The sequence below is a fragment of the Hippopotamus amphibius genome, chromosome 1 (genome assembly GCF_030028045.1).
Source record: "Hippopotamus amphibius kiboko isolate mHipAmp2 chromosome 1, mHipAmp2.hap2, whole genome shotgun sequence".
Taxonomy (NCBI): domain Eukaryota; kingdom Metazoa; phylum Chordata; class Mammalia; order Artiodactyla; family Hippopotamidae; genus Hippopotamus; species Hippopotamus amphibius.
Window position 1 is genome coordinate 151,479,146 of NC_080186.1, and position 60,948 is coordinate 151,540,093.

General features: G+C 51.6%; 2 protein-coding genes across 5 annotated transcripts; one reads left to right on the forward strand and one right to left on the reverse strand.

Moving 5' to 3' along the window:
- The first annotated feature begins 1,878 nt into the window (after positions 1-1,878).
- TNIP1 (TNFAIP3 interacting protein 1) lies at positions 1,879-47,028 on the forward strand. Of its 4 annotated transcripts, none has more exons than XM_057730769.1 (18): positions 1,912-2,051; positions 16,958-17,129; positions 18,351-18,485; positions 19,811-19,896; positions 21,376-21,456; positions 24,065-24,256; positions 28,468-28,562; positions 30,180-30,300; positions 34,006-34,095; positions 35,736-35,801; positions 35,951-36,082; positions 38,448-38,576; positions 40,809-40,940; positions 42,330-42,455; positions 42,990-43,055; positions 43,417-43,608; positions 44,474-44,564; positions 46,272-47,028. In XM_057730769.1, the coding sequence occupies exons 2-18, from the start codon at positions 16,994-16,996 to the stop codon at positions 46,304-46,306; spliced, it is 1,905 nt and encodes a 634-aa protein (XP_057586752.1). In that variant the 5' UTR covers positions 1,912-2,051; positions 16,958-16,993; the 3' UTR covers positions 46,307-47,028. The 4 variants fall into 4 exon arrangements, with proteins under 4 accessions (XP_057586782.1, XP_057586752.1, XP_057586762.1 ...); XM_057730779.1 differs by having other exon boundaries at positions 44,478-44,564; positions 46,272-46,506; XM_057730799.1 differs by lacking the exon at positions 16,958-17,129 and having other exon boundaries at positions 1,879-2,051; positions 46,272-46,506.
- Positions 47,029-47,559: 531 nt separating this feature from the next.
- On the reverse strand, positions 47,560-55,900 carry GPX3 (glutathione peroxidase 3). Its single transcript, XM_057730814.1, has 5 exons — positions 55,742-55,900; positions 50,931-51,084; positions 49,564-49,681; positions 49,032-49,131; positions 47,560-48,626 (listed from the first exon to the last, which is right to left on the reverse strand). The coding sequence occupies exons 1-5, from the start codon at positions 55,826-55,828 to the stop codon at positions 48,405-48,407; spliced, it is 681 nt and encodes a 226-aa protein (XP_057586797.1). The 5' UTR covers positions 55,829-55,900; the 3' UTR covers positions 47,560-48,404.
- Positions 55,901-60,948: the final 5,048 nt, after the last annotated feature.

Sequence of the window (60,948 nt, forward strand, 5' to 3'; positions counted from 1 at the left end):
GCCAAGGTCCTGGGTTCCAACCCTGACTGCATCACTCAATATGCGTGGCCTTGAGTAAGTTCTTTTACTACACTGAAGACTCCGTTTACCAATCTGACAATCCAAACATGGAAGGTTTGGAAGTCAGACTGAAAAGGATGGAAGGGGTGGATGTGGTCATGACCTTGAAGAGATGTGTTTTCTTACACATTGTAATTGTTAAGAAACATTATCCAAAAGTAGGGAATCAGGCAAAAAGATGACTGTGACCTTGTTATGCCATACTAGAGCACTGTCCAACAAGCCCACCTCTAGGAGTCATCCTGCACTTTGGGGAATGAAACTACTTGCCTAATTCTCTAAGGTCAGACATTTACAAAAACAGCTGAAATAGTTTGGAAACAAAATGCAAATAAGTTGAAGACTCTTCATTTTTTAAAACAAATTTCAGTGTTCATGAGAAGACTTTGGCTGGGATTAAGAAGCGTGCATTCTAAGAAAAGGCAAACTCAGAGTTACAGACAAGAGTAGGAAGAAAACTGGACTGGGGGCGGGGGAGGGTCAAATGGGTGAGGTGACACCTGAGAGCTGGGTGTGACCCAGTCCAAGATTATAATCTCCAGGTGCCTTTCTGAATGGGCCACATTCAGTGGTGCTTTGTCTGGTGTTCCCATCCCTCTCTCCTTCCCTCTCTTCAAAATCAGGGTATATGTGTACTTATTTTCATAATTAAAGTGAACTAGAATAAATATCGTTTTGAGAATTTGATAACCCCTTCACAAAGCCTAAAAGGAGAGTCCTTGGATTAGGCATAGAATTTGGTAGGGGGGGTGGGGTGTGTGTGTGTGTGTGTTTTCACATACAGTCATAGTTAATTTACAGAGCTCAGAGCTCTCCTGTATGAAATAGGTCCCCAAATCCTTTCTGAGGATGAGGGCCTGTCAATGACTAAGTTTTCAATAGTCCCGGTGAAATGAATCCTTTGAAATAAGTTTTTCATAAAGCTATATTAACCCAATTTAAAGAGCTATCCTTTACTCCAAGGTTAGGCCTTTCCACTTTTTGAAATTAAAATCGACCCTCTTTTAAATAAAATGGTGGGCTTAAAAAATCAAGCGTTCCCAACTTTAAACCAAATTACTGCTTCTTCCTGGTCTGGGAAATATCACAGCCTGTCTGCATGCTCTGGTCCACATACAGGTAGAGGGTAGGAGGTGGGCTCTGGATTTGCCCACTTGGGTTTGAATCTTGGTTCAGCCACTTACGGAAGTCATCTAACCTCCCTGTGCCTTGTATATTAATTTATTTATGGTAAAACAAAGGGGGCGTGGGTAAAAACGATCTCACCAGGGTGGCTGAGCGAATTAAATAAATGAAGCATGCCAAGTGCTTACCAAGTCTGGAGCAGTAAGTACGGGAAAAATGTTAGCTGTGACAATAAGATTCTCTAAGGATACTTTCAGCTCAGAATTTCTGCGAGCTCTGTAGAGAAGTCCGGGAGCGCCCTGGACCAAGTCTAGGACCCCGAGCTCTGGCTCTGGCTCAGCTACAAATGCTCACGTGCCTTTGGCAAGTCCCCTCCCCGCGCTCCGGCCCCTGTGCCCCCGGCGCAAGGAAGGGGTGGGTGGTCTCTGCGGCTCCTCTCTGCTCTGAAATTCCGGCTTTCAGGGTGGCCCCAGCCTCATGCCGCCGCCCGGAGTTTCCCCACTAGGGACGGCCGCGAGGGGCTGCCCGGACCTGGGAAGGTCGCCGAGGGAGGCCAAGGCTACCTAGGGGCCGGCCCGCGCCTGCGGCTGCTGTTTACCTCGCGGCGTCCCTCCCCTGCCGCTGCGGGCCCGCCCAGGCGGCGCGGCGTGATTGGGCGAACGGGCTGTCAGTCGCTGGGGACTTTCCCGGGGGTGGGGCGGCCCGGCCCCCGACACTTCCTAGTCCCCGGCCCTGTCCCCCTGCCCCAACCCGGGATCCTGCGGCGTGCGGCGGGGCCGGAGCCTGGCCCGGGCCTCCACCCCGTCCCTGGACTCGGGGCTGGACGCGGAGAGCGGGGCGCTGTCTGCCAGGGCCCCCACCATCAGGTGAGCCGGCCGGGCGGAGCGGGGATGGAAGGGAAAGGAATCCGGGACTGGGCCGCTCCGAGCCTCGGCCGTGACCGGGCGTGGCGGGGGTAGGTCACGCCCGGCCTGGTGGCCTGGGCTCGTCGGCTCCTGGGCTCCGGCGCCCGACGACCCCGCGCGCAGGGTGCCTCCGCGGGCGGCCAGGTCGGGCTGAGCGGGGAATCCCTGACTCGCGCGGAGGGCGGTGGGCGCGCGTGCGCACTGAGTGGGCGAGCGCGTCTGGGAGCAGCGTGCGGGCGAGGTGCTGGGCGTGCAGACCCGCGGCGTGGAGGGTGTGTGTGCGGGCGTGGGTGTGTTTACAGTGTGGGAGACCAGTGTTGGAAGCCGTGTGCACACGTAATGAAGAGGAAAATAACTCTTCTTGGGTGCTTTCCAAGTGCTGATCTATACTCTTTACATGTATTAAACTCATTTGAATTGTCACTTCCATCCTCAAAATGAGTATGATTATTATTATCCGCATTTTACTGTCCGCATTTTACAGTTTAGGAAACCGAGGCACTTGGAGATTGGGGTCACACAGTTAGAGAGTTGCAGAGTCAGGATTTGAACTCTGGCGGCTGCCTCCAGGCTCTGTGCTATACTGTTTCTGTCGAACGTATTTTGCCCACTGTTGGAGACAACATTTGGATGCATTTGCAGGGTAGCTGTAGTTGAGTTTTGGGGAGCGATTTGGGGTGTGGAGTTTCTACATATGCGTGAGTTTTCCACCGTAGGACGTTTGTTTGTAAGAGTGTGTGAAGTTGTGTGTACGTATAAGTGTTTGCATTATACATTCATTAATCGTATGGGAATTTTGTGGGTGGGAATTTTGTGCTACTGAGTGAGAATTTGTGTTTTGGTCGGAGTGGGGGACTTTTGTGGATGATGCAGAAGAATCAGCGACGTTTATCCCCTCCCCTTGCAGAATGACAGTGCAGAGAAATCTGTGGATTCCTAATGCATCATTTTTATTTCACAGTATTGTCAGAGTGGAATTTAATCAGCTCTTACTCAGTTTCCAAACAATGCGCTATGATAGAGGGGAATTCAGCACCTGATGAGAGATCCGGAAAGAGGACTCTCAATTTTTTTTTCATTCCTGACAGTGAATATTGCATTAGGAGGCTGGAATATTTATTAGCACAAAGTCATAGCAATCCTATGATTTATTAATATCACTGTTTTACAGCAGAGAGAACTGAGGCAGTGAAAAATCAATAATGGTCATAATAACAGCTTACATTTATCAGCACTTATTGTGTGCCAGGCACAGTGCTTTACATTTAGTGTCTCATTTAATCCTTTCAGCAACCCTAGGAGAGAGTCACTGTTAGTAGCCTCAATTTTCAGATGAGGAAACTGAGCCCCCAGAAAGTTGAGACTTGCCCAAGACTAGTAAGCCTTGAACTCTGGGCCCTGCTTCCTTTTCCCTATTCTGGCTGTGTCCTGGAAGAGTCATGTGATCGGGGCCTGGCCCTTCACTGAAGCACTTGATATCATGTCCCTCTGGAGGCTGCAGCCATGAGTGTCCTGTGTTCTACATGCTTATGTGACCCTGTTTTCTCCCACCCACGGGTGGCCGTGGGCATGGCATGGCACTCCTGCTGAGGGTTGCTGCTTGCCCCTATTCCCACACCAGGGCCTTTGGGGCCCCAGGAAGCCGTGGGGTCTGACTCATACCCTAACCCCCAGCGCTGCCTGTGACTTGGGCCCCGGATGTCCTGGGTTGGATCGACCGACCTGATTTGAGCAGCTCAGAATTGTAGGAGGTCGGCTGTCTGCCTCCCTCTCTGGGTACTACTGGGTACTGTTTTACTGTTACACTCACTGTGATTTAACCACAGCAACCTGCTTTTTTTCCTCTCCGACATGCCAAACAAGTCTTGCCTTGAGGCCTTTGTAGGTACTGTTCCTTCTGCCTGAAACACTTTTCCCCAGCTCTTTTCATGGCTGGTTCTTCCTTATCTGTCAAGTCTCAGCTCAAATGTCACCTCCTCAGAGGGGCCTTCCCTGACCTTTCTATGCAAAGTAACCCCCTTTTTCACTTTCTGTCATATTACTATTATATTTTTTTAAAACATTCATCATGCCTTGTAATGATCTTGCTTATTTGCAAATGAGAAAGTATATGTATATAGACACTGTGTGTGTCCGGCATACAGTAATTTTTAGTGTTGGCTTGTTTGTTGTCTTTCTCTTTTCCTGGAATAGAAGGATGAGAGCAAGGACCCCTGTAGTGTTCACATTCCTGTTACTAGATAAGAGTGTCTGAGGTAAGGCTTTGCTGGGTTTGTTCCCCAGATGACTAGACCAGAAGAAACTAGAATAATGGTGCATTTCACAAATGAGAAAACTGAGTCCTAGACATGGGAAGGCACTTGTCCCAGAGAGGTAGTGGCAGAGTCAGGGTGAGAGCCAGAACTTGCTTCCCAAGGCATTTCTTTTTTTTCCCTCTGATAGTCAGCAAACATTTCCTGATGGCCTTCTGGCCTGGTGCTGTGCAAAGCAGTGAAGAAGGTACTGGCTCTGCCCTCCAGGAACTCATTGTGGACCAGGCAGAAACGGGCAGAAATGAGCACTAGCTGGAAGGCATAGTGTGCCAGCAAGTGCCCGGCAGGAAGTCTGACTGAGGTGTTGGGCAACTTGGGGGTGCCAGATGGTCAGGGGGCTTCTGGAGGGAGGCGACCTCAAGGCTGGCCCGAGCAAGATTATGAGGTGCAGAGCGGTGCCTGAGCGCCTTCTGCAACTTAGGGTAAGAGGATTTGGGGTAAGGCTCTGCTGGGTTGGGGGGAGCTGACCAGCTAGGCTAGGAAAAACCCTAAGGTCTTACCTACCAGGCAGAGAAGTGTCAGTTTTTCCCCCGTCGGCAGCATTGGGAAGTGATCAGAGCGCTGGCAAACCCAAGCGTTCATCAGAATCCCCTGAATGGCTTGTTAAGCAGATTGCAGGGCTGCGCCTCCCAGAGAGGCTGATGCAGCTGGTGGCAGTGATGCTGATGCTGCCAGTCCAGCTGCTCTTTGAGAACCCGTGGTGTCGTGTGCCTGATTGAGAGCATGGCACACCTGGGTGGGTGCTGTGTCTGCTTCCTCATGTATAAGATTCTATGATGTAAGTGCTACTTCTAGAGTGGTGCGAATTAATGAGACAGTGCGTGTCAAGCACTCCGCACAGGGCTGGCGTGGAGTAAGTGATCCATCGCTACTGGCTGCTGCACATCTCAGAATCTTATGAATGATGCGGATCATGAGGATGTTGAAGGGATTTCAGTAGGAGATGATGAGGATGGTTTGATTTTCCACGCTTGGGGATAACTTGCTTTGATCCTCTGCCACCTCTGGACCATGCTGTGTCCTCTCTGGATGGGTCGTCCTTTGTTTTGTCTCAGACGTCTTCCCATCCCTGTTTGGAATGGTGGAATAGACGTGTGGGAGGGCTGCTGAGGACATCTGGCCCGCATTTCCTTAACAGCACCCTGCTCTCCAGCAGGTGATTAGCCAGCCTCTGCTTCACCGCCACGGCAGCCGGCAGGGAGCGCTCTGCCTTGTAGGCAGCCCTTCCAGTGTTGTTACAGGTGGCTCCCCACTGTGGGCTCACCTCCTTTGTCACCCCTCTTTTTTCCCTCACAGCTCACCTGACCACTTGGAGGGAGGGAGGAGGGACGGGAGAGGGAGGGCAGTAGGGCATGTGGTAAAAAGAGCGCACAGCTGGCCACCCGAAGACCAGGTTTGCCTCTCCTCTGTGTAACCACCGTCCCTGCCGCCTTGGGCAGGTCCTTCTCCCTTTTCTGGCTTTGGTGTCCCAGCTGCAAAATGAAGGGATTGCACCGGCTGGGGTCTTAGGGCGTTCTCTTCCAGAAAACTGTAGCCCAGTGACCGGGCCACCCTCTCTGGCTCCAGCAGTTGCCGAGTTCTCCCCCCTGGGCCGGGCCTTTCTGTGCCCACCCTCCAGGCGTCTTGCTGCGGCCCCCCTGCCTGCCCCTCCTTTTCCTGTGCCCCTTTGGAGAGTGTCTGGAGCCCGCTGGAGAGTTGCCGGAAGGAAGGCACAGGGAAGCACCCCTTGTTCTGTGGGGAGCAGAGCTCCCCAACCCGCAGAGACAGACCTTGGCAGCCTTGGCCTGGCCGCTTGCAGGAGGTTCTTGATGTTTTCCCACGTGATTGGCCTGAGACAGTCACTCTTCCGATAGATAGGAATGATGATTGGGCAGAGGAGTGGCTGGCTCTTTGTCTGAGGGCTGTCCCCAAGCGGGGCTGAACTCTTCTCTCCCCAAGGACCTCACCCCGAGGCTGTTCCCCATGTCCTTGAGCACCGCGGGGTGACGAACCAGGTGGCCCTGGCAGACGTGTGTGTGTGTGTGTGTGTGTGTGTGTGTGGGAGGGCCGGGGGTGCTGTGGGAGTCATATCACCAAGGAGTCATACTCAGAGGCCAGAGCTGGTATTTTTAGGGCGGGCGTGGGGGGGTGTCCCATGAGTCAGGGGCCGTTGGTTTGGTCTCCACCCACAGTGGAGAATGCTTACGCCACTCGGCCGGCCAGCGGCCCGTGGTCCCGCGCCTTCATCATGGCCAGCTTCGTCTCAGTGGTCTGGGGAACCCTGGTCCTGCCACACTCCCACTTCTGCCTCGGAGGTGCTCCCCTCCACCCCATTCCAGTCTCTGGGAAGAGGAACAGGCGTCTGAGGATGGCAGCAGTGACTTTTAGAAAATAGGAAGGACTCTTTCAGACACAGAGGGTAACACAGAGGGCAAACACTTGGGCATCCACCCATCCAGCTTAGGAAATAACATGCTTGCTCTTCACCTGAAAGGTCTCCGCATTGTCTCCCTCGAGAAGTAACAAGTGTTCTGAATTTAGAGTTTATTCTCTTGTATTTCTCTATAGTTTTATTATAAATATATACATCCCTAAACAATATATAGTATTGTTTTGTATGTTTTAAAATGTTATTTATTTTTTATTTGTTTTTTTAATAATATATTTTAAAAAATATTTATTTAGGCTGTACTGGGACTTAGTTGCAGCATGCAGAATCTTTTTTAGTTGTGACACGCAGACTTTTTTTTAAGTTTTGATGCTTATTTTATTTTATTACCTTATTTTTTTGGCTGTATTGAGTCTTCGTTGCTGTGTGCAGGCTTTCTCTCATTTTGGAGAGCAGGGGCTACTCTTTGTTGCAGTGCACGGGCTTCTCATTGGGGTGGCTTCTCTTGTTGTGGAGCACAGGCTCTCGGCGCACGGGCTTCAGTAGTTGTGGTGCGTGTGCTCAGTAGTTGCTCCGCGGCATGCAGGATAGGGATGGAACCCGTGTCCCCTGCATTGGCAGGCAGATTCTTAACCACTGCGCCGCCAGGGAAGTCCGGGCATGCAGACTCTTAGCTGCGGCATGCGGGCTTCTTAGTTGCTCAGATGTTATTTAAATGCTGTCATACTGTCTGTGTTCTTCTGCAGTTTGCTAGTTCTGCTTAATATTATGTTTGTGAGACTCACAGACAGTGTCTTTGCTCATTTGCTTCTTCATTAGGTTGGTTCCAGCCTTTGCGGTTAAAATACGACATCTCTGGCTTTTGTCGGGGTAGCCTTGCCCCCTGAAGCTGTTCTCTTCCTAGCCATTATGGTTTTGTTGGGATAGTACTTTAAGGTCTACAGAGGGTTCTCTAGTTCCTAGGTGGTCCTCACAGCATTTCCATAGGGAGAAGAAACCAGGAAAGTGAGGTCTGCTCAGGGTCACTTGGCCAGGGAGCAGAACCAGGAGTTGAACCCGGTAAACCCTCTTTTCACCATATTTGGTACGAGGGGAATTCTCACAAGTTGTCATCTTCCCCTTGGAGGAGGGAGTTACAGGGTTAGAGAAAGCATTTGTTGGATAAATCAGCTTTGGGCATTTTGGGGACAGACAGACAGGAGGACAGTCGAGTGACCCTTCCCTTTTGTCCCAAGGTTGGGGCTAGTGCCCTTTGTCCCTGCGGCTGATAACGGAGGTGCTCCTCCTAGGTTGAGAGAGTCCCAGCTGCTGGGAGGGAAGTCGGGCTTCTAGGCACGGAATACGTGCACCTGTGGATCCCAGGAGCCATGAGGAGGTGAAGGAAAGTGGGCTGGGGTTGCTTGGGCTGCCTTCTCAGCCCTTCTTAGGGAGCTGTTGGCAGTGGGGAGTATAGGCTGAGGACTGAAGATTGGGGGGGGGGGGTGTTCTGCTTTGTCCCTTGGGAACTGTGCCCCACCGAGCCCAGCTCTGCGCCTGTCTTGACGCTGCTTCGTCTCCAGCCAGTCAGGTGTAAGGCCCCGTGTGAGGGCCCACGGATAGTGGGCGGGAAGCTTCGCCCTGTTCCCAGCACCAAAGTCTGGTGCTTTTCTTCCTGCCTTTGTCACCACAAGCCCAGCCCTGACCTTCCTGAAGCCAGATCGTTTCTGGCAGTTTCCAGGTTGAAACTCGCCTTTACGCCAGACTCCTGCCAACTCTCTGTCTACCAAATTCCCTGACTAGAAAACTTGTCCCTGGACTCTCCCTCCTTGTTTACAATCCAGACCCTATAGCCTGTCTGTCCACATGAAGCAGGTTCATGATAAGGAGGCTCTCATCCCTGCCCACAGCCCTCCAGCCTCATTTGGTGCCAGAACAATAGCCCTTCCCTATTGTTCTGACCTTGTCAAGCCACTTAAATTAAAAACAAACAACAAAAAAATTAAACTCTCCCTTTAAAAGTGTTACAAAATAACATGTACTCATTAGAGAAAAACTCCCCAAACTCAACCAATACTTAAAGTATAAAGTAAAAAATGAAAGTTGTGGTTTTTTCTCCTTCTCTCCTGCCCATATTTTAAAATTAATTTTCAAAATAGAACAGGACTAGATTCCCCCTTGTAAAGAGTTAAAAAATTGTAGGTTAGTTTCTTTTGATTCCAGTCCCCTAGCCCAACTCCTTCTCTAGAGCTGTCTACTCACAGCAGTTTGGTATGTGTCTTTCCAGACCTTTTTCTATGCACACTTAAGATTTTATACATATATGTGTGTATATATATATATATATATATATATACACACACACACACATACATATATACACATAAATACACACGTAGTTGTGTGGTTTTTAATAAATAGTATCCTATTACACATATAAATCTATACTTTGCTTTTTTCCTTAACAATATTTTATGGGCACCTTTCTGTCATTGCAAAACTGTCTGCCCCATTCTTTTTGATGGCTGCATAGTATTCCATTGAATGAATGCACCATAGTTTATTAAACTAGTCCCCTCTGGATGAGCATTCAGGATATTTTTGCTATTACAAAGTGTGTGGCAGTGCACATCTTTGTCCAGCCTCTGTGTATAGTGATACCGAGATTCCTAGCTTCTTAAATAGGCGATTGGCAAATCAGTTACCTCTGGCCCTTTAGGTAATTGAAATCTCCTCAAGCATACTTTTCTACAAGAGAACTTTCTTCTTAGCCAAAATCAGGCATACAAACCTCATTGTTGACATCATTGAGAAAGGACATTCTTTACTATGGGTGACCTAGCTATAAGAAAAGCAAAGGTCCACAAGGCTACATCAGTAGAAACCTAATACCTAAAAGGGTGGAGGTGAAAGTTCCTCTGTTTGGTCAGGCAAACCCAGCTGGAGTGTTGTGTCCAGTTTCAAGGCCAGCTACCGATAGGGTGGGGGTGGAGGGTTGAGGGGGTTGGATGGGGAGGGGTCTGGAAGCCAGTCCCTACAAAGAACCGTGCAGGGAACAAGGGCTAATCTGCTTTGAGAGAACGCTGCAGGTTCTATATCTCCTCTGGGCTGAGATGGAGAAGAGGGTCATCTTGTTGCTTGTTCTGGGAGACCCCAGGCGGCAGAGCGAGGGTCAGTGGAAGCAGAACCGGGAGTAGCCTAACTACAGCTGATGTTGGCTGCCAGGGGGAGGCTCCTTGCAGAGGAAGTTGGTCTGCGTCACTAAAGATGGTCAACCGGAGTCCCCTGGCTCCCCAGGGGACTGGATAAGCACAGGACCGAATTTCCTCTGAGCTTCCTTTCATCCTGAGAGTCTAAGCCCTGGTGACTGCTGGCAGTCAAGGGCTGACTGGTACCTGATCTCCTGCAAAGTTAGTGACACACAGAGGTAGGGACTGGGAACCTGGGGCATGTTCCAGATAGTAGGACAACAGAACTGGTCCCTGAGGCACAGAGCCCTGTGCCCCTCAGTCGTGCAGGCCAGTAGAAAGGGCACCGATGTTGGAGTCTGATAGATCAAGGCTGGATTCTTTGTTCTGCAGCTAACCAGCTGTGTGTCCTTAGGCAAGTGACTTAACCTCTCTGAGTCTGCTTCCTCATCTGAAAAATAGAGATTATGTCATCTAGCCGAGAGAATTGGTTTCCTTGCTGGAAAAGAGGGATAAGAATTCTTATCTGTGTGGTGAGAAGAAAATGAGGTAATAAAGTTGGTAATGACACTGCAGCCTAGTGCCTGGCATGTGTTAACACACAGCTGTCAGGCCATCTCCCAGCTTTAGTTAGATGCTCCTTGGTTGTCTTTTGCAATGTTTCTAGCCAACTGATGGCCCTGGTCCTCCCCCCTGTCCCTAGGCTGATAGTGTAGAGCCTGGGTCTTGGAGACTAAGTAGGGCAGTGGGGCTCCCTCTGTGGGTGAGTCAGCGGAGGGGAGGAGGGGAAGAAGGACACTTGTGTTTGAGGGACACAGCCCTCAGGCTGAGTTGGAGGCTGGGTGCAGGCCAGGGAGGAGAGCAGGACCTGGGGAAAGGCTGCAGACATCATCCGGGAGTTTCTGACTGCTCTTGGGGAGGCCACAACACCCTTTGATAGCCCTGCAGGAGGATGGATGAGACAGGGAAATCCACTTGGGTGCTGGGAGGAATTGAAGCTGGGGAGAGTAGCCTTTTCAAGGTCAGATGGTTTTAGAAAGGGATGACAATGAATTGCACGTTCTGGAATGTTAGAACTAGAAGGGGTCTTAAAGATTGTCCAGTCTGCCCCCTTATGTTGTATTATCGCTATTGTTGCCACGCCCTCCTTTTAGAAAGCGGAGGCCAGGTGATGGAAGATATTTGCCTTGGTGTACCTTGACTAGATCCCAAGATTCCGGAGCCCCACCTGTTCCTTATATTGTACCCCCTGGCTGCAGCCTCTTTATTACTTAGTTGGTTGGAAAGGCTGATTAAGTCCTTGGCTCCTTACTGGTGAGGATGCCAAGGCGGGCTCCCTGGGTACCCACCATCTAAAGTAGGTGCTGTGTCTCTGCTGACAGTCATCAAGAGGCACAACCTGCTCTTTGATGGATGGACCTGGAGCCACAATTTCTCTGATTGTGAAATGGGTGGGGAGGACTGGAGGTCATCATGAAGTGCAGATGTAGACAGATTTTTGCTCTAGTTTGAGAGGTGCTTTCATGATGCCTCACTTCCCGTTAGCCCTTAGGAGACTTGCAGGATATTCCCATTTACAATTGACGAAAATGAGGCTCAGATGGTGCCTCATCTTTCGTGAGCATGGCCTTGGTCCCTGGGCTTCTTGTGGCTTCAGCTTCACCAGCTAGGGTGTTGTCCCAGTGTCCCTGCTTAACGGTTATTTGCAGTTCACAGAAATTAAGTGGATGCCACAGCCAATCAGCTGGGCACAGTTGTGGGGCTGCCTCAGTCTTTTAGTAAGAACCTACTTAGTGCCAGGTACTTAGTGAGGTACTATTATTATTATTGTTTAGGAAATTTTATTACAAAATGAATACATTTCTTTGTTAAATAAACCAAACAATCGGAAAGTAGAAAGTGAGAACTCCCTTCCAGTTGTACATATATATTTTTCATTTAACTTCCTGAATCCGACCTGCCATGGATTCTATTATTAGTCCTGTTTTGCGGGTGAGGCAGCTGGGGCTCAGAGAAGGGGAGGGGCTGCTCCCGTATCACACAGCCTGCAGGGGTGGGCAGAGCTAGACGGGGGGAGGCAGGCGCGGGTGAGGCCCCAGGTGCAGCGTGTGGGGAGGGCTCCCGCCGAGGGTTGCTTGCATGCACTTGGGCGTCCCCTTCCGGGTTGCACCCTGCATACCTCACCTGTTTACCCCTAGATCCCACCCTATCGGGACCCTTTCTTCCAGTTGACTCCAAGGCTGTATTATCGCCAGTGTGCTGGATCCCCTCTCTTTCCTTGCCTGTGGCCGGCACCCAAGCCAAGGCTTGGGTCTCCATGCATCCTTAGGCCAGTTTTAAGACATCACCCGGGTTCTGTGTAGTCCAGGCTCCTCCTTGCGCCTACCAGGGAACTGAGGTGCAAAGAGTGGGCAGCTTGCCCATAGCCATCAGAGCAGGCAACAGAGTAGACATCAGGACCTCTGACTTCCTGTCCTGTGCCTTTTCCTGGAGACCGCTTCCCTCCACCACACTGTCACCCCACCCACCAGCATCCCTGCCAGCCCCTGCCTTTGCTTGGGGAGGTGGCTGCTGGCCACTGTGACCTCCCGGCTCCTGGTACCAGAGATCTACTCAGGCTTTTTCCTCTGGGCCAGGGAGAACTTCACTTCCCCCAGAGTTGCAGGGTCTAGCTGGCCTCAGGATGCAGCCAGTGCCCAGAGGCATTAGATCAGGCTAAGTTCCCAAGTGGTCCTCAGTTTCCTCATCTGTCCAACAGACATCAGTCGTACCCTCTTCCCAAGGCTGTTGTGACAATCTGATGGAAAAACAATGCTTGGGAAACTCTAGGTATTTTGCAAATGTCACTGGCTTTGCAAATTCATCTCATTTGGGGGGCCCAGGAGCCCCTACTCCTGGCACTAGCACATCACTAATCACAAGGCAGCCTCTGATGGGCTGAAACATTTCAGTGCAGAAGCTGGAAGGTAAATTTAATTCTGAGTCTAGACTTTTTCAACCTTCTTGGGTGGAGGTTGTGATTTGGGCCCACGTTCCCACCGCCTATCCCCTTAGCTCCTCGCCTGTCCTCCTGTCATGCCACCTCCCCCTCCTGCTCTTTCGGGCTGGTGGCTCCTTCAGTTTCAACAGCCTCACCTCCATCTTTACACTCTGTGGTCACTGCCTGGCCTGCTATCTGTCTGGGCCCTTTTCTGCCCCCAAACCAGGCCTTTCTGGTTCCAGTGGGCACCCCCAGGCCTTTCCCTGCCCTGAGCCAAGATCTCGTTTTGGAAGAAGGTCTGAGCTGGCTGCGTCTTCACCACCAACTGTTTCTGTTTTTGGAAGGCAGGTTGGTGTCCACTGCTGGTGGGGCACCTCATCTGTAGCTGCTGGAACCAGGCCCAGGTAGTTGTGGAGTCCAGGCCAGACTTGGCAAGACCGTGGATGGGGCCTCTGCTTTGCCGTGGAATCGCAGCACAGAGCAGAAATGGAGGGTGGGGGCAGTGGCAGACTGGAGAGAGAGCAGGGATCTTCCAGCTCCGTGCTGACGTTTTGTGTGACCTTGGTATTCCTGCTCTGGGGCCTGAACGCTGCCGTCACACCACGTGGGAGGGTCAGATGAGCTCGTGCCCCAGGATGCCTGGGCGCTGAGCTCCAGTACTGCCCCATGTGAGGCATGAGGTGGGTGTCAGCGCCTCCTCTCCCCCATCCACACCCACTCCTGTGGTCTGTGACGGAGGGGAAATGTGTCGTCAGCCAGGAGGCTGGACAGTGATGCAGCCCCTTGTTCCAAGAACCTCGGGGCTTGGCCTTGTTGCCCTTGGAGATTCCTGTCCAGCTCCGTCATCCTGGGAATGAGTCCCCTCTCCATGAAAGGTCTGAAAACCACACAGACCAGGAGGAGGGTTCCCATCTGCCCGGCAGATATCCTGGAACTGCCGCTGACCATGAGGTCAGCAGGAGGTGGGAAACTCCCCATTCCGCTGTGTTTCTTTCCTCCAGAAGTCCAGGCCCTCCCCTGGGCAGCTCCTCTCATCTCACAGTAGACTGTTTGGTCTGGGCTCCCTCTGCCCGTAGCCTGTTCTCTCCCCCTGCCCCCAGGCGGCCCCGGCTGGAGTCGGGAGAATAGCCCTCCAGCCCCTCTGCTGCTTCCCCTGAGCCCGCTTCCCTGTTGGCTCCCCTGTGCTGAGGGAGAGCGTGCATGGTTTGGAGGATGTGGAGATAGGGTTTCAGTTCCTGTATCCTGCATCCCGCTGGGTCACTTGGCCTTATATCTGGGCATCTCTGAGAAAGCGTGGCTGTGCCAGCCTCGATTCTAGAAGTCTGTGGCTGTCCAGGCGCCTCTGGTAGTGGATCACAGGCAGGCTCTCGGGACGTTTGCACATGGCCTCTCAGGAGGCAGGTGTAGGGCAAGGGCTCCTCTGGCCCTTTCCATCTCTCTGCTCTGATTAGAGGTTTGTTGGGGCTCTATTCTGGACCACTCTGAAGACAGCCCAGTAGACCAGGTGAACTCAGTCCCCGCTCTCATGGAGCGTCAAATGTATTGGGCAAACCAGATGTGGAGTAAAGACCTTCCCAAATCATCATGTAATGTCAACCGTGAGTTCCATGTAGGGTGCGTGTGGTGGTGAGCAGGAACCCAGACACCTGCTGTCATGTGTCACCAAAGGTGGCCACGGCCCCTCCAGCTCTCAGTGTTCCCGTTTGTGAACTCCATTCAGCTCTTGATCACGGCTCACCTTCCAAGTGCCAGGCCTGTGCTGCCTCCAGGAGGTTCTCAGTCAGATGCACAGAGGCTTACCCCAGTCATATATATTCCATACTGGGCGTATGGTCTTGCTGGAGAGGCACACAGGAGAAAGCGGTGTATAGAGGAAGGACCCCCCTCCTCAACATCTACCACCATTGTGAGCTCCTTGCTATATGCTAGTCATTGTGCCAAGAGCCTTACCTATCCTGTCTTTTAATTCAGTGAACACTTCAAAGCTTTATTGCTCTGCTGTGTGACATTCACCTTCCAAGTTAAAAATAAGTACCCCCTAAGCTGACTGGTAACCTTTGGTGTTGGGTGTGTAGGCAGCTGTCCGTTGCCTCCGTGGGGCTCAAGCAGGGCACGGGTACCTCTCAAGTGTGTGTTTTTCTTCTTAGTCAGTCTTTGGGGGAGGGATCCACTCACCAGAACTTTGTTTTTCTTTCTGGCTCGTGGCATCCCATGGTAAGGTGGACCCTCTGGGCAGAATCCCTGTTATCTCTTGTGCTACAAGGCAGGGGAAATAGTCCAGAGGTACCCAGCAGATAGCCCCATGTTACCCTACAAACAGGCTTGAACTTGCATTTTGCCCCTCTGGCCTGAGTCTTGTTGTGGGGGGGGGGAGCTGTGTGAGGATAGCAGGCGATTAGCTCAGGTTTCTTAGGTGGAGCTGGATTTTCATCTTGGCCCTCCGTTGCTGGCTGTGTGATCCCGGCTGAGTTACTTAACCTCACCAAGCCTCCATTAGAAAGCGAGGCTAATTTACCATGTATTTGAGGGTTCTTGTGCAGTTTAACTGACATAATGCATCTGAAGGGTTTAATGCCATGCCTGGCAAGTAGGTTAATGAATGGTAGCTGTTATTATTCGTCCTTTTTCACTCTTTTCTTGCAGCGAGCACTTGCGGGTGCTCAAAGGGCCTTTGAGGACTCATGACTGAAGTCGTTTTGGCCCTGGGGGTGGTGATCTTGGGAGGGAGGTTTCAGGTCCCCAGGTCCTTCTGAAGTCACCAGTGGAGGCCTTTGGAGCTCTTTCGTGGTTGGTAGCTCTTTGTAAGGCTGGAGTTTTTCATCCTCAGGGCCTTTGCACTTACTGTTCTCTCTGCCTGAAATATTATTCCCCCAGATATCTATATCTGCATGGCTAGTGCCCTTACCTTCTTCAGGTCTTTGCTAAAAATAACTCCTTCTCTGTGAGGCCTTTCCTGACAACTCCATTTAAAATTTAAGTCCCTGCCTCAAACTTCCTGCTTAACTTTTGTCCATAGATGTTTTCATCACCCCAATACTGTGTTCATCTCTCTCACTATGTATCTATTTATCTACCTCCACCACTAGAATATAAGCTCCAAGAGGGATTTTTGTCTATTTTGTTTGCTGATAATTACCTAGCACCTAGACTAGCACCCAGCACAAACTAGATGCTCAATAAATAATGAATGAATGAATGCAAGGAAGAAGTTCCTCTACTAAGTCACAGAACTTGGATTCTGAAATCATTTTGCAGAGTGGTTTCAAATGAAATAAAGCTGGTGAAATTGGACAGAGTAAAGCAGAGCACTTGCTGCACAAGTAGATGGTGCTTTGATGGAAAATCCATCTGTTCATTAGAACTGGAAGGAGGAGGTGGACAGTGTCAATTCATATATTAAATATTAGTCAGGGGTTTTTCTTCTTGTTCTTTCTTTTAAAAAAGACAGTGTGCATATAAATGGAGCTCTGGATTGGATTGACTTGCTTATCCCTTTGGGCACAAGCATTTCATTTTAAAGATCATTGATTTAGTGTAAGACTTTCATTTCCCCTCCTCAGAGAGGAGAAGGGGCTGCCCACAATCCCACAGTGAGTTAATAGCTAGACTGTTTATTCATTCAGTAAGTGTTTATTGGGCATTCCCATCATAGCTAGCACCATGCTGGGCGCTGGGGATGCAGTGATACAGGGTCCTCTTCTTCTGGACCCCGTCAGCAGGACATGAGCTCAAGTGTTTTGACTCCAAGGCCAGTGCTCTTTCTTGTACTCCACATTACACCTCACAGTTGACTGCTGTCCCAAATGAACCGGTGGTGCAGTGAGACTGCTAAATGAAACGGACGCCATTCTTAGGTCGCATTAATAGAGGCAAAGTTTCCAGATCAAAGGAGGTGACTGTCCTGCTGTGCTGTACTTTGGTCAGACCAGTGTGAAGTGCTGTGTTCTCTTCTGGGTTATGGGGACTGCCTTCTGGGGCATTGATTGAGTAGGACGCCTCAGTGGCTTGGCCAGCCCGCTGACATACTGCTGTTGTCCTTACAGCCAGGCGGGCACCACGGCAGGGGCTGAGCCACCATCATGGAAGGGAGAGGACCATACCGGATCTACGACCCTGGGGGCGGCGTACCTCTGGGTGAGGTGTCCGCAGCTTTTGAGCGCCTAGTGGAGGAGAATTCCAGACTGAAGGAAAAAATGCAAGGGATAAAGATGTTAGGTAAAGCAAACCTTGCACTCTCCCTGCAAGCCTCCTCCCTGCAGCCTGTAGAGCCAGCTGGCATATGCTTCTGCCCAAGGCATCCCTCTCCCTCCTGGCCCAGCCTCAGCTCCTGCCCCACAGCTGTGTCTTTGTGCACTTCTATAGCATGGTGGCAGTATTCCCAGCCCTGAGTCCCTAGCACCCCATGATGACCTAGCACACCCTAGCCGTGATGACAAGACTCAGGATACCTTGAGGGACTGAGAAGGAGGCATGGGGCGGTGGAGAGGGAGCTGGCAGGCCCAGTTTGCAGACATGCAAACAGAATGGCCCATCTTCCAGAAGCACCAGGAATGGGGAGAGCTGGTATCACCAGGGCAACCAGGCTACAGTCCCCAAGTGTTAGAGCAGGGAGCCGAGCTTGGCTTAAAGCAAGGTGGGAGGAGGCCCCTTGGTTTCTCTGTTCCTGGCTTTTGCTCAAGCTGTCGCCACTGCCCAGAGCAAGCCCTCTTACCTCCACGTGACCAACTGGTTCCCATCCGTCAGCACCTAGCTCAGATGCCATCTTTTCCTCCATGTGAGGTGTTCATTGATTTCCCCATCCAGAGGGGACTCTCTTTCCTCTAAACTCCTAAAACTCTTCCTTAGCCTTGCTGCCACCTTCTCCAGGATTAGGCTTTGGGGGTGAGCACAGCTCCCGATTTTCTGAATGCTTTCTCCTTGCTTGGCAGAGCTCTCCTGGGAATGACCGATTGGGGAAGGAGGGATGGAGTTTCCCTGTTTCCACTTACAGAAGAAGGAAAACGAGGCCCAGATGGGTGGCTGATGTTATGGAGGGTCTCCTCCCTTCAGGCAGTCCCTGACTACGGGCTGTGGGCTGTGGGTAGCCCCTTGGAACCATAATGGTGGGCCTAAAAGAGCCCCTGGCTCTGTGGAGTCCCCAGCCAGGTGCGGCATAAGTGGGGCAGGAAGAGGGTGCCAGGGGCCAGGAGTTTGTTGTAGATTCCCCTCTGCTCCTTTTCCCCTGGTTGCAAGGCCTCTTCCTTATCAGACCTGTTTCTGACTGTGGGCTAGAATGACGTGTGTCCCACTCAGCCCACAAGGTGGTGCAGAGAGTGAAGCCCAGGACCTGGAATACCAGAACCCAGGCAGAACCAGGCTTAGGGGCTCAGGCCGGGAAAACCAGCACACTGCACTGAATAATTCCTTTTGTTCCTCCTCCCCCTGTTGTCTCCCCAGGGGAGCTTTTGGAAGAGTCCCAGATGGAAGCGTCCAGGCTGCGGCAGAAGGCAGAGGAGCTGGTCAAGGACAGTGAGCTGCTCCCACCGCCGTCTCCCTCTTTGGCCTCCTTCGACCACCTGGCTGAGCTCACAGGTACGAGGGGAGCCTAGACGGCCCTCTGCCTTGCCCACACTCCTCACTCACTAACCCCTTAACCGTGGACTCCCTTCTCAGTCAGAAATCCCCCTCTCCTTCATTCATCCTCCGGCCGCAGGCCATCTTCCCAGTCGTGTTCTGGCTATCGCATCCCCCAGAAGGTCACATTTGGAAAGGACTTAAAATAATCTTGTCCAGAAATGGCTGGTGACTCAGCAGTCCTGAGGCCCTGGCAGACATTGGAACTGGATCACAGCAACCCGCTGCACCCAGGGCTCAGGCTCTTTATCAGCATAACTTACTCAGCAAGTATTTAATGAGCAGCTACTATGTGCCAGGCAGTGCACCCCAGGCAGCCACTTCAGGTCACCAGAGCTGGCATCTGAGTCAGGAGCTCTGTGGTCTGACCTCCCTCCTTGCATTTTACAGGTGGGGACGCTGCCCTGGACTTGCCTGTCAGCCTGCTGCAGTGTCTTTCAGGTGTCAGGTCCATAAGCTACCTGTTAAAGGAAAGCGTTGACTGTGACTTAGGGTTAAAGCCTGTGTGTGATCACTGTGTGTTCCTCCGGCATGCCTCCAAGTCCAGGGCCGGGTCTGGGACTAGGGAGGACAAGCGTCCCCCACACGGGGCTCTGATGCCTCCCGCCGCAGCCCCACCTTACAGTCGCAGCCCAGGTCAGTGTGCCAGCCATCCATTTGGCTGCTGGCTGCATTTGCTGAATGGACGCATGGAGGAAAGTGCTCCTCGCAGAGTCCACTGTGCTGTAGGCAGTGGGCGTGTCCAGCTTCCACTTGTCCATTCAGTCGTGTTTTCTGAGTCCTGATGGGTGCCGGGCCCACCCCCAGAGGGAGCCGTGCAGCTCCCCTCAAGGGGCTCCCTGTGGCAAGAGCCCCAGGAATTTGGGGAGGGAGAGCTAGGTTTGAGTCCTGGTTCTGCAGTTGCTGGCTGCTGACCATGGGCCAGTTGGTGACCTTTCTGTGCCTCAGTTTGCTTATCTTTAAAATGGAAATACAGAGCTGCCTTGAGAATTGGCTGAGATAATAAACATAAGAATACTTTGTTAATTATAAGCTGTCATTCTTGTCATGCAGGCAGGTGCAGGGTAGCAAGGAGCAGTGGCCACCTTGGGATTTTCCCAGCAAGTCCAGGGAAGATGGTCTCTCTGCCCAGGTTTTGCCCCATCATTCCAGACCACCTCCCATTTTCCCAGACTTGTGTAGGGAACTCTGAGAACTCTCCTGGCCAAGGCCGTCCTTAAGGGGGCGGCATCTGGGCTTTTTCCCTTTCCCTGCTTCTCACCCATGTTTTCTCAATTCTCCAGGAAAGGATGCAGATGTCCCAGCAACCCCTGCTGACCCTGCACACCCCAGCGACAAGCCAGAGCCAGTCCCCAAACCTCCAGCCAGTGTAAGTTGCATTTGGAGTCATGGTTGAAAGTTGCCTGGATTTCAAGGTCCCATTGGCAGAACAGCAAGAGAGGGGTCTGGGGTCAAGGCAACCTGGGTTCTGACTTGCTGGATGGTATTGGCAAGTTGATCTCAATATCTCTGGGGCCTCAGTTTCCCCATTTTCAAATGAAGGTCACAGTTAAATCTTACCAGGAAGACCCCGATATGCACAAGGAGTTCCTCCCATTTGCTAGGTTGCATAATGTGAAGCATGTATCAGCTGCACAGTGCTCGGAAAGTAGGTGGATGGGACAGGGAACCCACCTTCTCAACCAGGGGTCAGAAACTGTCTTGTGCAGATTTGCCTTGAGAAGTTTTGCCTGGTATCCTAGGACTGGAAGGGTCCCAGGTGGTTGTATCATTTAGAGGCTCCGTCCCACAGATCAGATCCAGAGAGAGAAGGACATTTTGTGAGGTCATGCAGACAGCTGAGGCATTGTAGAGGTGAAAGGCAAGCTTTCTATGGTGGTGCCAAGATCCAGAGCGGGGCTCTTGGTGGCCAGGGGGCTCAGTAGAAGCTGAGCACAGAGATACTCCCATCCCTGCCCTCTCCTGGGATGAGGGAAGGCTGAATTAGCTTTTGTTCAACCAGGGTTAACAGCAATCCCAGAGCCAGTTGCTGGTCCGGAGGGACCATCGGCCCATCTGTTGGCTGCACAACCAGTACCTTCTACTTGGGGTGGCTGGGAGATGTGGGCAAGTCTGAAGTCCTTGGCCACCCTGGATTCGGGTGTGTTCTGAAAAGTCTTTCCGGATTTGTCGAGGCCTCTTTGGGACTTAGCCCGGATCCGTCCGCTCCTCTGGGATCTCTGGGACGAGGTTGGTGAGGTTGGCACAGGACTGCTGTGGCAGTGGCCACACGAGCTGGTGTTTGCGTTCTCTGGGTGACCAGTCGGAGACACCCGGGCCTGGGAGATGACTCTGGTGCCATAGCGGGAATGCTGGATTTGTGGTTCTTGGAGTGCAGTCCTGCTTTTGCATTTATCAATGATATGCCCTCAGTTTTGTCACCTGCCCAGTGGGGCTGTAACCTTCTGACCACTCCTTGGATTGCTTTGAGAAAAAAATGGAGTTCATGAAAACATTTTAAAAGTACAAGGCCATTAAAAACGATACGATCCTAAAGTGCTAGCAGTTTAAAGTCAGCTAGTCCAGTGTCCCTGTCTTACAGATGAGGAAGGTGGCCACAGAAGGGCGTGACCTCGAGTCACACAGTGGGTTGCAGGCAGACTCACTGAGATTCATCCCTATTTCATGGTCCGTGAGCCTATCCTGGGCCAGCTCCCCTCACACAGAGAGGCTGCCCAGAGGACTGGGACGTGAGAAAGGATTTCCTCCTTCCATTCTCTGTCCCCTCCATACTCTCAGCCGTGGGGCCCCAGAGGAGGGGTGAGGTGTTTTTCTCTCAGGCAGCCCCTGATTCCCTCTTTCTGCACAGAGCACCTCCTCTGAATTCGAAGTGGTCCCTGCCGAGGGGCACTCTTCACCAGAGAGTTGTGGCCACACCAGAAATACGATGGTGAGTGGATGGCGGGTCCCTGGGCACGTCCCCCGTCTCCTCTCTGTTTCAGTCACCTGGCCCTGGGTGAGAGGCATAGGACCTGCTCACATCCTCTGGGCACCCCGGAGTCACTTGGGATACTCTCGAGGGGCCAGCGCTGGGGGGTGCTTCTCGCTCACATATGCAAATCCGTGGCTGGTAACTTCCCCGTGGGCCACACGAGCATCCGACCATTGTGAAAGCCCGGGCACGTTGCCAGCCCTGCAGGCCTCTGCCAAGTGCCGGGCTCCTCTGCCCACTATGACTCAGGCTTGGGCCCTGTGGGCTCGTAGCCTGGGTGGAGTAGAAAGGGTCCGAGAAACCCAGAGCAGCTTAAGGCAGGTGATTGGCCCTTTGGAGAAGGCTCTTGGTTCCCCCCAGGTGCAGGTAGGAGGTTAAACCTTGCACTTACACACACACACACACAGTCCTCCAGCTCTGGGGTGTCCACCTGGCATCCTCATTCTTTACCTTACCCTACTTGCTGCCTTTATTCCAACGATGTCATCCTGCTCTCTTAAAATAACAGACTTATTGGAGAATCACTGAGAAAGGTATGGAACATTCTTCAAAAGTCTTCAAGTCCTGCCCTGTCCTCCTCCTCCCTCCTTCCGCACTTTGAGATTTTTTTGATTGTTATACAGGCAGTAAGTGGTCTCACCCTTTACGGACACCTTGGTCTCCACTGCCTCCCTCTACCGAGGATTTGGGGCACATATGTTGCTCTTTACATGTGAAGTGAATGGCTTTGGGAAATGGGAACTGGGGAGTAGAGGGGAGTAAGGCAGGAATCTGCTGGTTTCCATTACAGACCTTGTAGAATAATTTGACTTTTTAAGCTACAAATAATTGGTTAAAATGTTAAAATATTAAGTTAAAAGCCCCTCAAAAAAGTAAAATATGATTAAATTAAAAAATATTGAATTAAGGCAAAAAAAATGTTGCTCTTTAGTTCACTGATTGCATCTTGTGTCTGTCAGTCCCCACTGCAAGGTCCCCATCAAGTTGTCATGCAGCTTACATTAGCATGCCTTCAGTGATGAGGGGCTGCTCTGCGTGTCCGAAAGGTTCTGTGTTCTGTCCCCTGGGAACTTCCGTCCCCTTGTCCTGTTCTGTTCCTGAGGGTTCTGAGAAGCTGGCTGAGGAGGCAAGACCCGCCACCCCCCGCCCCGGCTCTGAAAGCATTTCACTCTATGACCTCGGACTTCATCTGTTAGTAGGTTCCTCCTTAGCCCCACTATGTGCCTAGTCTGTGCTGAGCAAAGACAAGAAAGCCTCCCTGCCCTCTGGGAGCTTGTAGGCCAGTCGGAGAAGTCAGAGAGATGAAACAACTCACGAGCCTTACATAGAGCACCGTTCCCCACCTCCGATCCTGTATGGAAAGAGGCAGTGGCGGGATAAAGGCAGCGTTGAAGCAGCAGCAGCGTCTGTTAGAATAAGGTGCTAACAGCATTACGGAGGCATTCGCCGGACACCACGCTGGGGCTGTCTGGGCATTTCCACTGCTGCAGAGGTCAAACGAGGGAGTCGCCACCGATGGGGAGTCAGGAAGCCCAGGTTCTGGTCCTGGCTCTGCCACGGACTCACTGGGGGACTCAGCCTCCTTCTCCCCATACCTCGGTTTCCAAAAGCAAACGCCGAGGCTCCTTGTAGCTCTGACGTCCCGTGATTCCCATACATGTGTACGAGAGGCCTGCTGAAACGTGGGCAGGGCCGGGAAGGATGAACAGGGGGGACGCCGCAGGAATGACGTCCGAGGAGGTGCGGGGCCTGGTGGGAGGGGGCTCAGGCAGGGGAAGGGGGGGACTCGGACTCCTGGCAGGGAAGCTGGGCTTGATGCAGTCATCTGTCAGGTACCCCTCTGGATCCTTGCACACGGTGTTGGCATAGCTAAGGCACTGTCTTTGCTGAGAGTGTTCTAGATGGAGGAGAGATGAGGGGAGAGAGAGTGTTAGATTCTGAGATTGGACTGTCTTGCCCACGGTTTGCTTCCTATCTTAATTCTCTGCTAGATCGGGATTCTTTGAATTACCTAGAGCTATGATTCCTAATGCGTTTTGAGTCTCGGGTCCTCTGGGATGTCGAGGAATGCTAGGACTGTTCCCCAGAAGACACACGTGTAGACGTAATAGTCAGTTTTGATGTCTGCTGGTCAAGCCTTCCTGAGCTGAAGAAGCAGTGCTGTATGTAGAGTGATACGCCTTTCCTGGGCTGGCGGTTATCACGTGTCAGTTCACCCATGTAAGAACCCTGTGGGGTAGAAGGGAAGAAAAGGGGCGTGTACATGTAGGTGAGGATTCTGAGGCCCCCGTGGACGAGTGATTTACCCACAGTCACTCAGCAAGGCCTGAAGTGTGGGAGAAAGTGGCTCCAGTACTGGTGAGCCAGCCAGAGGCCTGGAAGTCCCGGGTCCTGCCCTGTGAGTCAGCCCCAGACAGGGGGCCTGCGTAACTGGAGAATTTCCCTGGGCTGAGCTGAGATCAGAGGGGGAAACTGAGTCATGAGGAATGGGGAAGCAGAGGGAAAAAGACGGGCGGCACCTACTCAGGCCGTGGTGAAGAGCGGTCCACGTCCCCTCCCCCTCCAGGAGCTGGGCCCCTTGCCTCACGAGGATAGCAACTTGATGCTGCATCTGCAGCGCCTGGAGACCACCCTGAGCGTGTGCGCCGAGGAGCCTGACCACAGCCAGCTCTTCACGCACCTGGGCCGCATGGCCCTTGAGTTCAACCGGCTGGCCTCCAAGGTGCACAAGAACGAACAGCGCACCTCCATCCTGCAGGTGAGGCCGGGCCCGGGGAGGGTGGCCTGGGATCTGCTGTGTGGCTCCCCCTCTGCTTACTTCAGCTCTTCTGGGGAGTCCAGGGTGCCATGGGGACTGCCAAGGATGAGGCTGGGGACCCGACTTGGGCTTCTGGCTCAAGGTGGTGAGCAGGGTAAGGAAGTTGTGGGAAGGGCGAGGAAGAGGAAGGAAATTGGGAAATAATGGGGTGGGTGATGCAGATTTCATGGTTGGGGTTACTCTTGAGGCTGTGGATGTGGTAGGTTGGCAGCAGCCTTGCCTTTGTTCTTCACATACAGGTGAGGAAAGAGGGGGAACAGAGGCCGGGCCCTGGTGTGTTACTGCCCCTGTCCCCCAAGGCAGAACCATCATTATCCCCACTTCACAGGTAGGGCCACAGCCCTCGAGGGGTGATTTTTTTTTTTTTTTTGTCTAAGGTCCACCAGTTAGTAGATGGTGCAGCTGGAATTTGAACCTCCATCTGTTGTATTCTAAAGTCCATGCTCTTAACTCCCTTCCCAACCTGCCTCCCCAGTGAAGGAGGCTTCCTTTCATAACCTCCCTGTGCTGTGGGAATGAAGTCAGATTCCTTCCTAGGAAGGAATCTCCAGGCCAGGCCTTGGAGCCGTGTGGTCCTTGGTTCCAGTGGAGACTCCTATTGCTCTCTGACCTTGGACAAGTCACTTATCTTCTCTGTCCCTCACTGTCCCCATCAGTAACACGGGGCTGGAACTCTCTCCCTCATGGGATTGCTGTGAGAATTAAATGAAGCCCCTTGTACAGTCTAGAACATAGTAAGTGCTCGAAAAGTGGTCACTGTTAGGATTTTATTGTGATGGGTCACCCATACAGGGCAGGGGATCTGAGCCCTGAGGGCTTGGGGGTAGGGAAGGATTCACAGATGGTGAAACTGAGGCTCCGAGAGGACCCGCTCGGGACCTGAGCACCTGTCACCTTAGTGACAGAGCTGTAACTCCAAGCCTTCCTCCCTCCTAGACCCTCCTCTGGGCCTGTCAGCACCCTGTGGTCTCACTCACGTCAGCAAACACTGGAGTGCCCAGTTAACGGATGGGTGCTGGGGTGTCCACCGTGTGCAGCCTGGGGAAGGGCCTGGGTTGGCAAGAGCAGGAGGGGCATCCAGGCTGGACACAGATATGAGGAGAGACATGGGGAGCAGAGGACTCTAGGGAGACCGTAGGACTCCCACCCCCACCGCAGGTGAGGGTCCATGCTGGAAGGCCGGGTGAGTGATTGGATCCTGAAGGGCCAGGCTGAGGGAGACAGCCTTCAGGTGTCAGTGAGGCCCAGAGGTGTCAAGGCTGAGCTCTGGGAGGCAAACCTGGTGCATTGCTTGAGGTGGGATTGCTTTGAGTGTTAACTTTTCAGCTTTGAAATGAAGATTGATACTGGGCCTCATAAAAGTGGTGTTGCCAACCCTTGTTATTTAAAAAAAATTTTTTTATTGAAGTATAGTTGATTTACAATGTTGTGTTAGTTTCAGGTGTACAGCACAGTGATTCAGTTTTTTTAATATATACACACACACACCCCCCCCACACACACACATATATATGTGTGTATATATAGAGAGATTCTTTTTCAGATTTTTTTTTGACTGCACTGTGTGGCATGTGGGATCTTAGGTCCCTGACCAGGGATTGAACCTGTGTCCCCTGCAGTGGAAGCACCAAGTCTTAACCACTGAACCACCAGGGAAGTCCCACCTTGTTATTTTTTATATTTTGTTTCCTTCTTAGCTCTTATCATAGTCTGTAATAATTTTATTAAGTGGTTTCTTGACTGTGTGTTTGGTTTTGGCGTTGTGCTCTCTGCTAGAATGTAGGTCTTGCTAGAGGGGCAGGCACCTTGTCTGTCATATTCACCGCTGTGTCCCAGTGTCTGGCACTTCATAGGTGCTGACTGTGCATTTGGTGAATGAACAAATGAATGGATGAACAGATGAACTCACACATGAGCTCTCTTAGCCCCTTTGATGGAAGGTGATGACCTTTGTGATGACCTCTCTCCATCTGCTTTGTGCCCAGGGCGTTTGCCTCTTGCCTAGAAGGACAGCACCTGAGGCCTCGTCCTGGCCTTCCCTTAGTGACCACAGCAGAATGCTCTGCTCCCTGGAGGCCCTGCCCACGGCCCTGGCATCCTGGGTGTTTGCCCAGCCTGTGGGTGGAGGTAGATTAATCTGGTTCCTCCTCATTCGTTCATTGATCCGTTTCTTGGTTCACTCAGCATTTCTAAGGCCAGGTATGGCATGAGGTCTCTGCTGGACATTGCAGCCAGTCATAGTGGTTTTCTGTTTCTCTGTGTCTAACCACCCCCCATTTCCAGGCTGTCTCCTGCATCCAGGCTTCCCAAGTCTCTCCTGTGTGAGTCAGAAAGGACTAGGTTTTGCTGTGGAAACACAACTCAGAAATCTCCCTGGATAACATGAAAGTTTTCCTTCACATTCTGTGTGGCAGGGGCTTGTTTCTGGTCCATGGTCACATCGAGGCCCCAACCATCCTGTGCCCTTTGGAATATGAGGCAGCCACAGGGAAAAAGAGACCAGAGAATTGTGCAGAAGCCAGCCCAGAAGTGACACTTGTCACTTCCACTCACCTTTCATTGGCCAGAACTGGTCACATGACCATGGCAAGCCTGGGAAATGGACACTGAAGGGAGCGGGTGGAAGGTCTGGTGAATATCACTCACTGTCTCTGCCTCCAGCCCAGCCCACAGACTGCCGCCTTCCTTCTCTGCTCTTTCATCACAGGGGAAAGAGGCACTATTCAGGGTCTGCCAGATGGAGTTTAATCCCTTTGGTGATTCCCAAGAGCTCTACAACCTCATGCACAGTATTTCACCTGCACTAGCCTACTTTTTTTTTTTTTTTTTTTTTGGCCACACCGTGCGAATTGCGGGATCTCAGTTCCCTGACCAGGGATTGAACATGGGTCCATGGCAGTGGAAGTGTGGCGTCCTAACCACTGGACCGCCAGGGAATTCCCCTAGCCTACCTTTAAAATAGAGAAGAATTACGTAGCTTTGGGGAAGCTGTGAGGCTCCACTGAGGCGGTGAGTGGAAGAACACCTGGCCATTTATGGGTCATGGGTTAGGTGCTCACTAGATATTTGTTGAGAGATTGGGTCGCTTGGGACTGACCCGGTGTATCACCATGGCTAGTCAGCACCTCCCTTCCCTCCATCTGTGAGGCCCTGAGTCTGGTTGCTCATCTTCCATGCCCCCCCAAACACATGTCTTCAAAGGTTATCACGTGCCTGGCCGCTCACGGCACTTGCACTCTCCCGGGCTTGTTTGTCCTCGCAGCAGCCCTGTAAAGGAGGCAGGGGAGGAGCAGCTGTCCCACTTGTAGGGGGAGGGAACTGTCTCAGAAGTGAGGGAACCCTGAGCCATGTCGGGAATTGGTGAGGTCTTGACCAGACACCCTGTCTTCCGACTTGTTGACTAACAACCTCGCACCCCAGATGCCTCACGCATGCTGCAAATCGCCTAAGCCCTAGGCCTCCGAGGACTCAGGGCTTCACGTTCCTTCATTCATTTGGCCATTCAGCCATTCAGTCCTGTGTTCCTTCAACAGAGTTAAGTGTCAAGCTGTGCTGGGCCCTGGGCTGGGCTTCCCACAGTGGACAAGAGAGTGGACAGGGGATCCCAGCCGTCTGGGAGCTCATGGACTAGTAGGGGGTGGGGGGTGGACACTAAGAAAGTAACAACACTGATGGTTCTTTAGGTCTAATTGTCACAGGTACCAGGAAGGGTGAGAGCAGGGGACTGTGGGCGAGGGTAGTGGAGGTGACCTAATTCACCTGAGATGTGGGAGTCAGGGAGGACTTCTCGGAGGAGGTGATGTTTAGGCTAAGACTTGAAGCAGGAGTAGAAGTCAGCCAGGGGAAGGCTGGTGGGGAAGAGCGTTCTAGGTTGTGGGAACAGCAGTGTTGAGGAGGAGGGATGGCGCTCTCTGTCTTTGAGGACCAGAAGGCCCTGTGGCTGCTTCTTGGTCAGGCGTCCTCATGGCTGGCTCCTGAGGCGGAGAGGAGCCTGGACGGGCCTCGTGGCTTAGCTTCTGCTGTCCCAAGAGGGACTGGGCGAGGCCGTGTCGGGACCTGGCATGGCTATGGCACCGCCCCGTCCCCCGTCCCCTGCATTTGGGGCGCACTCATTTCCTTACCTTGCCCTCCTCTCCCTCTCTGCCCCGCAGACCCTGTGTGAGCAGCTTCGCAAGGAGAATGAGGCCCTGAAGGCCAAGCTGGACAAGGGCCTGGAGCAGCGGGATCAGGCTGCTGAGAGGCTGCGGTAAGTCCAGACTCCTCAGAGCAGGGTGGGAGGAGGCAGATGGGCGGGAGGAGGGCAGTGGTGCCTGGCACTGGTTTCCAGGCTGCGAGCTCTGAGGCCTGTGCCCAGAGCCCTGCTTTGGGTGTCAGGTCCCTTGGTCCTTCTCCTTGGGTGTTTCCTCTGTGGCCCTTTTAGTACCTTGGGGAATGTTTGTTTATAAAGTGCCTTGAGAGCTTCAGAAAAAGGTCTGTACAAAGTGCAGTCCTTCCTTGGGAACGTGCCCCTCTGCCTGCTAACAGTTGGAGAGAGGGCTCTGGACTTTGCTGCCCCCTGCTGGTCACCATCCAGACCTGCTCTGTTTCCTGAGAACAGCCAGGGGTTGCTCCTCTGGGCTGCTGGGTCTCAGACATAATCATGCTTCAGAATCACTGGGGGTCAGGGGAGGCATTGCAGATCTACGCTCCCACCCCTCTCTCCTGTGCTGACATTCTGATTCATTGGGTCTGGGGTGAGCACCTAGGCATCTGCATTTTCCAGTGGGCCTCTGTGATTATGATATAGGTGGGCCCAGGATCACACATGAGAAACGCTGATCTTGACTGTCAGAGCTCAGAGGGCCCTTTGAGATCATGTGGGCCAAACCCCTCACCCTGCAGAGGGAAACTGAGGCCCATGGAGAGGCCTGTGAGGCCCAGAGGGAATCAAGTGTGACTACTGATCCACTGTGCCATTTTAAATCAGCATATATTTATTAACTTCTTGATGGCCGAGCAGTTGGAATTTTATAGCCATAGTGACTCCATCCATGGATCCAAAAACCCAGGCTGGAGGAAAGACCCATGATTAGAAGGCGAGGGTGCAAGTCCCCACTGTGTGACCTTGGGAAAGCCACTTCACTTCTCTGTTTTCCTGTTGTTATGTGGAAACCAGCTGGCAAATAGAATACAAAGAAATATTTTGCATATTTCAGTCATACCTGTGAATCTACATCACCATTTTTCTTAGTCCTATATCACCTACCTTATTTACTTAAGAATTGAATTTGCATCATGTTTTTACTTAAGATTGTTGTAAAGAAAACTTTCACTAGAGTAACTGGAAAACAGCATAACCTGGAATAAGTAGAAGGTATCTCCAACAATAAATACAACAAAGATGGATGGATGTTAATTAATTCTGGCAAATTGCTCACTGAAGGCTCTGAGGCTGAAGGCTGCTCTTTCTCTGTTAACATGGGAGATTAGCAAGCACTAGAGAGGCGTTCAGGACCTATCAGCATCAAACTGAGACTTTCCCCACGCGCCACACAGGACATCTCAGGATAATTGGAGAGGGTGGAACTTTCTCGAAGAGTGTGATCCAGGGTTATTTAATGCAGTGTGGATGTATCCTGAAGATCTCATATATACAGGCATCCCACAGTTGGGCAAACCCTGTTGGTGAGGATCCGAGACTTCCAGGGAAGCCGAGCAAAGTGGCGTAAGGATGCCCTTTGTGGTTCTACCTGAGGGTAGGTCTCAGGGACTCACCTTACCCCCCCGGCGCTCAGCTGCAACTCGGGGGAGCAGTAGGTCTGAGGTTGCCAGGCTCCTTGATCTGAGGCCAGCAATATGACCTCTGTGTTTGCCTGCAACCCAGGGAGGAAAACCTGGAACTCAGGAAGTTGTTGATGAGCAGCGGCAAAGACGGTGCCTCCGGGCGGCCAGGCTCACCAAAGACAGAAGGCGCGGGCAAGAAGGGGGCGGCCGCACAGCAGCAGGTATGTGGTCAGAAATTCCTTTCCCAGCACCGTGTGGGCCGGTGCCCAGCCTGGGGCAGTGAGCCAGCCGCAGTGCTGGAAGGTCCTAGTTGTTAGATGGCGTTTCCTTGGCTTGTCCTGACAGTCCACCTTCCTGTAGCTTCCACTCCTCAGCCCTTGTTCTGCCGCCAGCCACAGGGGGCATCCCGTTCCCTGGGACACACGCTCAGCCTGCTGGCTGTGACTGTGGCTCCCTGGCCCCCACACGCCTTCTCTTCTCCAGGCTGAATAGCTGCAGTTCCTTTGGTCATTGCTCATAAAGGTGGTGTCATGTCATTTGTGCAGTCTGGGCATATCCCCTAAACCCATTCCAGTTTGTCAAAGTCTCTTTTACGGGATGGCTCCCAAAAGTCAGTGTAACGTCTCAGATACTCCTAGTGGAATGAGGGTGTTAGGTTGAGCAGGTCTGTGAGGGGGACCTGCTCAACCTAGCAGCTGTGATTGCGCCCAGGAGCCTCTGACATGCAGAGAGGAGGGTGTGGGCTGACTCAGCAAGGCCTGCTAATGCCCTGGGCTGCCGAACCTGCCCGCTTCCCACCGCCGCTCCCAGCGCTGGCTCCCAGCCAGTTCCTGATCAGGAGCTGGCTGGCCCCTTGCCTGGTCTGTGCCTTGCTGCAGAGCTGAGTCCCAACTTTTTGCTGACATGTTTTTCCTCTTTAATGGGGTTTAATGGCGGCACAGTAGGGCTCAACGTCTTTAACAAATCCCTCAGTTGTGTAATAGTAATAATTATCCCAATAACTTAATTCCTTATTACTATGTGACAATGTAGAGTTTACCCAGGGTTTGCAAGTTTGTCCTCTGATTTGGACCTACTCTCCACACGTCAGGGAGGCAGGGTTGGGACTCTCACTCCATGAGACAGCTGTGGTAGGAGGTTTGGAGAAGTCCTGTGACATCACATCCTCCAGATTCCTGCATCCACCTGCTATTAGGCAGTCATGGGCTGTGAGACGGCCACATGCTGACGAATGGCCTTCTGAATCCCAGCCCATGAAGCCCCTCTTTTCTTCCATTTACCCCTCAAGTCAGAGCCTGCCTTGTCTGCGCTCTTGTGAAAGTGACTTGTGGACTCTCCTGATCTCCCCTGGGTTCTCAAAAGTATGTGGGCAGGCCTCTTCACTTTTCCAAAGCCCTTAACATCATTGACTTCTCGAAAGGCCAGATGTCCTTATTGCCCTGCCAGGGAGGAAGGTCCCATAGGAGGCGTGCATTATGGACAGTGGTGAAGCCTGTGCCCTGGAGTTGCATGTGGATTGAATGCTGGCTCTACCCCTTGTCAGTGCTGCCACCTTGGACAAGTTACGTAAACTCTCTGACCTCAGTTTTCTCCTCTGTGAAATGGAGATACTAACACCTACGTGAAAGGGTTGTTGGAGGATTCAATGATGTGATGCCTGTAAAGTAGATTTCGCACTTGGCATGTGATAAACAGTGAACATTGGCTGTCGATCTTAATGGTGCCTCTCTTCTCTGTGGAGGTTAAGGGTGCACTTTGAGGAGCACGGCACCCCCTTTTTCTCCTTCCCCAGTAATGTTAAGCAAAGTCCCCTCCAGGAGGCAGCAGGCTTCTAGGGGCAGGCCCATCTCTCACTTTTCTGAAAGAGGGTGAGACGGTCCCTTGGAGCCCCCAGCCTTCTCCTCTTACTCCCAGATTCTGTGGTGTGCTTACAGACCTTCGCCTATAGGGGGCGCTTGAGCCTCACAAGGTCACTGAACACCGCTCCCTCCCCTCCCCCCACCCCCAATAGAGAGAATACGGGCAGTGACTCCAGGACAAATGCTGTCGGGCCCACAGGATGTCAGAGGTTGGGGCCCCTCCTGTTTGATCTTGTACGGAGTCCCAGAGAGGGTGTGGGTCTCGGCCTACGTCATGCAGGGCCTTGGAGGCAGAGCTGTGTTCAATTTCTGAATTGCTCGCCTCGTTCTGCTCTTTCACCTCAACACTTCCTATCTCAAAAAAATTTTTTTTTGAACTTTTCATTTTGAGATGACTTTAGACTTACAGAAGAGTAATAAAATAGTTCAGAGAGTGCCCATCTCCCCATCCCCTGGACATCTTACGTAACCGGGGTTCAGTGATCAAAACCAGGAAATGAACGTTGGCACCGTACTAGTCACTGAACTGCAGACTTTGTTCAGATTTCACCAGTTTTTCACTCATGTCCTTTTTCTGTACCAGGTTCAAATCCAGGATCCTGCATTGCATTCACTTGTCCCATCTCTTTAGTTTCCTCTGTCTGTGGCAGCTCCCAGTGCTTCTTGTCTTTCGTGGGCTTGAGGCTTTTGAGTTATACTGGCCAGTTGTTTTGTAGAATGTCCCCCAATTTGGGTTTCTCTGATGTTTTCTTATGATTAGACTGAAGTTATGGATTTGGACAAGAAGATTACAGAAGTGACATCTTGCATCATGTCAAGGGTACATGATATTAATGTGTCTGTTTACACTCAGTCTTGATCATTTGGCTAAAGGGGTGTCTGTCAGCGTTCTCCATAACAAAGGGACCAATTTTCCCTTTGTAGTTAATAAGTATTTACTTTTTTTTAAAAAATTTATTTATTTTATTGGCTGTGTTGGGTCTTTAATAAGTATTTACTTTGGAGGAGACACTCTGAGACTGCAGATGTCCTGTTTCTCCTCGTACTAATTTTAGTATCCACCGGCGGATCTCACCTGCAGTGATTATTACTATAGGCTTCTAATGGTGATTTTGTATTTCCCTCATTCCTTCTCAGTTTACTAATTGGAATTTTTCTTGTCCCTTCTCCCCCATTTATTTATGTATTCATCCATTTTTTTTTTTCTATTAATATGGACTCAGGGATATTTATTTTATTCTTTGGCTTATAATCCAGCACTATCTCAGTTTGTTTTCTTATTCAAATTGTTCCAGCTTAGGTCCTAGGAAGCTCTTACAGATTGTCTCCTATGCCCATTTGACATGCCCTTCCTCCTCTTCTCCTTCTTCTCCTCCTCCTTCTTCTTCTCCTTCTTCTTATGATTGAGCACTTCCTTACTTTCTGACACCACAAGTTGCTCCATACTCACCTTATATTTTCCCCACCCCCAACCCTGAAATTAACCACTTCTGCAAGGAGTCCTGTTTCTTTTTGTTAGAGAATGGTATTTAGAAACCAAGATCTGTGCTCATTGCTACTGGAGTGACCCTGCTTTAGGCCCTCTAGGAGGTCAAACCTAGGAAATACATGTACTAGTCACACATGCACACAAATCTTTATTTGTGTATCTGTTTAAAAATATTTTAAAAATAAACATTTTATAAAATGTTTTAAAAAAAATGTAACTCTTGCCTTCAAGGCCAGAGGGTTTTTGGCTTGATGGGTGGGGGAGGAGAGGGCAGCCGGCAATGCCTTAGAGATAGAGCCTGAGCAGGATAAGAATTGGCTGTGGGGGCAGGGGGAGGGGAGAGAGAGAAGGAAGGCCTGGGAGCCACCGAGGATCAGGGAAGTCTCCATGGACTTCCTGAAGGGGCTCGGTCATAGCTGGGATGAGTAGCAGTGTCCTGGTGGGTGGGAGGAGAGAGAGGCAAGGGAGAGGCAAGGGAGGGCTGGGTCTCAGGGGTGAGCAGCCTTAGAGGAGCACTGAGTGGGTGAGAGAATTGTTATTTGAGGCTCTGGTGAAGGCTCCTCTGTGTTTCTCCTCAGGCTGGTGTGACAGCAGGTAAAGTCCCAGAGGTGGTACCCTTGGGTGCTGCTGAGAAGAAGGTGAGGATGCTGGAGCAGCAGCGTGCGGAGGTAGGTGGCTGGAGGGGGTGGTGGTAGTCAGGGAAGACCCTTCCTCCCTACCGGGACCAGCAGGACAAAGACCCTCCCTGCCCCCCTGGCTCTGGCTAGTCCCAGGTCTCCGTGATGAGTTGCCATGGTGACCACTAAACCACTGCCCATGGGTGAGACATGCTGCCTTGCCCCGGCTCTTGTCTCCTGGTCAGTTCCCCTACCCACAGGAGTCACTCTGAGGAGGTGGCATTTGGCATGGCCTAAAATTGTTGGGGGTAGGGCACCTATAGTTTAGGAAGGCTCCCATGGTAAACCCTGGCTGGTGGAGCGAGGTTGTGATAAGAGGCAAGTTTCAGCATCAGGAATGGGGAGTCGGCTTCATCTGTCACCACACGGCTAGTTCAGGGAGGATTGTCGCAGAAGCTGAGATCCCATACCTGCTGGCAGCACTGCTTCTAATCAGCCAGGAGTCTCCCAGAGGCTCTTCCCTTGTGTCTCATGCATAGTGCTCCTCAGTCCCCCACCCCGGGTATTTCTGGACCAGAAGTGGGAGCCCGGTCTTCTCTGTTCTCTGAGCCCCTCCTCTCCTCACAGCCCCGGTCCTCGTCCCCGTTCCGGGGCCTTGCTGCCCTCCCTGGTCCTCCAGCATGTTTGAAAGTCTTGGTCTTTTGTTTATATGCGTATTCACTTTAGTTTTCTTCTTGTATTGCTGTAAGGTATTTTTTTTTTTGATTACAAAAGTAATATAATGCTCATTATAAGAAGATCGAGAGTTTCACCTCCTGGAGATGACCACAGCTGATAACAGTTAATTGCATATTTCTCAATTTTGTCTGTATACTTACTAATATATGATGCTTGTAAAAATGATACCATACATACTACATTGCAGATTGCTTTTTTTCTTTCTTTCCTTAAAATTAACTATATCTTTGAGGGTATTTATTTATGCATGAAACATCCTCTATATTCCCTTAATTCTGAGTGCTTTTTATCATATTTTAATGTTTTTGAAATTAGGATGCCCTTTCTGTTGTTTATTTAGTGATGTTGGATTGTTTTTCTTCCTTGAATTGTTATATCAAGGTCACGGCAGATAATTAGTGTCATCTCAGAACGGAGGCAATGTATTAGACGCCTGATTTTCTGAAGAGCTGTACAGTGCTCCATTTTCTGTTTATTCTATCATTTCCTTAACCTATGGCCAATGTTCAGGTTGGCCTCTAGATTTTTTTGCAGTATAAACATTGTTGAGATGATCAACAGGACACATATGTTTTGCACACTTGTGCAAGTGCTTCTTTTGGTTGCATTTTTCAAAGTGGAATTATTTGGTTAAAGAGAACGAGAACTTGAAATTGTAATGCATAGTCCCAAATTGCCTTCTACGGTGGGTGTGTGTTCCATAATTCTACACCAAAATTATATACTCTTTCTGTGTCTTGGTGTTAGTCTCGCTTTTCTGGCAAGGGTAAAACGTGGTGGTTGATAAAGGTGACTTGCTTTGGGGAGCGTTTTTGAGAAGCACCGGATCGAGGCAGTGTGTGTAGCCACCGTCCACACACAGGGCACATGCCTGTGAAGCTGGTGTTGGTGGAGTTGGCTCTCTTTGGTCCTTCTCTGCTTATCTCCTGCTAACCCCAGTCTCTCCCCTGCAGCTGCTGGAAGTGAACAAGCAATGGGACACGCATTTCCGGTCCATGAAGCAGCAGTACGAGCAGAAGGTACTGCGGGGGTGATGGGGACTCAACACTGGACCCCTGCTTCTCGGCTGGGCTCTCAGGGCATCCCCAGCATCCTGCATGCTGCAGCCTTGAACCTTGGATGTTCACCTTGGCCCTCACACGCTCCCTCTCTCTGCCTCTGAACCCAGATCACTGAGCTGCGCCAGAAGCTGGCGGACCTGCAGAAGCAGGTGACTGACCTGGAGGCCGAGCGGGAGCAGAAGCAGCGCGACTTTGACCGCAAGCTCCTCCTGGCCAAGTCCAAGATAGAAATGGAGGAGGCAAGTGTGACTGCTGGTCCCGCAGGTTCAGCTCCGGGGGGCCTGCTCTCTCCTCCCCATCCACCAGGAGCTAGTGGGGTACACAAGCAGGGGTGGGAGTTCGGAGACTGGAGCTCCGTTCTGATGCCAGTGCCCAAGAGCTGTGTGGCCTGAGGCAGGAGCACTTTCCTTCCCTGCGCCTCAGTTTCCCATCTGAAAATTGAGAGTGGATTAGCTTTTCTTTTCATTTTTTTCTTGTTTTTATGCAGAAGAGCTTTTAGTTCGATTAAAATCTTATGATCTAGGGAACAATACAGGGAAGCACAGAATGCAAAAGAGATCCCGCAGGCCTGCTCGAATGCACTCGATGGGGGTGGGTGCTGCTGAATGTGTACAGTGGTGATGGCTGTTTGTGGGGGAGGGGCTCCAGCATTAGACACAGCTTCCTTTGGTCCTTCATCTAGTCACCGTTCAACAGATGATACGCCAACCACTGTGCTGGGCACAGAGACTCAGCAGTGAACGGTCAACCTCGCCCTCGGGGGAGGAGACGCGGAACATCTAATTACAGAAGCAAATGAGTAGAAGTGTGTTAAGTATGACACAAGAGAAGTTACAGGGATTAGGGAGAGAGCATAAAAGGGAACCAGATTCATTCTAGGGGGGGACAGGAACAGGTCCCCTGAAGCAGTAGCGTCTGATCCATCATGTGTGTGACTGACACCAGCCAAGCCCCTTCAGGATCCTGGAGCAGCTTAAAGAGGAAAGGATATTTACCCCCAGGCGCTCTGTAGATTTTATTTATGTCACAGTGTCTTCCCCTTCATGAAAAATGAGCACGGGCTACTTTTGCATAGCTTAGAAATGGCTGTTTCCAGCATGGATTGCTTTTCGGAGTTCTCTCCCATCAGCATGTGACACCCAGAGGCCTTCTCTGAGCGGTCAGCCTGCCTTTGGTGACCTCCCCATATCTTGGAGATGTGTGTCAGGGAGGACACTGCCTGACTTTTCTCGTGAGTGCACAGGCACAGCTTGGGACTGTCAGCCTGAGCCTGGCTCACATCAGTGGAGGGGATAAGTTCCTGCATCTGACGCTTCTCCCTGTCAGCTGCGGGAGAGGTGGGATTTTCAAGACAAAACGTGGCCCTGTGAATAGAGACACATGGCAATTGAGGCCGTGCTGACCTGGGCGCCTCTTAAGTGGGGAGTCTCCAACAACTCGCACAAGACCCACCAAGATCCTCAGCGGTCTCTGGCTGAAGGCAGCTCACCGGCCAGTTTGTATAATATTGACATGTTCACACAGTACAGATACAGTGAGCGTTTCCCTGGACCATCTCCCCTTACCACCCCCAGCCCCCAATTCCAGGCCCTCCCCAGTGGTAACCACTGCTGCCATTTTGGTGTGTCTTTCCAGGCCTCTTATCACATACAAACACACAGAAGTAGACAGTTTAGTATGGGTGTGCCTGGCCTTTCCTCTGCACCGTGCTGCCCTCTTCTATTTTAAACACTCTCTTTTACTTGCAAGGAGACAGAGAGTACCAGAGTTAGGAGACCTGGGTTCTAGTCTAGCCCCAGCTCACTGTGTGCCCCTGGATAAATTACCCACCCCCACCCCCGGATATTCATTTCCTCTTGTATAGAGGGGCTGGGACTTGATGCTCTCTGAGGGCCATTCTAGCTGTGGCTCTTTGCACTGAAGAACCTGGATTGTTCCATAGTAGGTTTGGAAGCAGTACTTCCACCTTGAAGCCTTCCTTGGTTTCTTTTCAGCTGTAGTGTTCTTTCTTTTAACCTCAGAGTAGTCCTTTGTTTCTCCTTGGAGGAACCCTTTCTGCCTTACTCTGCGTTTATTTCTTTGAGGGTCTTATCTGCTCTGGGCTCAGAGACTATAAGAGTCGAAAGGTCCCTTGGAGACTCCCAGTGGCATCATAGAAGACCCCTGTGTGAATCTGGTGGAAACTGTGGCTTTTCTCTCTAGGAAACTGCACAGTCAAAATTGTGTGCTTGCTTTGGGGGCTCACGGACCTCCTGAAGCCCATCTGTGACTCCTGTTTCAAACCCCTTACCTATGGCAGATAGGAGAATTTAGACCAGAGAGGGCTATGACAGTGTGCCCAAGGGTTCAGCTTGCTATTGGAGGAGCTGGCGGCAGAACCCAGGGCCTTTCACTCCACCAAGCCACCCCTTCCTTGAGGACAGGACCGTGAGGACATTACCACTCTCACCCAGGTGCCTTGCACGGGACCTTGTGCACGAGCATCGTGGGGCTGCAGAGTGAGAGCGAGGTGGGGTGCATGGCCATGTGGGGGCAGGGCAGGCAGCCGGGGAGTCCAGGCCTCCTGGAGAGGCTCCCTGCTTACCAGCCCCGTGTTCCCTGCAGACTGACAAGGAGCAGCTGACAGCAGAGGCCAGGGACCTGCGCCAGAAGGTCAAGTACCTGCAGGATCAGCTGAGCCCGCTCACCCGGCAGCGGGAGTACCAGGAGAAGGAGATCCAGCGGCTCAACAAGGTGGGCGCCTCAGCTGTGGTCCATTGGGCAGGCAGGGCTTCCCTGAGCCCAGCCACAGTGTCCGCCCCGTGGCCGGTGCCCCTGACCCTGAGCTCTGGAGGGGCGACGCCTGGGTCAGGGGAGGGGAGCGGGGGTCCTCGGTGCTGCCCCGCGGTTTCTACCACCTCTGCCTTCCCCTCGCCGCATGCTGAGTGCCGGGCTGGGGTGAGCCCGTGCTTGCGCCCCTGCAGGCCCTTGGACCTGCTGTTTGCTGACACTGCCACCTGCTCGTCGTCCAGGTTTAGCTTTCACACCGCTGCTCCAGTGAGGCCGTCCCGAGCCTCCTTCAAGTCTCCCTGTTCAGTGTGTCTAAAGCACAGGCAGCTTCTTTCACACTCCTTTGGGCATTTCCTTGTGATTCCTTGTGGATGACCTGTCTTCCCATCCAGTGGGGGGGGGGTTTGCGTCTTCACCAGGGTATGTACCCCCAGCACCTGGCACCGAGCATGTGTTCAGGAAAAACTCACTGAAGAGAGTGGATGGTCACTAGCCCGAGGTTCCTGCCCTTGAGAAGGGGGATCCAGGGAGATGGGACCCGGATTGGGGGTGGGGGAGCCTGAGTAAAGCAGGAACCCGCTGCTCTGCGCCAAGGTGAGCGGCAGCGGGCCGGGCCGGGCTGGGAGCTGGTTCTGGTCCCAGGTTGTAGCCCCTTTAACATCTCTGGGCCTCAGTTTTGCCATCTGAACCCTGGTTGGAATCATGCTAGCCCTACCTGCCTTCCAGTGCAGTGGTTAATGGAGCGAGCTGACAGGAGGGGCTTTGAAAGGAAACTTTCTCTGAAGGCTCAGCTTTTCCTCCCATCCTGTCTGTCTGCCTTTCCCTTCTGCTTGCTCTTTCTGCCCACAGCAGTCTCTGCTGTGAGTTTGTATTCACTGGGCCCCAGGGGTGACCTTTTGTGTTTGGTTTTGGTGTTTGATAAGCTTTGTTGATGCTGAGTGTGGGGCCTTGGGACTTGTTCTCAGCAAAAAGAATGATCTTTCCCAAGCTGGGGGGTTTGAGGGGCTGAATTCAGGCAGAATGTTGTATGTAGTATTGGTTGTAGAGGTGACCTAGGTAGTGTCACCGTCCTCCAGGCTTCTGTGGCATAGCTGGGGACAGACACTGGTGGGGATGACTCATGCAAGGCTCTCCCTGACCCTGGACCTCAGTCTGCTCATCGGAAAAATGGGGCAGACGGAGGAGGAGGAGGAGCAGCCATGGCCTCCCCTTGGGCATCCTGAATATACTCTTGGCTCAGCAGTCCCCTCATGTTTCTGGGGGAGGAGGAGACCAAGTGGGGCCCAAGCCCAAGTTGGGGAAGGTTTCCTTTATCCCCCCATGGTCCCTGGAGGCACTGTGAGCAGTGCTGACGCATGGCCAGCAGAGGCCCTGCTGTCCAGGGGGCTGAAGTCCAGGGGGTGATGAGGGTGCTCAGTCTTGAGAGATGTTCCAAAGTTCTCAAGCAACATGGTAACAGGGTTGAAGGAGAAAACCAGTTAATGGAAAACTTTTTAGAGGATATGAGCACACTGTTTATATAAGGAAAGGTATCTTGTGGAAATGGTAAAATGGGGGTGATTTTGAAATTTTCAGAATCTTATTTGGTGATGTTTCAGCCTATTTTCAGGGTTGGAAAGGTAAAATATTAATTAAGTCAAAATTAAAATCCAGGCTAATCTAACTACAGAAGAGCTGGGGATGGAGGGGTTGGCTTGCAGAGAGTGGGTTACAGAAGCTGAAGAATCTCAGGGCAGGCAGTTGTTGAGGAGACTGAAATTTCTTCCCCCAAAGGACTTAGTATTCTTTCTAGGTTTGGGTGCTAAGAATTGAGCCACTCATCCTCAGGGAAGGGGAGATTTCTCCCTTCTGCATAAAGACCACACGTTAGGGTGCTGGTTAAGAGCACACACTGGCTTTGAATCTCTGCTTTGCCACTTACTAGCTGTGTTACTTTGGACAAATCACTTCAGGTCTCTGAACCTCAGTTTTCACATCCCTAAAATGGGGATGAGGGTCACAATCTTTCCCTCATAGGACTGTGGAGAGGATTCAGTGAAATGATGTATGTATAGTGTTCATAAATAAGGCAGCACTTATTAAATAGTGGTGGTTATTATTATATCACTGCTATCAAGAAGGGGGTCTTTCAGTGGGGCCTGACCGACTTCCAGGGGCTTCTGCTGATGGGCCCGTCTCATCTCTTCTTGATTCCAGGCCCTGGAGGAAGCACTGAGCATCCAGGCCTCCCCAGCATCTCCAACAACAGCATTTGGGAGCCCGGAAGGAGCTGGAGCCCTGCTAAGGAAACAGGAGCTGGTTACGCAGAACGAATTGCTGAAACAGCAGGTGAGGCTGGAGGGAAGAGGTCAGGTAGGAGGTGCCCAGTGGGAGGTGGAGTGTTCCTGAGGGCCCAGGATGGGCCTCGAATCACGTGGAAGCTGTAATCTGTAGTCCACTTTCTGGCCATTGGCCAGGACCCCTTTCTGTGTATAGGTTTATCCTCACCAGCAGTGCATTCCTGTCTAGGTCCTTCCTCTACCACATCATGGTTTAAACATCTCTGTGGCCCAGCTGTACTATTATTTACCTAATATTTTGAAAACAAATTTTTCTTTATTTTTTTAAATTAATTTTTATTGGAGTATAGTTGATTTACAATGTTTTGTTAGTTTCTGCTGTACAGCAAAGTGAATCAGTTATACATATACATATATCCACTCTTTTTTAGGTTCTTTTGCCATATAGGTTATTACAGAGTATTGCGTAGAATTCCCTGTGCTATACAGTAGGTCCTTATTATATATCTATATTATATATTGTAGATAACTAATAAGTTATCTATAAAACTTGTCATGAAAACACATCGTTAAATTCAATAAGTATATTTAAAAGGGAACTTTAGATTTCTACAAAAACCTGTTTATTATTTGCCATAAATAGAAAGTTAACTATAAGCAATAAATACAGTAAAGGCAAAATAGTGTTGTTAAACTCTAGGACACTTGTGCCCGATGAAGACTCTGAGCTTGAGTCCTCTCTCTGTTTATTTAAGGGAAGTTAAGCACTAGAAAGGTGTTAAAGACAGTAGCATAAAATGCAGACTTTCTCCTCTAGGGACACAGAGAATTGAAAGAAAGTTGAAAAGGTTTTGGTTCTCTCACATGTTTCTGTGCTATTTGGTGCCATGCTTTGGATGCTTCTAAATCATCTTGAGCCTTGCAGCTTCTCACTGATCTGCAGTAAGGATGTGAAGCTGCAGAGGCAGAGACAAGGCCCCGCCCCGCCCCTTCCCTGCCAGGGCACCGCAAAGCCTTGGGAGAGTTTTGCCCTCTGCTCTTGGAGCCAGGAGATGTAAACTCCAGTCCTCCACTCATACTCTGTTTCTGTGGCCTCCATCTCTCTGCAGGCCTCAGCAGATGGGAAGGATGGGACTGGTTGATGGCTGTCGACCTGGTTTTTTTTCAGCCATGGATCCTTTTTTCAAATAAAGCCCTATGTTGAAGCCCAGAATATAAGATAGAGGGACCCAGAACTACTCTGTTTGAAGTTGGGGGTGGGGGACTGGAGGTACACCTGTTCCCCTCCCCACAGAGATTTTCAAGATGGGGTGAAACCAGTTTTGATGTCTGACTCCCATCAGGAGGCCCGGGGTTCTGGGCCTGAGCAGGTCTGAGCCTCCACTCAGAACTGCCCCTCCTCCCTCACTCCTTTCTCCCCACCTCCGTGCCCCTTCAGGTGAAGATCTTTGAGGAGGACTTCCAGAAGGAGCGCAGCGATCGGGAACGCATGAATGAGGAGAAGGAAGAGCTGAAGAAGCAGGTGGAGAAACTGCAAGCCCAGGTCACTCTGTCCCACGCCCAGGTGAGAAGAGCTGGACCAAGGAGGGGGCAGCTGGCTGTCCTTGTGGGGAGGGGGCATGGACCGGAAGGTTCCTGGTGAGACGGGATGTCGGGACATTCACTGATCCTCCTTCCAGCTCTGCTGCCACATTTCTGTGGCCCTCAGAAAGGCCTTGCCCTTCGCCGAACTCTAGCTCTGATTTTCCAGTTTTCATGCCTTAAAAGAGCAAATTTAGGAATTAGCTCTGAGCCATCCCCTCTCTCCCACATTGGAACTAAAAGGTGTCAATGCGGAAGCACAGAAGCAGTGAGGCTCACAGAACCCTCCTGCCCTGCGTCCAGACCACCCCCAGTGAGCAGGGCTTACCTATAGCCCGCAGCCTGGGCTGTGCTGTGCCCCACGGGGCCCTTTCTTGGGGCCGGGCCGGGTAGGATAGTCCAGCGTGCTGGCCTCATGCGATGACTGGTCAACTCTGGGGTTGCTTAGGTCCTGGATCCAGGCCTGGCCAGGAAGCATCTGTGCTAACAGTTTTCTCTCCTTCCCTCCTTCTGTCAGCTAAAAGCCTTCAAAGATGAGGAAAAGGCGAAAGATGCCCTGAGACAGCAGAAGAGGAAAGCAAAGGTGAGGAGGCTTGAGGGAGGAAGCAGCACGTACTGCGTTTTACCTCCTTCAGGGTGCTACAGTCTGATGGGGGAGGCATTTTTTGCTCAGGTGTCCAACTAATTGATGAGGTAATGTAGGTGGAGCATTTAAAATAGTATGTGGTACAGAATAAGTGCTCAGGACGCATGAACTGCCATCATAGTTGATATTTTGTGCCCATGTACCAGTTTTCCATACCCATGTGCCAGCCATCCACGGCCACGTGCCTGTCTTCAGAGAACTGAGATTCTTAGTAGAGAACGGGAGATGGGATGGGTGTCACTGAGATGGCCCGTGCAGCCTGTCACAGGCCAGAGCCAGATGTCAGCCTTTCTTGCAGAGCTCGGCAGACCGCTACCACGTGGAGCCCCACCCAGAGCACCTCTGCGGGGCCTACCCGTACGCCTACCCGCCTATGCCACCCATTGTACCACACCACGGCTTTGAGGACTGGTCCCAGATCCGCTACCCACCTCCCCCCACGGCCATGGAGCACCCACCCCCACTTCCCAACTCACGCCTCTTCCATCTGGTGAGTCTGTGCCCCTCCTTCACTCCAGGACACACACGCAGGCCACCCAGACACATTCCAGAGGGCAAGGTCAAGTGAGGGGGTCAGAAGCTGCATCCTTGGCCCCTTCCGAATAGCACTGTGGTGTGCGACCTGCCGTCCCAGGGGCAGGACCTTCCAGCCCAGGGCTGCTCAGGGTCACCGGTGTAGGACAGAAAAGGCCAAGTAAGGGAGCCGGGCTGGAAGGAGGGCTTTCTCCCGCTCACCCGGCCAGGGGTACTGGAGTTTGGGTTTGACCTTTTTTATAACCTCCACATGTAACCATGTACCAGATCCTCACCATGCATTCTCTCCCTTTGTGTTTCCTTCTCTTTCGCCTTTTCAATTTCCTTTCCTTTTCTCTTTCCTTCCTTTTTTTTTTTTTTTTTGCTGCTTTTTTCTTCCCTTGCTTATCATTCTGTCTCCAAAGAGCTGCTGTCACCTGTCCCATCCTCTCCAGTGCCTCTGCCACAGCCCCCTCAGGCATCCCCACTCTCACCCAGACAGGGATAGCTACCTCCCATCCGGTTTCTCCCCCAGCACCATTCTTTACACGCATCTTTAAACACTGGGGTGTACTGTGGGACTTAAGAGATTGGCTCCAGGTTTATAGAGACCTGGACTCAAATCAAAGCTCGGCCACTTGACTGGCTGGATGACCTTCAACAAGTTACTTAACCCCTTTGAGCCTCAGTTTGCCAACCTGTAAAATGGGGATGGCAACCTGGGTTGTTGCAAGGATTCAATTATACTCGATTAATATGAACTTAGTACTGTTCTGGCATGGTAGCTGCTGCTGTAATTTTCGAGTATGGTTATTAATTACTAAGCACCAGTTTTGTTGCAGCCAGAATACACCTGGCGGCTGCCCTGTGGAGGGATACGCAATCAGAGCTCCCAAGTGATGGACTCACCTACGGCCAGGCCTACGGAACCAGGTGAGCGTGATCCCCTGGTCATGGGCCTTGTTTTCCATTGGGGCAGATAACTTCTTGTCTGCCAGAATTGCCCCTGTTTGGGGAGTGTTGCTACCTTCTAATCTAGGTGGAGGAGAGGCCCAGCTTTCTGAAATAGTGTTGAGAAGAAAGGAATGGTGACTGCACCATGAGGGGCTTGAAACCATTCCTTCCTTCATTTACAGTTTGGGGTCTAAATGCCATGTGCTGTGCGAGGTGCTGGGGAAGCCAAGACAGAGCAGAAGTAGATATGGTCCCAGCCCTTACGACCTTACTGTCTAGTGAGGGGGGCAGAAACGAACGGTTAAAATCATGTCAATGGGCATAGGATCGCACTCCAGTGCCCTGAAGGAAGAAGAGCAGGTTTCTACGAGAGCAGACAGCAGAGGGACCTGACCCAGCCCGGGGACCATAACATTTGAGTTAAGGCCCTCAGAATGAACGGTATTAACGAGGGAAAGAGGTAGAAGCCGAGGATGTTCTTGCAGAGAAAGGACAAATGCAAAGGCCTCGGTGGGAGGGAGTGAAGAACTGTGGTGGACTTGAGGATCAAGAGAAGGCCATTGTGGCTGGAGCCAGCAGCCAGGTTGGCGGGGGGTGCTGGGCAAGGCCAGGTCCGGGAAGTCGGTGGATCCCAGCTGAGGGGCCTTGCGGGCCACGACAGGAGGGCTGCTCTTTATCCTGAGGATGATGTGCAGTCCTTGGACATTTTAAAATCAGAATGGCACGGGAATTTCCTGGCGGGCCAGTGGTTAGGACTTTGCACTTCCACTGTGGGGGGCCCAGGTTTGATCCCTGGTCAAGGAATGAAGATCCCACAAGCCACGCCATGCAGCCAAAAAAATTAAAAATAAAATAAAATAAAATAAAATCAGAGCGGCATGAGAGATTAGATTTGTATTTTGTAAAGCCCCCTCTGGCCATCATGTATGCCATAAACAGTTGGGGACTGGAGGTCTGTTCACTGGTCACAAGAGGGCCCTGCGCCCTTGGTCACTCCCTTGCTTTCTGCGAGGCTCTCATGGGGCAGAAGGCACTGCCTTGCCTGTGGGGCTTCTGGGAACAGCATTGCAATGAAGGGGAGCCATAGGGAGGCCAAGTCCATCTCCGCATGAAGAGGAATTTTCTAAGGGTCGCAGCTGGGCCAGGAGGTCAAGCGCCCCTCTGCAGAAGGAGCGTGAGCAGAGACTACAGGGCAGCTTAAGGGAGTGTTTGGAGGATCTCGTGGTTGGAAGGAGGAGGCATTGGGCTGGTCAGTCATTTTCTGAAGTTTTCCTACAGAGCCCTAGAGATTCTGTGGAGCCCCTCAGAGCCTGCTTTGATGAGGACAGAGGGTGGCCAAGTGGGCAGGACTGTCCCCTCCCCCAGAACTACTCCATATGTGGGATCTGGAACCAGACTGACTAGGCACCAGCATGTCCTAGACCTGGGACTTTGAGCAAGTTCTTAAAAGCCTCTCTGTGCCCTGGTCCCCTCCCCGGTGACGGGATGGTGGTCTGCCTGTGGCATGCTCCTGGGTAAGGCCTGAATGACAGGCGCACCTCAGGCACTTCGCCCAGGGCCTGGCGCTTGGTAACACCCAGCAGCCCTAACTGTTGATTTTCCATTCTTACTGTATTGGTTTCCATAGGACTTTGAAACCTGCTGTACCACCTCATTTTTAAATCCTCAAAATTTTTGTTTATTTAGAGTCCAACAAAAATGACCGTGAGGGACCTCAGTGAAACCAGTCCCTTGCCTCCACCTTCGTACTGCAGAGCCAGCTGACTGCAGATTACTGGAAAACTAGAGGCCACGGGCTCTGTGTGGCCAGAGCCTCAGCCACTCGTGAGGCTGAGATGGATGGCCAGCTTGAGCCCTGGCCCCAACCTGAACTGTTTACAGATGGGAGAGGCTCCATCCAGAAGGCATCTGTCTGGGCCTCTCCTTTGGAGTGACTGGGGAAACTCACTACTCTGCCACTGAGTGGAGAGAGGTGTCATCCAGCCTGCCGTCCTCTGTGGAAGCTGCTTGAGGACATCAATCTCAAGTTGGGTGCAGTCGAGACCCCTTCTTTTCAAAACTTCCCCAGGAGGGGTTCAGCCATCGCTCTGTGGCGCATATTCACATGTATCTTTAATTTTTGCTTCAAGCTCTGCAGTAGCAGGACCTGCCCCACCCACATCCCTTCCTCATCTGAGGAGCTGTGGGAAGAGCGGGTTTGCCTCTGGGAGCAGAAGAGACAGGATGTTCTACTCCTAGGCCCTCCACGTCCACCCAGGGCAGCCTTGCCAGCACCACGGCAGCCTGGGATGAAGGCCATGTCAGCCACATCAGTTGAGGGGCCCCAGCCTGAAGCTGCCAGGCCCTCAGCTGGAGGCTTGTGGTGCTGGAGGCCCGGACTGGGGTGGCTGCTGATCCCTGGGCAGCTGTTTGCACGAATCTTGGTCATAAATCCAAGTTGAAGGTTAACATTTTGTGACTGGTATTCTTTTATGCCCTGACTGATGTTCCGCACCTAGTCAACCAGAATGCTGCTTTCATGGCCCCCCTCCCACTGTACCCCATTCCTCCCAGACCCCCCAGTAGCATCACCATTACTCTTGGCAGATATCCCCTGGGGCCCTGCTCAGAGCCTCCATGAGGGTGGGGCATCCAGGGGCTGGGGGTCAGGTATCCTGGGTTTACATTCCAGTCCTGCCCCTCACTTGTCAGGAGACACTGGGCAAGGGCCTGGCCCTCCTGTGAGCCTGTTTCTTCATCTGTCAAATGAACACCTCATCTGAACCCTAGCTGCCGTGGAGAACTGTGGGATGAGAGTAGATGTGAACTGGCTTCATAAACTCCAGATGCTGCATGAGGAAGCAGAGCGGGCCCAGGTAGAAACCAAAAAGCAAGGGCCCAGAGCTCTCCCTTCATTCCTTTTCTCTTCCTCTTCCTCCTCCCCGCTTCCCCCCAGCTGGGTGGTCCCATTGAGAAGCACCACAGTAGGCTCAGGTGCTGCAGAAAAGCCTTTACTAGACAGATGGGTGAGTATAATGCCAGTAGGTCAGGGTGAGGGAAGAGGGCACATTCCCCAAAGGAGTGGGGGTGGCATCCCTGCCCAGGGGCATCAGCCTGAATGCACAAAGGGCTGGCCCTTCAGACAGGCTCAAGGGAGGCCCGCCCACAAGGGCTTCGGGCCCCTCCTTCATGGAGATGCCACCCCTGACACGGGGAACATGGCCCTTGCTCTCACATCTGCCTTGGCTGCTCTCAGGGAACACTGTGGGGTGGGGTAGGGGGCTTGGGAGGGCTCTCAGGAAGGAGGGAGGCTGTGTGATGTAGAGGAGGGAGGCCGGACAGTGTGGCAGACCGAGAAACTTCTGGGCACTTCAGGGGTGGTGTTTGGAGGCAGTGGAAGATGCCGGCCCCAAGGGTTGAGGTCCAGGTTAGGGCAGAACAGTTGAATCTAGAGTTGGTTTTTTCCTTTGGGCTCAGCTGGAAGTGAATTATCATCATTGGAACAGAGAACTGGAGAGAGGGGATTTACTCTCTGGCACTCTTCACGGTACAACACAGCTGTCACCATACATACGGTATTCATGCAGGTCAGCCCATGTGGCCGTACACGCACGTGTGTGCACACACCTGGTCACACACACCTGCAGGCGTGCGTGCAAACACGCACGTGCACAGCCGTACAGACATAGTTGTATGCACACGTTCGTGTCAGGCTGGGGCCTTGTGTAATAGTACGGGGTCTAGCATGGGAGTGTGGTGTGGTTGGAGAAACGGATTCCTTCCTGAGCAGAGTCCTCCCCAGCCCCCTGCATGGTGGACATGGGGTGGGGTGGGCCTCGGTTACTTCCCCTTGACTTCCAGGGCCGCCCGCCGCCGCATGTAGGCCAGGATGTCCATCTTGACAGTGCTGACCGTGGTGCGGTGGTACCAGCGCATGATGGGAATACCGTCTGGCCCCACCAGGAACTTCTCAAAGTTCCAGCGGATGTCATGGACCTTCATGGGTTCCCAGAAGAGGCGGCCGGGTGAGCCCAGGAGCTCCGAGGTAGGAGGACAGGAGTTCTGGAGCAGGGATGAGAGCAGCGTCAACCCTGCTTGGGGCCCCTCCCACCCCTTCCCCCTCCCACCCTCTTATCCCTGCTCCTTCCCAGGAGTTCTTGGGGGAAGGAGAATAGCCTGGCGCTGAGAAAAGAGCACCAGTTTGGGAAAGAAAACTGAATCCCAGAACCAGCTTTGGCTCTAGCAGATTGTGATACCCTAAGCTTGTGCCTTCTGGGGCCCATCTATAAAATGGGCTGATGAGACCCTAGAGTCTGCAAAGCCCTCTAGTTGGAATAATAATTAGAGGCCAAGAAATTCCCCAAGAGCCCAGGAGCAGAGGAGGGTGGCACAGGCCTTGTCTCTACGTGGTCTGGAGCCAGCATCAGCCGGGCAGAGAGGCTCTGACAGAGGTGGCTGTGTACTCACCTTCAGGAATGTGTAGAACTTCTGCTCTTTCTCCCCGTTCACATCCCCTTTCTCAAAGAGCTGGAAATTGGGGACGAAGCCCCCACCTGGTCGGACATACCTAAGAGCAATGTTTTTATGTGGGTCCCGCGGAAATGGGCACAGGGCTCAGAAACGAGAGGAAGGGGCAGGACATGGGGTGGTGTGTTGGGAGTCAGGATTTTATTATACGGTGGGCAGTGGAAGCCAGTGAATATGGAATGGGCACAGGCATAATGTGGGTCTGCAGTCTTTTTCCAGTTTGGTACCTTCTTGATAACCCCTGCCCTCCACCGGGACTCCCCTTCCACACCCCAGGCATGCACTTGCAACCATCGCCCCTGTCCCTGTCCCTCTCCTGGTCCCTCCTCCACTTGCTCCACTAGACAGCGTTCCTGGAAGGGGAGAGTAGTTCTTGGAGGCTGATAAGTATCCACCATGAGTAGAAGCCCGTGCAAGAGATGCCTGGGGCCTGGGCTGGGGCGCTTTCTCAGGACACTGAGTCAGCACTCACTTGAGGCTGGCTAGGATCTCCGAGTTCTCTCCCGGTTCCTGTTTTCCAAATTGGTTGCAGGGGAAGCCCAGAATGACCAGACCAAATGGTGCAAGTTCTTCCTGTAGTGCATTCAGTTCTGGGCCAGGGAGAGAGAGAGCAGAGACAGGGATAGCCTGGTGAGGAGCCCCGCCTCCTGTGTACCACTCCACCTGCTCACCCATTATACAGCTGAAATCACTGAGGCCTGACTGGGAAAGGGGCTTGCCCAGGATCATCCACTGAGTGTGGCAGTGCTGGGATTCAATTCCCATCCTATGGATTCCAAGCGGGGTGGGTTGGAGGTTTGGGGGAAAAAGAGAGCAATATGGCTCATCAAATCAGTAATCAGTCACTGGCTGCCGGTCCACCACCTGGGCCTGCAGGCCGAGGGCTTCTTCAGGACTCTCAGGATTGAGCTTCCTGGAGCAAGAACCATCCACCCCTGGACAGAAGGCGGATGACTTCCCTGGGGTGCGGGCGGGGCCCTCATTCCCCTTCTATCCTCTGGGAATTCAGGGATCCAGGGAGGCCCTCCCCACCTCCCCACACCTCTCAGAGCTTCTGGCCTCTCGTGCAGTACCAGCACTCAGCCTACCTCTTGCACAAACACACTCTGCTCTACTCCAAGGGCTAAACAGAAGCATTCTAGCCAGAGACTCACTACCCACTGCGCCATCCAGCCCACTGTCATTCCACTTCAGGAATTTGCCTATAATTGCCAGAACATTCTAGGTCAGATTGCCTTAGCCTCCCTCTCACGCCCAGCCCCAAAGCATTTCTTGTGGGTGCTGTCACATGCCTTTGGCCTTCCTGTTCCTTCGGGCTCTTGGCTCTGACCCAGCTACAGAGAAAGAAGTGGGGATACTAGGGATCATGGGGTCGTGAAACCTGGGTGCGACGTCTGGTTCTGTCACTAACCCTCATTCTGGGCACTCAGGCCAGGTGCCTGCTTTCCAGGGGCCAAGAGAAGCACTAAGGCAGATGGGGCTGAGGACAGGTGAGAAATTCTCAGCAAGACGAAGCTATTATCTCTTACTCCAATGAAAGGACGCTCCATGCACAAACCCAACCTCCTCCTTCCTTCTGCTTTTAGGGCAATTGAGGTGCCCAGGGATGAAGGTAACTGAGAATCTTCTAGAACATGTTTAAAGGTGATCAGACCCCAGGCTTATATATAATAACTTTCACAGCACCATGGAACACAGTGGGATTAAGATACAGGGTTAAGAATCTCATGATCACCGTCACCCCTTCCCCCTTGCACCGGAAAAGCTCCTGTGATTGGAATGTGCCCAACTGGCAGAAACAGCCCCAAATAACGCAAGGGAAGCGGGATGGGCTCTTACCAACGTACTGGCCCGTCAGGCCTCAGTAGCTGGCCACGTTGACAAAGAGGATGTATTTGCCAGCATACTGCTTAAACGGGATGTACTCCTCCCCGTCGATGGTGAGGGCTCCGTACTCGTAGATGGTGCCGCCCACACCAACATGGCAGTCCATCTGGAAGAGAAGACCAGTGTCAGGGATCAGTTAGAGCTGGAAGGGAACTTGGACACCACCATTTTCAAAATAACAGGGAGAGTGGATCGGACTTGCCCAGTGGCCTTGACTTGCCCAAGACTACTTCAAGAACTCAAACTGGACTAGAACTGAGGTCTCCTAATTCCTTGTACAAAATAATGATTTTGAAAGCACTTAATAAGCTGGTGAGTGCTATGGAAGCTTGGAGAATTACTTACTGTGGTCATTACTTCTGCATCACATGTCAGTTTATAAACAGTCACCGGGCAGGCTCTGAGGGAGACTACCCCATGTCGGTGTTGCCTTATTGGATGGGCTGGTGGAGACTAGGAAGCCATTGCAATAATGCAGGCAAATGAGAGCCTGAACTAGACCGTCGTGAAGGAAGAACTGAACAGATATGAGGACGCGGCAGTATGGACAGTGGTGATTCAAAGGTTCCCAATCTGGGGGACTGGAAAGCTGAGGCTATTTGTTTGAAAATAGGGAATTAGGATGTGGGTCAGAAATGGGGCAAGGCCTGCCGTGAGCATTAAACGGGGTGGTCAGGGTACAGCCCCCGTGCCTGGCACAGGTTCAGTGTTCCCTGGGTGACTCTGACAATGACCATCATGCCTGCCTCTGCCCAGGCTGTTGCACGGCCAGCCTCCAGAGCTAGCAGAGACAGAGTACGCTGGGCTGCACATTGGGGAACCTGGACTGGATGACCAGCTCCACCACTAACTCCCCACGTGGTCTTGGACCAGCCCTTTCTCTTCTGTGGGCCTCAGTTTCCTCATTTATAAAATGAGAACCTTGAACCGGATCAGCTGTTCTGAACTGCTACGGCTTGATAGCCTTGCTCTTGGTGGGAGAGGAGGGAGTATACCAGCAGGGGGGATGCTGCATCTACCCCCACGCTACCCCATCTCATCTCTACCATTTTTTGGTACCGACTACAAAGATCGGGGTCTACTCTTGAAAGAGTGTCACGGCATCACTACCGCAATTAGCAGGTGGGCCGGTAGTCCTGGCCTGGATATCTGAGGAGAGGTGTGGAGACAATAAACAAATCGAATGCAAACTAGCATTATAGGCCAGAGAGACAGAGACAGGTGGCTGGAGTTAGAGAAGCAAATTCACGCCCTCTCTTCCCACCAATCCTGAAAGACTTGCTGTTGAGGTGAGTTACACCTGTGTCCAGCTGCATGATGACAGCCATTCTGGGCTGGCAGGGTGTTGCCCCAGCAGGGTGTAGAAAAGCTGCCTCTGTCCTGAAGACTCCATAGACCTGCTGAGCCATGGGAGGCTGGACTCCTTCCATGCGGCCATTCCCAGACAGCTGCAAGCTCTCCTCCTGGCTCCTGTACACATTCCCTGCTACATGTGAGTCTAACATTCCGTGCCCCGTGACTTTTGGTGGGTGTTGGAGGCAAGCCTGAGACCTAAGCGCGACATTCCTCCAGCCCCTGGGCCTCCTGGGTCCCAGCTGGGGTCAGCTCCACCTCAGAATACAAACAGTCAGGACCCAATAAACACACCCTAGCTGGCCACAGAGGTCTAGCAGCCAGAAGGCAAGGCCTCCTGCCTAGCTCTCCACTCTGTCCTGGTCCAAAAACAAACTGAAATGGGGAGAAAAAAAGCCAAGAGGCTGTCTAATGGAAGCTTGTAAACAGCGAGAGGATCAGCTTCTGAGCCCAGTTTCAGGGTGGGTGGGGCCAGGGGAATCTCCTCTCATTAGATTTGAGTGTTTGCTGGCTGCCTGGCCCTGGGCAAGTCACTTTCAATCTGAGCCTCCATCTGCTGATGGGCAAGGATAATACCACCTGCCTCCCAGAATGGCTGTGAGAATTTACTAGCAGACCAAAACTGTCTTTAAAGACTCTTGGAAAGAAATCCGCCCCTACACCCTGCCTCCCCATCAAGGGATAGGGTAAAGGGCCCTGACATTCCTATATTATTGTGAGGAGGGCTTTGATGTTCCCCAGCCAGAATGAAGAAAATGATGCACTGGGCAGGGTGTTTCCAGGAGAAGGGATGTGTGACAAAGCCTCCATGCTTTCTACTGGGCCAATGAAGCCCGTGCTGTGGGTTCAGACCAAGAGGGGTCAGAGCGCACCTATGGTGGGGGAAGCCATGGCCTGCACTGACCGCTGAGCATGTGCCCAGTCCTTACGGGAGCCCCTTCCCCTCTTCTGGGCCCGTGGAGTGCCAGAACCCTGCACCTTAACTGGGAGGTCAGAGGAGATGGGGTGGGGGGTGGGGAGAGGCAGCGAGGGTGCCTCAGTCCTCCCACAATTGCACAGGACGGGACAGTTCTGATGGCTTGAGAATTGGACCCTGCCAGGACCCCAGCTGGCTTGAGTTGCTGGTCCTGTGTCTGTCTCCTCACCCATCTTACCACTCCTATCGGTGTGAAGGTATGAGAGGAGAGCTGCACTGGCGGCAGGAGACCTGAGTTCCAGGCCTGGCCAAGCCTCTGATTCTGTGTAACCCCTTCCGTCCCTTCTCTGGGGCTCCGGCTCCTCGATTGTGAGGTGGGGTCAGATTCAGGGCTGTCTTGAGGGCTTTTCAACTCTGACAGCCGGTAGTTCCATGATTCTCTCTGCCTGGTTTAATCACCTAGAAACCAGCGGTTACTAGGATCCCACTCACATCAGCAGTTGTTATTCTCTCTAGCCACTACAAAGTCCTTTTGTAGAGGAAGGACAGGGAGCCTGGGCAGCTTTAAGCTGGACTGGAGAGGGGACACAGCAAGGAAAGGAGGATTCTCTTTGTTCCCCAGCCTCTCCTCTGAACTGGGAGGAGGCAAACATCCCTCTGGGGCTGTCACCTTCTGTCTATCCCATTCTCCACCTGCCCCTCGCCCCGTCCCTTGGCCCTGGAGTTGGGGGTAAGATAAGTGGTTGAGTCCTAGAACCCAGAGCTGTGACATTTCAACTCTCTCAGGACCTGGGAGGAGAGATGGGCATGCCCACACTGTCATTAGCTAGCAAGTCCTAGCTGGTTGCATCTGATAGGATCACACCCCACCCTAAGACTTTTCTACACCAAACCTATCCTGTTTCCTTTGAACCCATCTCTTCCTCCCCAGAGTTCTACAGAGAACACATAGCTATGATGAGTTATGCATGGGATCCATGTTCTGACCTCCAGCCTTCTTGAAGCAGGGCCCAATCTTCCCTTCTCGGCTTCTCCCCAAACTGAGGTTATAGGACTGACTCCATGATACTGCTCTACCCACGGTCTACCCTCACTACTACTCCACACTCCAGTACTGAAATTCAGTACCATCCCTGCCCTGGAAATACCTTCTGAGTTGGAGATTATGAACAGGACTGGATACAAAGCCAGAGGCTTAGAGAAAGTGGCCCCATAACCATCCAGTATCTGGGCTGACTTCCAGGAGGGGCAGACTGATTGGAATTTAGGCTGAGGACAGAACAGGGGATAGAAACAGACAGAAGGAAACCTGTGTTTGAAATAGGCATCCTGAACAGTAGATAGGATTTGGGAAACAGAATCATGGAGTCATAAGATCTTAGAATTAAGACCTGGAAGATTTGAGAAACACAGAAGCGCAAAGCTTCTTCTTGGGCTTATACAAGTGGTGTGTGTGTGTATATTGGGAGGCTGGAGACAGAAATCTCTCTCTTTGCCTGGCTTCTGCCTCCCCACCCTGGGGAAAAGGAGAGGTCTACAGCGCCCACTTTGGCATATACTGTCGAAGGAGATAAGCACGCTGGGTCACCCCTGCCCCTGGCCCCAGCATCCCCACTCTAGCTAAGGGCCATACACTCTGCTGGGAATAGACTGAAGCTCAGGAGAATTCTGCCTCTTCTGTTGAGCTGGCAGTCTCCAACATTCTCCAAATACCAGGTTTGCTCAGGCCGAGATGGGTGGTGGACGGTGGGTAGTGAGGCTGCCCCCAAATTGGAAAACCCGTCAGAGAACAGCGTGTGGATTTTGCAGCTTCTCCAAGCATCCCCCCTGAAATCATCAGCCTCATTGTGCCCTGACCTCCCACCTCCTGCAGATGGAGAAACTGAGGTCCACAAAGGATCGGGGATCTAGTCAGCATCCTGGGTGGTCTGTGCTGCTGGCCCAGAGCTCTGTGTGTCACAGACTTCTGCCTCTTCTACCAGGATCCCCAAGTTCTACCCACGTTTATGCTTGGGCTAGACGGGGAGCACACGGCTGCGTTGTCGTCCCTCTCACCTTGCCCGCCATTCTCCCCGGGAACATCTGCGGCCAACCCAGACCCTGAGTCTCCGGCCCATTTTCTGTGCCCCCACCCGCATCAGGCCCCATTGGAAGGGAGTAGCTCAGAAACAGACGGTGGCTTGGATGTAGCAAGGCCAACCGGAGGTAGCCGTGGGGAAGAAAGTGTGAACTCGGGAGAGAAGACCCTTCCTCCCTCATTCATTCTGCGCACCCGGGGCACCCAGGTCTCAACAGATGGAACTGCGAAGAGTCTGACGACGGTCTGGGTGTGCCCGAGAGGGAGGCAACGGGAGTTAAGCGGTCTCTCGCGCCTACGTGTCACCCTTCTGGAGGGGAGCCCGGGAAGAAGGGTGCCTCACCACCGAGAGATGGACACCTGCGGGCTACGTTCTTCCCCCACTCCTCCTCTCCCCCTCCCCCCAGGCTCACTCACCTTCGACTTCTCCTGTCCCCGGCTCGGCGGAACGAAGCCGGCCAGGAGCAGGGAGAGAAGGCAGGATGCCCGGAAGAGCCGGGCCATGGTGAGCTGGGGGCGTGTCTCGGGCTCGCCGGAGACGCTGTCTGATCCCGGGCCACCGTCTGAGGTGTCGTCCGCTCTCATCCACCTTTCAAGCCTCAGCGATGACCAATCCGCGGCCGGGCCGGAGCCCTTGTAGCCAATTGCAGGGCGGCTGGCATTTCAGGGGCGGGAACGACTTACCCTCCGCTTCTCCCCCTCCCCAGGCCCTGGGCGACAGTGACATAAGCAAGTCTAGGCTGAGAGATGGGAGCTAGGTCCTTGGGAACCCGTGAGGCGGCCCCTTCTTCTTTGGACTCTAAAGTGCTGGAAGAGGCAGGCACGATGTCCTCAGCATAGCCAGGGAAAGGGCTTTAAAAAGCACTGAAGAACGGATGGAGCACCCATTGGTGTTCCCTGTTCCCTCCTGCCTCCGTTCTGGTTGAGGGGGTATGAAGGACTTAAAATGTTGACAGGATCTGAAGTGAGACTTCCGGGAACATTTATTTACTCTATGTAGGTTTATTGCTTAAAAAACAAAGAATGAATGCCCTAGGATTTTTTAACGCAGCCCAGTCCTGGGAAGAACATTGGGATTCCTCGGCTGGTTTGAGCGCAGAAAATACACCTGCTCCCTGTGTAATCTTAAGCGTATTGCTTTTCCTCTCTGGGCCTCAGTTTCCCCAACTGCGTACTGATGGGATTGGTCTCTGCTCTCTAAGGCCCTTCTGGTTCTGGCTAGATGACTTGCTTCTAAAAATAAGTGACACACCTAGACCAGGAGTCCCTTGAGAATAGGGATCAGAATCACCAGCTGGCACAGGGCCTAGAACACGACAGGTGCTTAATATTTGTAGCACGAATCAATCCGTGAATTCGTTTCTCTGCTTCGAGATGCTAATGATCAGGTCAGGTAGCTCTAGGTCTGTGGCCGCCTAGGTATGATTCTGCCCACAAACAGGGGAATGCGTTGGGTTCAGTGCTTCCCAGATCAGACTACCAGAGTCACCTGAGGAGCTTTTTGTACAGATTCCCAGATCCCCCTTCAGAATCACTGCCTTAGAATCTCATCTCTAGGGGCAGAGGCTGAGACTCCGCCTTCAGATATGTTCCAAAGGTGATTCTGAGGCAGGTGATTCTGTTTTCTGATGGAGAAGTGCCTTGAGATACCATGCCTTTATTGTGATTTAAGATAGTATTGTCCCCGTGGGAATTTGGAAGGTCTGTCTCAATCCCGCATTCTCTGTGAAGCCCACCTTACCTCAAACCACGGCCTGTTGAAGTGAAGGGAGTCTCAAAGGCCGGGAATTCTTTAAATGATTTAAAGCATGGAAGCACTTGAACAGTGGCTGACACAGAGTAAGTAGTCAATAAATGTTATTTACTCAACCATCTCATTTTGCTGAAGCCTAGAGATGGGGAACAATTTACTGAAGTTCCCATAGCAAACTGATGGCAGAGAGGGGACCAGAATCCAGGTCTAGACTCCATCCTCGGGCCCTCTTGACTTTGTTCTGGTGTCTCTTGAAGGTCACATTTAACCAAAGATACAAACATCTGTATACATATCAGTTTGTCAGAAGTCCATTGTTCATAAGCATCAGTAGGCATCTAGGATCCCTCAAAATATGCGCCTAGCATCACGTGAACACCATGAAAGATGTCAAAAAGTTTTCTGGAAGTTACAATCCCTGCCTTTGAAGTGTGTCCCACGGGGCCAGGACTAGAGTAAGGCACGTGCAGAGCTGGCACCCGCGAGTGAGTGCCTCCTCCAGTGGTGCCCCCTGAGTGCCTGACTTGCCTCACCCTAATCCTAGCCCCGGTGTTCAGTTTCTTTGGGGGAAACAAGAAGGAGTCAGAACCTGAGGTTTGCTGTGAGGCCACAGACAAGTCATTTTCCTTCTCTGGGCCTCAGTTGGCCAATCTGTTAAATGAGTCTTTGAAAATCTCTCCATGGTGGTCTCTGCGGCTCTACAGTTCCAAAGGTCTAAAGCACTGCCCTGTGCTGCACCACACTCAGGAGTACTGATCTCATGGACACTGGGGTGGGATGCAGGGGGAGCGTGGCCTGCTGTTGGGTTGGGCCTGCGTGTTGCAGACTACTTTCAAAGGAGGTCTGAGCCTCAGTACAAAGATTGTGAAGACAAGGATGAAAACAGTACTTGCCAGTCTTTTCACCATCAGCCTTTTTAGCACATTTGGTTGATTTGTTCCCAGGAATCCTATGTTTTGAAAGATGTTATTCTCCACCAGGCTGTTTCCCCTTGCCCTCAGGTTAAAGTCCAAACTCCTTAGTGCTTCAGATAATATCCTCCAAATCCAGCCGCTTGCTCATCTTTTGCTGCTCTCCTCTTACTCTCTCTACCCAGCTGTACTGGACTGTTCTCCAGTTCTTCCAATATGCCATTCTCTCTCACCTCCAGGTCTTGTCTATGTTGTTGCCTCTGCCTGGAACTCTCCATGCTCTCTCTCTTTTACTGGTTCTCTCCTACCATTTTCGGTTCTCGGCATCATGTCAACACCATGGAAAGAGTTTTATTCAGGTCACCTTGCTTTATTCTACCATAGTTCCTAGACCATTTGACATTTTCTACATCAAGACTTTGTTGTACTTTACCATAATTTCTTTTCTTTTCTTTTAGATTTTGTTTAATATGGACTATTTTTTAAAGTTTTATTGAATTTGTTACAATATTGCTTCCGTTTTATGTTTTGGTTTTTTGGCTGTGAGGCATGTGGGATATCAGCTCCCTGACCAGGGATTGAACCTGAACCTCCTGCACTGGAAGGCAAAGTCTTAACCACTGGACTGCCAGGGAAGTCCCTACCATCATTTCTTGTTTGTCTGTTTTCTACAATAAATCATAAGGTCCACAAAGGCTTCATTCTCACCACTTTGCAGAGGGCTTAATACACAGCAGATGCTCAGTAACTATCTATTAAATAAACTAATGCCAAATAAAACATTATTTGCCAAATGGAATAAGCAGAGCTTCAGGTTAGCATGTGCTAACAAGTTTGAGCCCACAAAACTGGTCTGATTCCAGCTGCTAGTAAGATTTGAGACGTGTGAGTTATGCTGAGTGAGCTTGTCGGAGGAGAGTGGATGATTTGCATTTGGGTTTCAGGAAACGAAGGGTGGAGACAGATGCTTTAGAGGAATCATAAGCCAGTTTTGTTTCCAGCCTGAGAACGTGCTGTACTGCATCCCAGATAAGTGGGCACCCAGTACCTCTTCACTCTCCCTTTTTTTAAGACATATTCGGGGATCTTCCTACCTAACCTGTTTGGTGGGTGGATGGGGGCTGTAGATGATTAAAAGGAGGTTTTTAAAAAAAGTGCTGATGCTCTGTGTCTTCGAAGAAGATAGAACATGAGTTAATAAATAAGAAGGGCAGTAAAAAGTGAAAACAATGGAAGCCAGCCCTGTGGGTGCTGAGTAAGCGCTGGACTCAGTGATGGGGTCAGCCAGCCCAACTGATGGGTCTAGATGGGGGTAGCAGAAAGGAGGCCCAGCTCCTACCACTTCAGTGCCAACACAAGTGGTGGCACTCTTTTGCAATCAAGAAGGGATTGCAGAACCTAGGTGGGACCCTGAAGCTGCTGGTTTCCTAAATAATTGGCAGATGCAGTCTTAGAGCTAGCCAGAGGACAGGAAAAGAGGTGGCTAGAGCCTTTGCTTTTGAAACAAGTGCCTTCCAAACTCTGGGCCTCAGTTTCTTCATCTATGGAATGAAGAGTTGGACAAATTGACCTCAAAGGTCAACCTTTTGGATAATAAGAGGAACAGCCAGCATTCACCAAACATCACGTATGTACCAGGTACTGCCTTAGATTTATTAACTTTTGGAAAAATCCCTGCAACTTCATGAGGTAACTAACATTATTGTCCCTATTTTAGAGATAAAGAAGCTAACACATAGGTTAAGTAACTTTGCTTAAGGTCATGCAGTTGGTAGGTGGCAAAACCAGGATTCTGACCCAGATGTCCTGTCTCCAGAGTCCTTGTCATTAATCTCTAAGCCTGTGCTGTTCGACATGGCAGCCAATAGCTAGGTGTGGGTAGTGAGCACTTGGAATGTGGCTAGTCCAAACTGAGATGTGCTGTGAATGTAAAATACACACTGGTTTTTGAAGACTTAGTAAGAAAAAAAAAGAATAAAAATGTCTCAATAAATTTTTATGTCAATATATGTTGAAATGTTAATATTTTTATATATTGGGTTAAAGAAACTATATTCTCGAAATTAATTTCACCTGTTTCCTTTTACTTTGTATGATGTGACTGGTAGAAAAATTTAGATTATGTATGCAACTGATATTATATTTCTTTTGGATAGTACTGGGTTTAAGCTGTATATTCATAAAAGGATGCTATAGGATATGGCTGTCTCTGTGAAATCTAGGCTTATCCCCTGTCTGAGGTCCCCAAGATCACCTCCCGGTTCAATGATTTGCTCTCAGGACTCACAGAACTCAGCATATGATATACTTACACTATGATTTGTTACAGCAATGGGTTACAGAGCAAATTAGCAAAGGGAAAAGATGCATGGGACAAAGACTAGGGGAAACCAGGCACAAGCTTCCAAGAGGCCTCTCCCAGTTGAGTCACAAGGGATGTACTTAATTCCTCTAGAAACAAATTGTGACAACACATGTAAAGAGCCCACCAGGGAGGCCCGTTAGACTCAGTGCTCAGTTTTTTTGGGGGGGCTGGCCATGCAGGTATCCTCTACCTAGCATGTACCAAAATGCCAGACTCCCAGAAGGAGAGCAAGTGTTCAGCACAAGCCACATTGTTTGTCCAAATAGTTCAGGCGTAGTGAGCCACTCTTATCAGTTCTGAGAACTGAGGAAATCCTCCTGAACTCAAAGTCCCGAATGTCAACCCAGGGCCAATTGTGCAAGCAGATCTTTCTAAGGATAGCAGTCTTAGGTCTGTGTGCTAACTCTTTTCCTCAGACCTCCCAATTAAACTTCAACAGAACCTGGCCTGGCAGGTATGAGGTTTATTGCCTTTACCGGAAATGGATCTAATGACTGTTATTTCATCTAAGGCCCACTTAATTGGAGAGATAATTTTAAAAAAAGGGGGGTGGGGTGGGGAAGAGCCCCTAGAAATTATCTCATTCAACTCTCTC

What these genes read in the sequence shown, in the direction of transcription:
- TNIP1 (XM_057730769.1), top strand. Translation starts at nt 16,994, where the DNA reads ATGGAAGGGAGAGGACCATACCGGATCTACGACCCTGGGGGCGGCGTA. An exon ending in AGCAGCAGTACGAGCAGAAG is followed by an intron (nt 35,802 to 35,950) that starts GTACTGCGGGGG and finishes CTCTGAACCCAG; the next exon opens with ATCACTGAGCTGCGCCAGAA. An exon ending in ACGAATTGCTGAAACAGCAG is followed by an intron (nt 40,941 to 42,329) that starts GTGAGGCTGGAG and finishes GTGCCCCTTCAG; the next exon opens with GTGAAGATCTTTGAGGAGGA.